The sequence below is a fragment of the Rhipicephalus sanguineus genome, chromosome 10 (assembly GCF_013339695.2).
Source record: "Rhipicephalus sanguineus isolate Rsan-2018 chromosome 10, BIME_Rsan_1.4, whole genome shotgun sequence".
NCBI lineage: Eukaryota > Metazoa > Arthropoda > Arachnida > Ixodida > Ixodidae > Rhipicephalus > Rhipicephalus sanguineus.
In genome coordinates, this window is record NC_051185.1 from 84,838,011 (window position 1) to 84,910,099 (window position 72,089).

Consider the following 72,089-nt stretch of genomic DNA (forward strand, 5'->3'; position numbering starts at 1 on the left):
CGTGGGTCACCGCTCGAAGACCCGGAAAGTTGGCTTGAAAGGTACGACCACGTCGCCCTTTTAAACAACTGGACTGATAACGACAAGCTACGGGACGTGTACTTCGCCTTGGAAGACACCGCTCGAACATGGTTCAAGAACCGAGAGGCCACGCTCACAACCTGGGACCTTTTTCGCGCCGCTTTCCTGGACACCTTCACGAGCGTCGTCCGGAAGGAAAGAGCCGAAACTCTGCTAGAGACTCGTGTACAGCTGCCGAACGAGAACATCGTCATGTACATTGAAGAAATGGTCCGCCTGTTTCGCCATGCTGACCCCGCTATGTCCGAGAAGAAGAAGATCCGCTTCCTAATGCGAGGAGTCAAGCAGGAACTCTTTGGCGGCCTTGTTCGTAACCCACCTAAGACGGTCGCGGAATTCGCCTCGGAAGCCACAACGATCGAAAAGGCGCTTGAAATGCGTACGAGGCAGTACAACCGCCGGATTCCCACGACGACCTACGGGGAGGTTCAAGCGCTGCAATCCGACGACCTGCAAGACACGATCAGAGCTATCGTGCGGCAGGAGCTGCGAAAACTGTTGCCGTCTTCGCAGCCTGAAGTAGACTCGATTACTGACGTCGTGCGCCAGGAAATGCAGCAATCCCTGGGAGCACCTCAACTAGTGCAGCCTGAGCCACAAGGGATCAGCTACGCCGCTGCAGTCCGCCGCAACGCTCCTCCTCGCCCGCGTCAAGACGCCGCGCCGCCGCAGCAGTTCCGCAGCCAGGCACCGCCGCCGCCACCACCGACTTCATACCGCCCGCCAGCCGGCCAGCGATCCGCGCCGAGGAAGACCGACATTTGGCGCGCCCCTGACAACCGCCCGCTCTGCTACCACTGCGGGGAGGCCAGCCACACGTACCGCCGCTGCCAGTACCGACAGATGGGACTACGCGGATTCTCCATCAACGCGCCGCGCCCGGAGCCAGGCGAACGGCCTCGCGACATCGACGACTACCTAACCGGAACACAGTGGCAAGAACGACGACCTTCACGCTCGCCGTCGCCCGGCCGCTACATGTCACCGCACCGCCGGCCGTACACTGACCCAAACCGGGGCCGGTCGCCTAGCCCGTAACCGGAAAACTAAGGGCAGCAACCGATGGAGGTGCGGTTGCTGTACGACGAACTACCGAAGATCCTCCGCCGACGACGACGACGTCGCGACGAAACCTTCAGAACACGACGCGAACCAGACAGGCCCCTGACGACGAGATCTTGCGGACCGAAGATGACCCGACGACGCAACACGGAAGCAGCGGAACAAGCCGACGCAGCCGTGACCCGACGCCAGACCGAACCGCAACGCAAGTTAGCGACCTCGACATTCTCATCGACGGCCACAACGTCACCGCTCTCGTCGATACTGGAGCCGACTATTGCGTCATCAGTGGGCCCTTCCCCACGCAGTTGAAGAAAGTTAAGACCGCTTGGGAAGGCCCCGAAATCCGCACCGCTGGAGGCCATCTAATAACGCCGTCTGGAGTCTGCACAGCAAGAGTCACAATCAATAATTGCACGTATCCTGCGAGTTTCGTAATCTTGCAACACTGCTCCAGGGACGTCATACTTGGCATGGACTTCTTAAACCATCACGGCGCCGTCATCGACTTAAGAACCAAATCGATAACGCTATCGTCGGACAAAACGACACCGCCGGATGCGAGTCCATGTCAACATGCCCTGAACGTGCTCGAGGATCAAGTTACCATCCCGCCTCGCTCCAGCGTCATAATTTCCGTCAGAACCGAAAAAGCTGAAGACATCGAAGGTGTCATCGAGAGCGATCAGCGTTTGCTGCTAGACCGTGACATTTGCGTCGCAAGGGGCATTGCTCGGTTGCATGAAGGAAAAGGAAGCGTGATGCTAACGAACTTCAGCCAGGCCGTTAAGAAACAAGTCGATGAAATGCTACGCGACGACATCATCCAGCCGTCCAACAGCCCGTGGGCGTCTCCCGTGGTGCTAGTGAAGAAGAAGGATGGGACCCTACGTTTCTGCGTCGATTATCATCGCCTGAACAAAATCACAAAGAAGGACGTGTACCCTCTCCCACGGATAGACGACACCCTGGATCGACTCCACAACGGGAATTACTTTTCGTCGATGGACCTCAAGACCGGCTACTGGCAAATTGAAGTCGACGAGAGAGACCGAGAAAAGACCGCCTTAACACCGGACGGCCTGTTCGAGTTCAAGGTCATGCCCTTCGGTCTTTGCTCGGCACCTGCGACTTTCGAACGAGTCATGGATACTGTATTAGCTGGCTTGAAGTGGCAGACTTGCCTTTTATTCTTGGACGACGTCGTTGTGTATTCCTCGAACTTCGACGAACACCTCCAGCGACTTCAATCCGTACTTCAAGCAATCAAGAACTCCGGGCTCACCCTGAAGCCAGAAAAGTGCCGCTTCGCGTACGAGCAGCTCTTGTTTTTGGGTCACGTGATCAGCAAGACTGGAGTGCTCCCAGACCCGCAGAAAACAGCTGCCATCGCCGCTTTCCCGCCACCCACCGACAAGAAGGCCGTGCGCCGACTAAAGGTGGCTATGCCATGCTGTATCATCTCCCCTGCTCCTCACATCACTCCTCCTGGCCATAATTTTCCTTTCACGCTCCTTGCTATACTATACATGGCTATAATGCTATACATTTAGCTCCCCTCACCCTCAGTACCCTTTCACACCTCTTATTCTGTACATGGTTGTGCTATGCTTTAGCACCTCCACTCTTCACGCTCACATCACTCACCCCTAACATTCACTTCCCATTCTCCCCTTTGCTATACAAACAATACTATACATGGCTATGCTTCCAATTAGCTTTGCACAGCTGCGCCGAGTTTTGAGCGGCTGCCGGGCACGGCTGGAGCTCAAGCTTAGAACAGCTCTGCTGTTGAAAGCACGTCGCCAATCATCTAGTCATCGCAGCACGTTAGAAAATGTTTGTTTCTATTACACAAGTACAGGACCATGTGACTAAATGAAAGGGCTTTCCTATGGTGGTGCAGACGTCGCATGCCATGGTTAATGCTATTATTGTATTGTATGTCTTCGTGATTGCAAGTCGCAGTCAAGGCCGACAGGGAAGGGAAGCTTCGCCTCTGTGAAATCCGAATGGAAGTGCGAGTCGCCGTGCAGGTTTCAGCGTCAGAAACTCGGCCGACCACAAGTTCAAAAATTAAGCGAGCCATACATGCACAATGCTTCTTGTACAGTCCTTTACTGATACAGTCATCAATGTAAGAATTACTCAGCAGCAAATCTATGTTATTGTTCAGTCAGTGCGACATTCCTCAAAAAAAATGTCAATATCTTGGTTTCGGCATGCCACTGCAGCAGACTCCAACACAATACAGGGAGGGAGCATGAGCACAAGATCAACACATCAAAAATCATTCATGCTAACTGTGTCAACTATACTAAAACATGGGACAGCAAGATGATTAGGCTGTGTCTTAAGATACGTAATAATTTTCGAAGGCGTTAGCGCGGCTAAAAACAAATGTATGTGTCATAACATGGAAGAAACAATTTAACACCTTCGACATATCGAGGTATTGCTGCCAGTACAATCATTCTAACAAATTCAGTGACCGCATTTTGAGAAGCAACTTAATGTTGTCTTCAAGGAGAACCGTTGTGAAAAGTAATTAGGATTCTATTCTGCTACCCGGCCCCAGGCCGGGGCTTTCCACTTGCCGGATCTTAAATAAAGTTATTTCACTCACTCTATTCTGCTAAGCGTTGATTCCTGTACGTCGATTGAGGTAGCTTCACTTTCCTTTGTTACGCAGCAAAGATATAGACACCTATAATGGTGTTAAAATAAATGTGTGAATAAAAAATTAACTGTAGTGGCATGGAAAAATTGCGCAAATGAAAAGTGACGTTTCGGCATAGCATGCACAAGTAAATTAACGTGCAACGACCAATCACCTGAGAAAATACGACAGCAGTTATACTTTTCTGAATTTCAAAGTTAAGAAGCATCACTTGATTTAAGTGCCGCCAATTAAAAATAAGGTGCAACGGTTGGATTGTCACGTACACCGACACAAAGCGCGGGCAGACGTCGAACAGCGCCGTTGTCAGTAGGGGGAGGACTGCGGCTCGAAGAAAAAACTGTCGACGCTCAAAAGTCCACGACGTCGGCCAAGCTAAGGTAGGAGCAGATGCGCGCCTGCATGCGTCGGCCGATCATGTCTAGCATCGTCTTTTTCTTCTTGGCTTTGCGATTCCGTTCGCACACGACTGCGGCTTCGACGACTCCTGCGAGGACGAAGTAGTTGAAAAGGAGCCTCTGGCGCGCCTCAGCGACCTTCTCGAGCGCAGACTCGCGGCAGATATCGAGATCCATGAGCAGCCTTAGGGGCACCGATTCGCAGTGCTGCAGGGTGTCGAAGGCAAGTGCGTCCACCTTTTCCATGGAGCCGTTGACGAAGCGGACTGCTCGGTTGAGGAGCACCTGCGTTTCAGAAGAGGGCGCACATTTATTCGCGAAGCATGCCGTGACGCCAATTTCAGTCACAGAAATATGTTGTGGATGAACGCGATTAAGACCCGTTTGTTGAGCGATAGCTCAGTTTTGCTCAGAGAGACAGAGAATAAACTTTATTGAAGAATTAGAGTACGTGGCTAATCCCGGGTGGAGCCCTCTTGTAGAGCCCCACTGGCCACGGCGGCTCGCCGGGCCTGGTCTAGGGTGACCAGTTGGCTCCCCAGTGCCAGCTCGGAAAGCCATGCCTCCCAAGACCACGTTGTGTGCATTTGTAGTGAGCGCACCAACCTAGATACGCACTGGCTGCCCGCTCGGTACATTGGTAAGTGATGTGTGTAAGTGTGGCTGTGTGGTCACTACACCAGGGACATACCCCTGTTGTGTGTACCTGTGGAAAAATTGCGTGTAATTTTGATATGTGGGGATATGTGTTCGTTTGGAGGCGGCGCCAATCCCGGGCTTCTTGGCTGCTCAAGTTGGGATGTGGAGGGGCGTACTGGCGTCTTGTAAGGCGTTGGTTTTCCAATATCTGCCTGCTTGTTACACTTTGTTCTTCATGGTGCCCTGTGAGATGTCCGGAGGAGAGTCCTGCGTCTCGGCCAGTAAGTGCGCGAGCTACGCAGTTTGCCTCCTCGTTCCCCCTCAGGCCTTCATGCCCTGGGCACCAAGTGACGCCATGTGCCTCCATCAACGTGGGCCCCAAAATATCAGTCACGCATCTTGGAAGTGTGCCTCTAAGGTATAAGCGACACGCAGCTTGTGAGTCTGTCAAAATATACGCTGGGCGCCTCCTTCTTTCGGCTTCTCTAATTGCCAAGGCTATGGCTGCTGCCTCTGCGGTGGCACTTGATCGGGTGGCTAGGGACGCGCAGGCCACGACTTTGCTTTTGTTAGTCACTGCCAATGCATATGCTTGTTTTCTGGAGCCTTGTGGCGGCGCGGGATAAAGACTGGCGTCGGTAATGTAGGCGTCTGGATCGCTACTTCTCTGCAAGAGCTTTCGGGCTCGCTCTTGACGGCGCTTTTAGATGCGAAGTATCTTAAGGTCGACCTCAATCCGGCGGTGGTGGTGGTGGTGGTGTGCGGCGTGACCACCCTTACTGCGCATGCGCATACCCTCTCCACACACTTCCTCTCCACTCCCCCTCTCCCATTCCCCTCTCCACCTTCCCTCTCCCTTCCCCTCCCCACTTTCCCTCTCCACTTTCCCTCTCCAGATTCCCTCTCCACTTTCCCTCTCCACTTTTCCTCTCCCATACCCCTCTCCCATACCCCTTTCCACTCTTCCTCTGAAACGCGGGCTAGACATGCCGAAATTCTGTCCTGCGCAACGCCGCGATGAGCTCGAGCGCATGCGCGTCCCCTCCCCTTCTCTCTCCTCTCCTACGCTGCCCCCTCTCGCCCGCCTGTCGACCGCGTTCCCCGCTCGCCCTGTGAGAATTAACGGCCAGGCTAGATGAAAGATACGACGCGCGTAGCGTCCCTCTTCGCGTTCCACGACGCGAGGTCGGTAGCATGCCCAACGAACGCCAACGGAACGCGATCGTGCAAGTGCTCCGGCTTCGCATCGCCTCATGGTCCCCTTTAGCGGGAGATGGTGTAATTTTTTTGTTGTAGAGCGGGTGCATGTTTTTTGGAACTGGTTCGACGATGATTTGATCACGCATTTGCTTGGGTACAATATCCGGCGACTTGGTCCATACTCCTTGGTGACTCCATACTCCTTCCGTGGTCGGCGACTTGGTCCATACAAAAATTTATTTCTGTATGGAACAAGTGAATTTCTTTCTAGGTTGGCCGAGCGAATATATTTGTGTGTGGGCCGAGCGCATCAATATGTGAGTGGGCCAAGTGAATCTATATATTGGTGGCCAAGTGAATTTGTTTGTGTGTAGACAAACAAATTTTCTAGGGATGTCATGAGATTTCAAGGAGGGCGTAGGTGAGGGCAGGTAATGTACTACTTTGCGCACGTCACGTAAATAACAAATATAGGGCGGCAGTCATGCTCCCGCACGTATACGAGTATGTTTGTGACGTCACTCATGGTTAGATACTCCATCGGTCGATCTGTTCATCTATGCACGTGTCAGAGCCCGACTCATTTAAAATGGAAAGCTCACCGTGTTGCTCCTTAGAGCATCCCTGATGACGGGGTCATTGGAGCGCTCAGAAAGCCCAATCCTCACGACTACGTTCATCAGAAAGCGGTTCCGAAGGATCGCCTCCTTGAGTTCGCGGCAGATGCTGCGGACCTGCACCGTGCAGTCGACCACAGGGTCATTATCTGCTACAACGACGGTGAGAAAGATGATCTTTCGGTTGCGCTCGACCATTTGTCCTAGCGCTCTGGCCGTTCTCTTCTGGAAGGTGATGGAACGGAATTCAATGACAGAGATGGTGCGGTTCTTTTCGAGGGCTCGAAACAGTAGGACCACGTCGGCATCGGGTAATCTGACGCTCAGCGACAAATGTCTGCGGGAGAAAGAAAGAGGCGTCCACATTCCTTAAGAGTAACTGCCGTCGTGCGCGAAACTGTTTGTTTGTTGAGGCAGACACGTTTACGTTTATTACTGTGATACAAGGGGTGTTCAAATCAAAAGGCACGAAACGTGGTAACAACATGACCGCTTACATAGATGCCTATGCCGCTATGGGAAAATGTAGCGAGACATCTAGGGATGCGATTGGAGTCAGTGCCGGGTATCGGAGCATGCTGGGGCGCCCGCATGCGCAGTAGAGAGCAGAGCCTTTATCAAGAACGCCGTCCAACTGACGTGGCAGCGCGTGTGAAGATAAGATGGCGTTCACATTGCGAAATTCGACGATAGAAGCAGCAGGGCGTTATCCGATTTCGGACAGCGGAAGGTATTAAACCGGGCACCATTCATCGCCTGGGATTTCCACGTGTTTGTTCCCCTAAAAGAACACCTGAAAGGGAAGCGCTTCAGTTAGGACGACGAACTCAAGGACGCTGTGAAGATCTGGGTCTCGTCACGGCCACAGGAATTCTGGGAGCAACGAATCCTTCGGCTCTTTCATCAATGGGATCGTTGTGATCAGGCACATAGTATATGCTTTAAACAAAGTCTTCATTTATACCCACAGTGTCGTTTCGTACCTTTCATTTGAACGCCCCTTGTGTAACAGCGGCTAGCCAACGTTAACTCGCAGTACGGGCAATACGCGAGTGAACACCGTAGGCTTCAAGCGGGAAACTTCACGCTAACTCATGCTGTGATCGTCTAGTATATGTTTAGTATTGATAACATACGTCTATAAATATCCTTTTATGCCTTACATGTCGGAATAGGCGGTAATAACCTATGAATACACACGAGCTCCGCCCTTAAGAGTGCGGCTCTTCTGTCAACCTATGCAAGAGAGTTGTTTGCTGGTTTTCCTTCGAAGCACAAGTATTTCGTCGTAACGAATGCTACGTACAATTTGAAATAAATATGAGTTGTTCCCGACTAAAATATTTGGCTGACTACAAATGTCAGCGTATCGGAGTATCAGTCGGGACCCTCAAGTTTCTTACTGGGGATGTGCAAATATTTGAAAGTTGGAATGGGAATGAAATATTTTTATATAAGAAGGAAACTTGATTCGAAAAGCGCGTATGAATATCTGTCCCGGATAACCTGCCACGGCTGAATATGCGCCTGAAGGGCCAAATACTCTTAACAAAACACCTTGTGGGGCTAGTTGGTGATGCGTATTTGTCTTTTTGAAAGATATCCAGCGCTATAAACTTCAAACGCAAACACACAGAAAGATGTGACGGGACGGGTGCTGTATGTACTCCAACAGAGTTTATCAAAAAATAGACATATGCTGCGCACGACGCGGAAGATCCTGGGCGTATGCCCATTCCGGGCAAAAGATTGAAAAAAAAGAAAAAAACGTACGCTGCTTATAATGGCCTATCGAGTAATGTGTATTCGCTTGCGCGCAAGGAGACAGAAATGGTGCTGACGCCCTTATCAGCCTTTTGCTTGATGAAAAAAAAAGCTTTAGGAAACTCGCGAGCTAATCTGTCCTTACTTTTAGCTGGAATTTTCATTCCCTGAAGTCGTGGCTCACAGTTTCTGCATATCTTTGCAAGAGCGACAATGGGTGGGTAGATTCATGAACGTGGCTGAATCATCATCTAAAGATCTTGCATGTTCCACTGAGAAAGACATGCCATCCCGTCATGTATTCCTGTGTGCTTGTGTTTGAAGCTTAGCGCTAAATATCTTTCCAAAAGGGGAAATAAGCAAACGCTCGTGCCCTCTTGAATATTCGAATAAGTTATGGCTTACCGAGTGCTGTACATTCCTATTTTTACAGTAGAACATCGTGAATACGCGGTCTTCTTAAGCCTACCACGGTTAAAAAAATCCGATGAATCCCCAACGGAGCCTCCATAGAGCCCAATGAATTCGCCAATTAATTCGCATTAGGCGTAGCTCATGCTGTACCAAGCGGCAGAGTGTGCCGCGATCATAATTTGTCGCATTATGGTCAAGTCAACCCCACAACTCGCGCTGTCGTCGAGACCACAATGTGCCGCAATAGCGCCTTCCGCATTTCCGGAAAACGTATCAATAAACAGTTTCAGAATCAGGTGCGGTTGGTTGTATCAATGGAGAGTTTTAGCTTGCCTGTAAACTCCTTTACGCTAGTACTAGAACGGTTTACCGTAGCCGTAAACGTGGGAGGTTGCTTTGGTGTCGCCATCTGGAGGTGCCGAGATGACCCAAGAAAGCACAGAATTTTTGCTGCATAAAGCTAGAGCGTTATAGTTCTCGGGTAAGGTTATATTTTTGATCTTTTTTCTCCCTCAGGAACACTAGATTAAAACACAGACGCGTGTATGTAACTTTGGTTGCACGAAGCGCACATGATGTCGATACTATCGTACTGCAACTAGGGGTACCTTACCTGTAACCCGGTATTCGGTAAACCCGTTTGCGCAATTTGGAATGACATACAAGCTTAAAAAGCTCTAACGCATCATAGAGAGGGCTAACCTGCGTTTCCTTGCAAGGAAAGAAAGAAGGTAGGAGAAACTTTATTAAGCGGCTAATTTAACGGAAATTCTGGGTAGGACCCTCAGTTCAGGACCGCAGTGGCTGCTGCGGCTCGTTGACAATCCTGGACTTTCAATTTGTTGTAGATCTCATGTTCACTTCAGTTAAAAGGAAACCAGCTAATGACTACTGTTTTTCGTTCTATCTTTTTTCTGTTGGTTGCAATGCTTCTTTTTTTATTGAACATCCGAGCCTTCCAAATTCTCAATCAGTGGCTTAAAACTTCGACTTCTTCCAAGGGAAGGTGAGCACCCTTAGATAATTAGTTAACCAGTCGACACTTCACATTTCTTGAAGAAGTTAAATTAAGAACATGCATGCCCTAAGCTACTCCAAACAGAAGAACTGAGCGATACTTTCCTCAGCGACTTCGACGTAGCCAAAGTGTGGGTCAGCCTTTGGACCGCGGTTCCTTGCGGAAGCTCTGCGAATTCAAGGTAGACCATGTCGAGATTTCGATGGTCGGCGATGGCCCGTAAGCATTCAGGCGCGTCTTCGCGCTCGTCCAGGTTCAGGCAAACGGAGGGCGTATGGGATGCGTGGATGCTGTGTAATAAGTCCGACGCTCGAGGGTTGACCCAGTGAAACTTGATGCGGGAGAAGGCATCCATCTTGTTGATCTTACGAAACAACGAGGCGACCTCTTCCGCAGGGTGTTGGTCTGTCATGTTCACCACCAGCGCCTCTAGCGTCTTATTCACCTGCAAACATGTGGACCCACGAAAACTTCTATATCCCGCAACGCCCAAAAAAAGCCCCGTATATAATGACGACAGTTGGACTAGTTGGCGATGTGAAATACAACAGTCGACCTGATCAAATAAGGAGGTCACTTTAGAATTAAGAAAATCGCGACACTTTACACAGAAAGACTCGGTGCATCAGATGCATAGGTATGTGAACAGGAGGGCGGCTGCCCTCGCCAAACCATAATCATTTAAGAAGGGCTCTAAGTCGGCCCCACACCTTAGTGGGACCTGTCCCGTTTCTGGTTAAAGTGGAGTGTTATAGCCACGCTAGTTTTTCACGATCACGGCAGCCAAGGACAGCGGATGTTGCATTGGAAGGGCTGACTTCCCGCCTGTGTCCACGAAATGCCTGGGACCAAAGGCAGGCTGTTGTAAGCAGCACTTCATCCCTTTATTTTTTCTTTTCCATTAAATGCAAGGCTTGTTTTCTGTCGGACTCGACCAGCGGGGTTGGGAAAGGGGGGGGGGGGGTGGACCGCGGCAGTGAAACTTCGTTGCCCTTAACGCGGAACCGTGCCCACATCAACATTGAGATGTAGTACATACTCTTAACTAGAAAAAGGCAACATAGTATAACATACCAAATTTGTCGTAGAGATGAACACATGGTGCTACTCTCAGTTCTGTGCAAACTATTCACTTAGGTAATTTTGAATAGAATAATGGAAACAGGTCATCTTAACCTAAAGAGCAAGCTTGCTAGATGACAAGAATATTCTGCAATGCATCGTAGCTTTGCTATCCATCACGTAGTTGAGAAATCTGCTAAGAGAACCAAACCCCTTTACATGGCTCCAATAGACTGCGAAGATACATTGGTCTCAGCAGAGGTACTGGCAGTTTTGGGGCATTGAACCACCTAGAACCACTCGAGGCTGTGTGAACACCGTAGTCAACATCAACAATGACTGCGAAGCTTCAACTCTTCGTCCACAAGGAAAGGAAAATATTGGCGAATAAGAAAGGGCTCAGGCCGGTTGATCGAATAACTTCCATAATGTTCACCACATACTCAGCTAAAGTGCAAAAACTAGTTCATTGGGAAAAATAGCAAATAATATTAAATAAGATTCGGTAAGAACTTACGGTCGGTAGATGACATCGCACTTTTGAGCAACGATGGCAACAAATAGAAAAAAAAGTTTTGAAAACCAGAGCTGAGAAAGTATCATACAATAAACAAACCTCCTTTAGAATCAGAATCGAGAATGTTTAGATCTAAGCCAAGCACTAACAGTGCAGTGCACTCATGAAAGGAAATCGACGAGAGGATAAGGAGGCGCTGAAGCGCACACGGCCGACATTCCCAAATCATGGCAGGTATTTAAGCATTGCGCCTGAAGCTAAAAGTGTAAAATCAGTGCGTTCTACAAGTTCTAACTCGCGGGGCGGAAAGTGGGAGTATAACAATTAATCTTGGCAAGAAACCAAGAACCACGGCGGGCGCGATAGAAACGAACAACGATATTACGCCATAACCAGCGCAAAACTGCAGGACAGGGAAGCCGACAGCCCACTACGCCATGAGAGATGAAATTGAGCCCGGTGTAGCAGAAATGTAATGTACAAGGGTGTTAGACGTGCCAGTGGGTTCATGAAGAGTATGCAGTGGAGCGCCAATTACAGGGCAGTGAAACACATTGTACCCTGACATGAACACGCACTTCGCGCTGACGTCAACACGTGACGCCATGCAGTGTGACGCCACAGTGACGTCACAATGACTTCACAAATTCTGGCGACCTGTAACCTCACGATGACGTCATATGGTGACGTCATACCGCTATTATTGCATCCCTCGTGTTGACGGTGACGGTCAATTTTCGCGTTTGATGAGGCATCTAAGGCCTTAATAAACCTAAGAACGTCCGCCTTACCTTCAGGGTACTTATCATGTCGGACAAAGCGTCAGTTGTGAAATGGTTGTCTTCCAGATCAAGCTCGCGCAGTCGCTTGTCGATGAGAAGTCTGTATGCGGCGCACGCCGCGAAAGTTTCACCCAGGCCACACTTGAGCAGTTTTAGGTGAACCAGGACACCTACGCCGACGAGATACGAATGGCGATAAGAAATACGACTCGCACAAGCTATCGTACATGTCAAAGAGAATGTACGCTTCCGCGACCAAGAACTATCTTTATCAGAACGGCTATACTCGCAATGTAATGCGACAAACACACAATCGCTTTGGTTAGTAACGTGAAAATTTGGGCGAGTTGGTGATGCATGGTGAACCACAGCGCAACTACCGAGACGAGCGCGATAAGAAGGAGGACACGCATGAAGGAATTGTAAGTCAGCGCCTTGTATGTGTTTATCGTCCTCGTCTCGGTAGTTGCGTTGTGGTTCACCACGCTTTGGTTAACCACAGAACTCTAAGGCAGCTGACGACCCTTAGTTGCTCTTCATCGTCTGCCGCAAGCTCGGGCGAAGGAGCCAATTGAACGTCCGCGTTTCGGTGCGGTGGCCTTGGTCTCATCATCATCGTCATTCACCAGCCTGACTACGCATAACGCAGGGCAAAGGCCTCTCCCACGTTCCTCCAAATAACACGGTCCTATGCTTGTGGCGGCGGCGGTCTGCCGTCACAGTTCTTTATCTCATTTGCTTATCTCTCACGTGCTTGCCTTTTAGAATCCGGTCTGCTACTCTCGATGTCCACCGTTCATATCGCCTTCTCGCTACATGCCATTCCTTGCCCATTTCTGCTTACTTCGACTAAGATGTCCTTAACGCATGTCTGTTCCCTGACCTACTCTGCTCACTTCAGGTCCCTTAAGGCTACACCTTTCATTTTCTTTCCAAGGCTCGCTGTGTCGTCCTCTGTTTAAGTTAAACCCCTTTTCTCCCAGCTGGATTCCGCCCCGTAGGTTAGTACCGCTAAGATGCAGCTGTTACATACATATCTCTTAAGGAATACTGGTAAACTACTATTTATGATTTCAGGATTCCTTCCTTTGGTCTAAACGATCATCAAACCGGTAAGTCAACACCACGCGCAGTTGAAAGCTAAAAAAAATCAATCGCACTCAAAATTGAGGTAGATTTAGACACTGTGCCTTAAATTTTCGTGTCGCAAGCACACAAGTTTGCAAGCCGAAGGTGTTATCCGTAAATCACTTCCTGAGCTCTTGGTCAGCTGCCACGAAAAGCACAATATATCCGCGTTGCCGGCAATTTCGCGCCTACACTTGCCGCGCAACGTTCGCTAGGCAAGCGCCTTCTCCGGAGGTACATACGAGCATTCTACACTTTTTACAGTTCGAATAACGTCACCAAATAATCGGCGGAAAAAAATTTGCAACAGTGTGGCGCAGCTAGAGGGCATGTACTTGCCTCCAATAAGATTCGCGTACGCTTCCTCTAAAGCCACGTCGCACTTTCCGCAATTCACAAACGTGAGTTTTCGGAGCCGGGTTGTTGGCTGAGGTGGTAGCATCTCGGCAGTGAAGTGGAGAGGCGCTCTGAGCACTGTCAGCGCGGGGACCATAGCTTGGATGTCCTCGGCGTCGACACGGCAGTCGCGCACAGTAAGCGACAGCAGTGATCGACTCTGCACAGCCGCTGCTAGGAGGGCACACGAGCGGAAATCTGAGGGCCCCCTCACCTGCAGCAAGATACGAAGGAGCACGCTATGAGTTTCCTTAGGTGCACAACGCTATGAGTCTTCTTTTGGTGGAGTACACTACGAGTCTTCCAGGTTTATTGTGGTCGTTGCTCGATAAACGTAGAGAAAAAAGCACAGAACCACACTGGACAGGAGCTAAAGTTCAACTGGTTTCTTCCGGGACTTCCAACCTGGTCTTCCAGGTTGCCGACAAAAGTGACGCAAACTTAAAAAAAATTTTTTAGACAGTTTACGCGGGTCCAAGGGCTTCAAGCCGTCACCTGACGCCATCATCGACGGAGAGTGGGACGGGACAGGGGTTAATCCCCTCTTCCCCCCACCTCGCCCGGACTTTTATTAAAGTTTATTCACTCACTCACTCACAGTTTAGTCAGTCAAATGCATCAGACGATCAGGCAGTGCGTCAATCAGTAAATGGATCCACTAATATTGGAGTATTTATTACTCAATAAATCATTATATACATTTACACAACAAATGATTGGTCGGTCGTTCCTTCTATCGTCAATAAATTGATGACAGCATCCAAAAATGCAATAATGAATATAATAATTAAGTCAAAATAAATGTTAACGCACAAAATAATAAACCATTGAATCCGACCATAATGATTCCATAAATGCATCTAATCACGCGTTTTATCAATAAAGCAGAGTACCGCTCGAATATCGTGGCATCATAGGTGCTGCAACTGTAGTCGCCATAAGTTTAAGAATTTAGAGAATTAGAGAGAGAGAAACGACTTTATTAGAGGTCAAACTAAAACCTATAGACGCTCCTCCGCCAGGAGGACCATGGCCAGCTGGTCCGCGAAGGCCGCAGACGGAAACCGTACCGGACAGTGGGGAGGTGATAATTTAGAATATTGGCTTTTGATCTGACTGAACAACATCAATGAAATGAGGAACCAAGGTGAACTGCGAGCTGCACCATGAAAGGAAACGCAGGCAGAACACGTACGCTGAAAGTAAAGTGGTCACGCGCAACATATTGTCCAATCAATGTTATGCAGTAATATTCATGGGAGAAATCGTGCATTCCACCTCACTCATCGACGTCACCTTTGAGCTTTTCCCCCCAAAAACCCCCGTTGATCAAATTGCGCAGCGAAGCTCAGCAGCACAGCACAAATTAGAACAAAGGTGATGGCAATTCACTGCCTACTACTGCAGTATCAGCATCGTAAAGCATGGCTTTGGCTTCGGCCCCTCCGTTTGGACCAGTCACTGGGTATCCAGTCGCTGGACTGGTATCCAGCCGCTGGACTGGTCCAACCTTATTAACGCGGGCGTGCTGACCTTGGTCACGTCGTAAATCATATGCCGCCAACCGAAGTTACGTCCACTCAGTTCGAACGCCTGGCTGCCATTTTTCTACTAGCCTTGGTCACTTTGCACTAGTGGGCCAGGCGATTTAAACAAGTTATCAATGTAGCGATATCCATGACGGCTGTCAAAAAAAGTAACTCTTACGGAGGCCGAACCGTCTTCACAAAGGAGTGATTGCACTTGAGCTAATGGGCTCGAGGAGTGCAGATACTAGCAGAGACTAAGGGTACGAACACACTGGCGGCGCGGCACACTCCCGCCCGCCGCTCACCGCTCGCTCGCTGCCGCTTTTCTCTCTTTCTCCCGCGGAGCGTCAAAATCTTTCTCCCGCCGACTCGATCGCTCGGGGACCTATTTTCGCCGCTACCGCCGGCTGCCGCGCAAGCAAACCACCAATCAGCGCCTGCTTTACCTCCTCTTCCTTCTCACACGGGCTGTCGTCATAGCAACGAGACATTGTTCTCCTCACCCGTGCAACTGCTCTCCGTCTTTCTGGGAGAAATCGCGAGCCGGCGGGTGCGCGCTCCTCGACATGCCCGTTCTTGTCTCGTGATTCTCGCGCCGGCAATGTGGACAGCGTGTTGCTGCTTGCCGCGCGGAGGCGCCGACGGGCGGGACGCCGCCGCGGCATGCTTCCCGCCAGTGTGCACGTACCTTAACGCGTACAGTAACTAGTATCTACTGCAGCTGGCTGTAACCATAGTTCGCCGCTGCCAACTGAAGTACGTCGTAGCTGAGGCTACTGTGGCCGTGTACATAGGCGGGCGCAGGATTCTCCAATAGGGTGGGATAGGGCGGGGGAGGGGGAGGGGTTTCGCAGCAGCGGGGAAACTCCGACCCGAGTCCCGAGTGCGAGCAAGTGAGTGAACTTGTTTTGTGCGCTTTGCACGACACTGGTGGTTTCCCTAACAATTTTGTTAGTGCAAGCCAGCGCGTTCCTGCACTTGAAGCGTTTTTATAAATGTAAATGTTTCGTCAAATCGTCTTTCAAGCACATGTGTGGTTGTATGTAAATAGTTCAAATAAACATAATCGACAATGCCGTAAGCATTGACCGAAAAAATCCGCTAGATGGTTCGTGCTGCAACTGACAAAGGCTCCAGTAGCAAGTCGATTTGGAACTCCCAGAAAAGTGTTTCCCAGGTGACTACCGAGGCCCCAGAAACTGCCAAGGTTATTGTCCTTGTATTGTGCCGCCTGCCACTATGATTGATCGAAATGCAAGCGCCACTTGACCACGCTGCGTGTAAGGACTGAGTCAGGCTTTATCCCTTATTCCGGACCCTACAGAGCCGGGAGATTTCTTTCACGAAATCAAACTCGATGCATGCTAGACTTCCGCGTGAAATGGTGAAAGGGGCATAAGCGGCTTCTTTATGCATATATATCAAGCACCATTGACGACCGATCAGTTGGGCGTGGTGTCTTGTGGGTGAGCAGGCATTTCGGATTCACCAACAGTACTGGTTGTCCATTTTCATTAGGGAACAGGGCACTCGGAGCTTTACGTTAGAATTTATACGCTAATTACACAAAAGAAATCTGACGCTCCAATTATCTTGCTACCATATGAATGATGAATAACGCAGGGGTTAGTTAGGGTTCGTACATGCGGCTTCCGGTGTTATAGTGGCAGTGCTTGATACGGTTATCTGGATTCAGTTACGTCACTTAGGTTACACAACTTTGTTTGGCAATGACAGCAGCGGGGCTGGTACGTTGTTCACTGCATGAGTCTCTGGCTTTCATCTTAACGCTAGCAAAGTTGACGCGATGTATGGTTTGAATAAGTCCTGCACATCTTTGGTGGCGGAAATCATTATGCTGTAGGGCTTCAATACTTTTCGCAAATGTCCGCGGTGTGCTTCCGCTGTTTCTTGTTCGTTCACCAAACGCACCGGGAAGTGCGTGGACGCTCACAGGGATAATGTGCACGCTGTTTAACAAGGATGTCCATGCTTGCACGGTTTTCCCCTCTCCCAGTCTTATCACCAATGCCAACCTAACACGCCTGGTAAGCACACAGTTACGATTTTTTGCAAACGTCGATTGGATGACACGCATACGTTCCCGCAGATCAAGTTCATACGAGCAACTTTCCGCACAACTGACTCCGTTGAATGCAAAACCGGCGTGTATTTAGCAGTTCATTTCAAGCGAGAATGTGTGAGAACATAAGCGAAGCTCCCTTTCTTTCTTCTCTTAATTTGATAATGCCAGATAGAATTTGTCCAGCGCTAAAAGAAGCGAGGAATTACCAGTTAATTAATAGGTGCATCCACTGGCGTATTCGCCTGGAAACAATGATCTAGGGCCGCAAATGATAAAGCTAGTAGTAGCTGCGTAGTAAAGCCCGGATAACGTCTGGCAGATACTTTTATAGCGGCTGCTAATACTATGGACCAGTAGAGGAGGCAACAGTGGAACTGCGAAACCTTGCTAATTTCCGATTTATCGTATGCTACAAAAGGCGTGACTTCAACAAGTATCTGTGCACGTGCATTATCACTGCAAATGATGCCGTTTATTTTATTGCGTAGTCGCAGAGAATTATGAACCCAAAAGAACGACCTTAAAGAAACTACGTGTGCTATCTGTGTTATTCTTGCTTTACCGCCATGCTAGCGGCCCCTTTAATAAAAATTTGATATGAAGATATCTTCATGAGGAACGCTGTAGCACAGGGGCGTAGCCAGAAAATTTTTTTCGGGGGGGGGGGGTTCAACCATGCTATATGTATGTTCGTGCGTGCGTTTGTATGTGTGCGTGTATATATACGCAAGCAAAACTGAAAAAATTACGGGGGGGGGGTTGAACCCCCCCAACCCCTCCCTTGGCTACGCCCCTGCTGTAGCAGAGGGCTCCAGAAATTACGATCATGTGGTGTTCTTTAACGTGCACTGATATCACACAGTACAGGGGCCTCTAGACTTTCGACTCCATCTAAATGCGACCGCTGCAGCTGGGATCGAACCCACGACTTTCTGGTCAGCTGCCGAGCGTCGTAGCCACTTCACTGCCGCGGCGGACTACTCGTGCACTAACGTGCACGCGTAGTGGCACTAACGCCATAGTTTTTTTTAACAATTGTAAAGTACTCGACCTACTAATGTTACCGTAAGGTTAGAATATAATGTAACAATGCGCCGTACATCAATTTCTTCCAGGGTCACGTGGTGTCGGACGACGTCTGCCAGAGCCTGGCCCTCCCGCGCGATCACAAAGAATTCTTGCATGCACAGGGACTTCACACTCCGGTTGCGAGCCAAGTGGTCCAGGAAGAGGCCAGCGTTTTCGTCATTAGCCTGCATGATCCACAGTTTACAGAGAATTTTAGTCTAGAGTTATTCAGTAGACACAAACAACAGTACTCGATACTTTACAGACCGCAAACAAGATCGCTTGACAGGACGCAAGGAAACAATCGTTGAGAAATGTCTAACATGCGGGAATGCAAATTCAATGAAGACGTTAAATCACCAGGCGCCGATTATTGCCTCATGCCATAGATGTCCAATATAAGAAAGTCCTTGAAAGCAAACGCGCAATTTTAGACACCACGGAAATAAGAAACCAGGACGAGCCCCTGTCTCCAACAGGCGCTCGTCCTGTTGTCTTACTTCCATGGTGTCCAAAACTGCGCGTTTTATTTCTAGATGATTCACCAACTAGCCCCTCAAGAAGTACTTACAGGAAAGTCTGTTAGCGACCATCCTGTTGCATCTATGGCACAACTCATTCAGAAAGGAAAAATAAAGGCAGATTCACATAGTTTTGGATCACATGGCTTTCACACGGGGGAAAGCCAAGTGATCGAAAGGAGTGAAATGGGTTAACACGTCATTCGAAAACCGTAGCGGCCTCACGAGTAAACAACCTCATTCATGAACTCTTAGCTCATGCAGTGCCGCGTACTCCGTCGAATCGGAGGCCATCTCCTGCCTGTAGGTTTTTTTTTCAGCCTAACGGCGATGCAACATGGAGCTTATCTCATAAACAGCTCCAAACTGTGACTAGTTCTTCGTACAATCATTTTCATTCAAGGCAATACCAATAGCTACCGGTTTTCATCGCTCCAACGACGATTCAGCAGATCCGATTCAACCGGCTTGGTGATGCCACGAGGCAGGTACCTTTATAACTTACCAACCTGTACTTTTATTATGTACAATTCTAGCGGAAAAGCCTATGCGTCGGGCCGATACATAAGTCACCGCAAGAACGCCGCCATGTTGCAAGGCTGCGAATGTTGCCGGCTGACGATACGCTTTGTACACTGGATAGTACTCTTTTGTAATCTGGCGTCTTATGCCAGCTTATGACCCCCTCCTCCTCGTCGTCCTCCTCCTCCTCCTCCACAACCCTTCAGAACCGCATACCTTAGCAGCCGCAATTTCCGTCTGAGTTATTTCAGGACATGGGAGTATACTGTTGGAATGAAACATGTGTAAGTGCTCTTCCCAATTTCATCAACAATAATGACAAATATATGGTCTATAAGAAACACGAAAACGCAGCCTGTTCGGCTTCCAATCCTTGTAGCCCTTCTCAACAAAAGACAGATAAAAGACGTATACCTTTGGCAAGCACTCTTCATAAGCTGTTTCAAAAACTCAAAAAGGGTCCCATTCGCAGGGCTCCAAGACAACTCGAAGGCGAAAGCCATTTTTTTGTGAGTTAGTGCAAGAGAGACACATTTGGTCATGTTAAGTGTCATTCCCCATTTTATTGAGATAACAATTATATGGACACTCTCGGTGGATTTTGCCGTCGCCGTAACCCTAATGTCCTGTATATGTATGTATATATAAATAAAAGCCAGAAATAAAAAAAAATGCGAAGAAAGAAATTCCGAAGTGCTGGACCGGCAATTCGAACCTTCGACCCCTCGCCCCCTCAGCGCGCTTCCTTAGAGAATTACGCCATGCGTATTTCGTTCTCGAGGACACTAACGGCAAAATAGAAACACACGCGGCGTTGGGTGAACCTCACGGGATGCCACATGTGCCGAATTTATTATTATGCGAGACGCGGGCCATGCTGCATCGTTGCCCGGGCTGCGTTTGCGCCGTATCGCTGCCGACCCGCGCTACTTTTCCACTTTTTGGTTGTAGCGCCGCGCCAGTCATGGCCAGTCGGCCAGGGAAAAAGAAGAGCGTCCCGGGGCTCATGGTGGCGCGAGCTAGTGGGAGCTTTGGCTCTGGTAGGCTGATGCCACAGGAGTTAAGAAGCGAGACGGCTGTACCAGAATCACAGTATATATATTACACAGTGACCAGAATCCGGAGCACAAAATTACAGCGCAAACGCACAAGACACCCACAAAGAAAAGCGTACGACACAAGCGCTAACAACTGCTTTATTTTTTCATACGCCAATGCATATATAAGGCAAGGCGACCTTACCATACATGCTCACACAAAAATAGCTCTAAACAAAATGTGTAACAAGGATGATACTGTATTAGAGAAGCGAAGACATGAAATCATATTCAGATGGGTGCAGGGACAAATAAGTAAACAAGATGTAAGGAGGACAAAGAAGTGCGTTTGCGCTGTAATTTTAGCCTCAGGAACATGTAACAACTAGACCCAAATGAAGTTGTTTTATTTTAGTGACCAGAATCAACGCCCGCAGGGAACGCGAGCCGTGGCTTTACATTCCACTGCCAAGCAACGTCTTTATTTTCTTCTCTTGAGGTCGCGGGCTCTCCGGTTTTGTTCGCCGCCCAAAGGAAGGGGCTTCAGGGTCTTGGAACAACGCGAGCACAAGCGCCCGAGACTGGCTTGCGTTCTGTGCATGCGTGCTGGCGGGTCGCAAATTTCTTGGGTCCCAAATTCTAAAATTTTCTAGTGTTTCGCCGTAGTTGGCATGTGCGCCTCCGATTTGTACTTTTACATGCAGGCGTAGTCGACCGAAGGCACATTTAGCTGTGCATGACCGTCTGCTCCAGTCAGACCGGCGAATGCACGCGAACGCGTAGAAGGAACTGTAGTGCGCGTGACTCAGTTTACACACAAACACGTTGCGAGAACTGTAGTGCGCGTGCGCAGAGCGATCGTGTGACCGGCGGAACGTAGAACGCATCTCTCGCTCCGCTCGTGAAGCCAACTGATCGGAGTCGTCTTTGCCGTGGTTTTGCCGTCGTTTTGCACCCGAGCTCGCGGCGTCTCGGCAAGACGCGCTTGTCAAAAACACGAAACCTATGCAGTTCCTGCACTCCCTCTGGACGCTACATCTGCGAGAGGCTGAGCGTAAGCGACGTTCAACTAAAAGAGCCTTATCTCTTGTGGGGGAGTTTTATACGCTTTGTGCTTTCACTGCAAAGTTTGCGTTGAAGCTATAGACTGCAAGAAGGTCACTTTGCTCCCTGAAGCGGCCGCGTCTGGGAAAGGAGTGATCTGCTAGCTAGAAGTACCAAAGTAGGGGCCAGTTGAAGTAAGAACTGTGACAGTTCGCGCTCGTCCTATGTATACCTGTGCGTTCTTTCCGCGCGTCCTTTGCGTTTGAGCAGCGCGCTGCAAGTGTCGAGCTGTGACAGTGTTTACTTCGCACTCGCCTTGCGTGTTTTCTTTTCGTGCGTCCGTTGTGCTTGTGCAGTGCGCAGGAAGTTTCTAACTACTTGCCTTTTCTTACTATAACATTTATTATTTTGCTGTCGCAGTCATTGCTTCGCCCTTGAGGCGAAACTGACTTTCTAAATGCGAAGCATTTCTTAGCGAACTTCTGCGACTTTGAGCGTATCTATCTATCTATCTATCTAGCCGCCTACGACTTTGTGCTCTCCTGGCCGTTTCGTTAATCGGATGTATACCAAAATTGGTGTGTCATAACATGGTCTTATTACGAACATAAATGACAGGTGATATCATGAAAAACATGACACGCATGTCATGAACAGCATGATTTACATTCCACGGTCTTTGGGCTCCCTGGCCGTTCCGTTAATCGGATATATACCAAAATTGGTGTGTCATAACATGGCCTTATCATGAACATAAATGACAGGTCATATCATAAAATCATGACACGCATGTCATGAACAGCATGATTTACATTCCACGGCCTTTGGGCTCTTGCGGCCGTTCCGTTAATTTTATATATACCAAAATTGGTACGGCGTGACAAGAGTTCATGACGAACATAATGACAGGTCCTAACATGCAAATCATGACGCGCATGTCATGTGCAGCATGATTTACATGACATGGTTTCGGGGCGCTCGCGGCCGTGTAAATGAAGGGATACATACGAAAACTGGTATGAGGAGACATTTCTGTATGACGAACATAACTGACACGTGGTAACATGAAAATCATGATATGCATGTCATGTATGACATGATTTACATGCCACGCTCATGGCGCACTCGCGGCCGTTTCGCTAGATTGATATACACCAAAATTATTATTGTGCGATGTGACTTTGTGAAGAACATGAATAACAGGTGGTAGCACGAAAACCATGACATCCATGACATGTATGTCATGATTTACCTGCCACGCTCATGGTGCATTCGCGTCCGTTTCGCTTGCGTGATATACACCAAAATTGGTGTTACACGACACGACTGTATGACGAACGAAAGTGAGACGTGGTAACATAAAAATCATGACATGCAAGTCATGTACGACCTGATTTACATGCCACGCTCATGATGCGCTAGCGGCAGTTTCAGTAGATTGATATACACCAAAATTAGTATTGCGCGATGTGACTGTATGAAGAACATGAATGACAGTTGGTAAGATGAAAACCATGATATGCATGTCATGTATGTCATGATTTAATTGCCACGCTCATGATGCATTCGCGGCCGCTTCGCTGGCTCGATGTACACCGAAATTGCTATTGCGCGAAGCGACGGTGCGACGATGGTAAATGAGACGTGGTAACATGAAAATCATGACATGCATGACATGCACGACATGATTTACATGTCATGCTCATGACGCACTCGTGCTCTTTCGCTTGCTTGACACACCAAAATTGGTATTGCGCGACGCGACTGCATGACGAACATAAATGAGAGGTGGTAACATGGAAATCATGACATGCAGGTTATGTACGTCATGATTTACATGCCATGCTCATGGCGCACTCGTGGCCGTTTCGCTAGTTTGATATGCACCAAAATTTGTATTGCGCGATGTGGCTGTATGAAGAACATGAATAACAGGTGGTAACATGAAAACTATGACATGCATGCCATGTATGTCATGACTTACATGCCACGCTCATGGTGCATTCGCGGCCGTTTCGATAGCTTGATATACACCAAAACTGGTATTGCGCGATGTGACTGTATGATGAACATCAGTGGCAGGTGGTAACATGAAAAACCATAATATTCATGTCATGTATGGCATGATATACATGCTCTACTCATGGTGCCCTCGCGGCCATTTCGCTTCTTTGATATACACCAAAATTGGTATTGCGCGATGTGACTGTATGACGAACACAAATGAGAGGTCTTAACATGCGAATCATGTTATGCATGTCATGTACGGTATGATTTACATGCCACTGTCATGGTGCGCTTCGGGCCGTTTTGTTAACGTGATATATACCAAAATTGGTATGGCATGACACGAGTGCGTGATGAATATAAACGACAGGTCATACATTTATATACCAGAATATGCGTTTCATTGGCATGGTGCACACTAGATTGTGCATGCATGCGTGCATGGCAAACATGCGATATATGGTGGACTAGATGCCATGGCATGACTGATTTCATTTGGCTCAAAGACAAACAAGGCGATGTATGCAGCTCTTTGCTGGCTGCTTCGCATTACATCGATTCCCACAGTTCGTGGGATCTGCCGAATTTTTTTAACACGAAAGTGTTTTATGCCGGGGTCCACGAAGACTTGACTGACGTATTTGCGTGACGGAAATACGTCAGTAAAATACAGATGGAAGATACCTGGAAGTCAAACGCACGACTCCTCGATCCTGAAATACGTCAGTAAAATACAAATGAAAAAGAAAAAAGTTTCATTGAATCGGATGAACTAGAACTCGAACCCATGACCCCTCTGTCTGCGACGGTATGACAGTACCCCACAGAGGCTGTTTTATTCCGACTATGTGCTACCCACTCTTGAACTTTTCCTGAACGCTAACGTAGCAGAGGCTGGTAAGCACGTTTTTTTTTTAGGTTGCGCAATACTCACCACCGCCTGAATTAACTGCAGTGTTGTTAGAGCTGTGGCTTGCTCCACATAGACACCGATCGTGCGTGCCACGTCATTGGTAAAGTATATGTCCGAAAGGCGCAGTGAGGTCAGATTCTTCATGGTAGCGATAGCCTCGCTGCAAGCGATCCTCTCAGTCAGCGCCGCCTGAAGCGACAAAAAAGTAAGAAGTGCGCTGAAAGAATGCAAGAATGCGAACGAGCGGCTCCAGCGCATTTGCTACAATGGCGCCTGGAGAGATTGGCATTTTGAAAACTTATATTGCTTCTTGAAAGCTCTTGTACCCTTTATTACAATGATGTTGCTGGGACTTTACGAGCTGAAATCCCATTACGATTACGAGGCACCCTTAAGCGGAACACTACGGATTCATTCGACCCCCTGGGGTACCCTAATATTCACTTGAACCTAATCACGAGAGGGTTATTTGCATTTGGCCCTCATCAAATTGCGCCCGCCATTGCCGGAAATCAAACCCGTGCCATCGAGCTTAGCGGCGAGACACCTCGCATGCTGTTGAGGCGTATTTGTCGCAGAGCAGTACGTGTAATGTTTTTTGCGCCGATTTAATTTATTAAACCCGCTGCAGGCACGGCTTTGAGGTCATGATCGACGTGTGCTTTGTCAGCGAGACAGAAAATTCTCCGTAAGGGAAGAGGGAACGTGGACACTTAAAGAAACGACATGCTTGCGAGATACAGCTCTATTATGGCGTGACGCCCGTTTGTTGAGATGAAAGCATCGAAGTGATGCCAGTGTTTCTTTTCAAGCTTTTCAGGCGAAGGTTTATATAAGTTAAAGATATCGTTGGCGGCATCCTACGCGAAAAACTGGGCACCAGCGAGCTTACAGAAATGCTGCCCTCGAAGGCGCGCGGTCAGATGGGTACTTGGTGCCCTAACTTTCTACAGGGACACTATACTGCAAGGTTTACTGTGAGCAGGGTTTTGTGCACAATTATTGTTTCTTTTATCACACATGTATGTAAGAGCTCTCTGCAATGAACTTCCATTGATGTAAGCGCTTAGACGCGCTACAACCATATAATCAGGTTTTATAAGGTAGTGGTGATTCACTTAACAGCGCCCCCTCATGGTTGCTATGTACATCCTTATTACAGCTAGCCTACAAATGCGCTGGCTGCTGACTCCGTCCTCTTTATGAAAGACGCAGTAAAATAAAGAAAGACACCTAAAAATTCAATGCGAAAAAAGTATGCCACTTCAGTGCCCTTGCGGCACTCGCCGAGAATTTACGCCACCTACCATCATAAACTTCGTACAAACCAGTGCCTCAAAATAACCTGGTAAAATAACGAGAGCCTTGCTGCTTCTCTCAGTGCTCACCAGGCCGCGGAGATTGAGGTAGCAGATCCGGCATTCCAGCCGCTTGACACCCACGGCGCCAGTCTTGATGGCATGCCAGACAATGTTCCTCTCGATTGTCGTCATAGACATGTCCAAGAAGATGTGTGTCACGCACCTGCACAACATCAAGGCACTCGTCAGGAGTCACAAGGTGTGCGATGTGAATGAGAAGATAGGAATCGATCCAGTGCCCCACATGGCTCTGAAATAAGGCGAAGCGGTGTTCAGTTCTTGGCCCATTGAGTTTCAAAGCAGAGTTTTCCATACGGACTTTCGAAGCGGCGTTTATCCTTCCTTAAAAAGATCTCACGCCATGTTCCTTACGTGATGTCGAGGTCCATGCCCCTGATGCGCAGTAAGTCCCACACTATGCCATATTACCCGAGGCTTCTCAAAGCAGCCCGCCCATCTGACAGACGCAGAAATGGGAGGCGTGACTTTCTAACTCTGACCTGGTTGAATGCGCGGCTAAGGTCAGTGGTGCTCTCGACTAATTCTCACCTCATAAGAATCATTTATGGTCCATTAAATTTTTTTTCTGTTCTGTTCCCCAGGCTTTCCCGACGGGGCTGGTTCTGCTGCTTCTTTGCTCAATAGGTCCTCGAGTCCTGGATAACATGCGATTAAACGTGTTGTAGATTCTCATTCACGTCTACTTTGCCTGCAGCACTGCTATATTGGCGAAGGCGGCCTGCTCTGGCGGGTCGCTGCCACTTGTGTAGAAAACGAGTGGCCGCAACGGCGAACAGCTGCTTTAAGACAGCAAAGATGCCATTGGGGGGATGAAATCGCATTCCACATGCAATCCGCAGACTGTCTGGGTGTCGGAATTAGCGCGATAACCCTCACGTGCGCTGCGGCGGGGAGGTGGGCGCTAATGGCACCGAATGCCATCTTGCCTGCGTTGAAAGGTGCACTAGTGCTTTGACCACAATAGGACCTTGACGAAACGTGTCAAATAAACAAAAGTAGACCAAAAGAAGCCTCCCACTAAGCAAGAACAACATCAATTTGCTGCGAAACGAAGCTTGGCTGCACGTAGACAGGGCACGTTGCATCTCCTACTTTTTTATGATGCCAGCCGAAATGAGATCACAACAGCGGATTTTGCTTACGTAGCTGTCTGCCGCCGCCAGTATCTGTAAGATACTCACAGTTTCAAAGTACCCATTACGCCATAAATCATAATTTCACGAAGTAGGGGAGTATACGCTATGCAATTATTCCTCAGATATCGCGCACGATGAGCATGCCCTCTGCGTGGCGGTCGAGCATTATACCGCAGAGCCGCGACGGGACATGACTGTCCATGAAAGACCTTATACAGGCGTCATATCGGGCACATAATCACAACAACAGATGTAATACGGCGTGGTCGAAGGGTAAAATAACACCAGGAGTCACACAATACGAATTGCATAACGAGTGGGTCTTCTAAAGCCTCCCCGCCCCCACCCTTTGTTACAATGACATCAGCTAAAGTTCTTCCTCATCATCAGCCACAGCATGAACAAAGTGCACATAATGTCTTAGACATGTATAGTGGGTCACTCGGTTTTCCGTAGAATGATGAATAATGACATAGTCAAGACTCAAGACTTTGCGAAGTGGGGAGAGTCAAGACTCTCCCCACTTCGCAAAGTTTATGGCATAGTGGGTACCTTGCAACTGTACTTGTAGAAGTCGCCCCAATAGAGTTTACAACAGGCCCTAGAAAGGCTGCTCCTCCCGCTTTAGCTGTGACAGTGCTGCCTGTCCCGCGCAGGCCCCGTGGTTTTTTTGACGTACATAGGTACTAAATACTGCACAGCGCAGTGTGAGCTGGTGTAACACGAATGGTGCTTTCTGATATCTCTCGGTGAAGTACTTTAACGGCATGATCAGGTTACAAATACCTGTGTTGTCGAAGCAGCAGATGGATAAGCAGCGAAGCGCGAAGCATGTCCGGCAATAGTGGTTTCTTTTCGAGCCACTGGTAGCCCTTGACCGCAATCTCACCCCACTTGTGCTCTAGCAGTTCGACGCAGTTACGGGAAAGGATGCGGTTCCAGAGGTCCAAGTCGGACACGATCCAGCAGCGGTTCTCGTTGGGCTCCCACGTGCAGGAGCGTTCGAAACCCAGATTGCTGTCACCGCTTGCACACCCGTCGAAGGCCGCACCATCGCTCACTGCACTCCCACGGCCGGCTAGAAGCGTAGAGGAAGTAGGGCTTTGGTCACAGCAGAGAGTGTCTCAAGGAACAAGCTAGCCAAGCAGAAAATACCGATGTTTAGAAGAGTGTGGGCGTAGGCCAGTTGGCGATTCATGACTACCAAAGGTAACCGCAAGACCACAAAGGACACAGAAAGAGACAAGACGAACCGGTGCTGACAATTGTTGGTTTAATGAAACAAAGCCGAGCTTACGTACATCAGAGGTACGTGTGCAACGGCAAAAAAAGTCGCAGTTTCACCGCAAGGGCGATGCAGTGAATGCGATAGCTACAAAATGTAGTGTTACACGAAGTGAGGCTGGTAGCCCCACTTTTGTATTCGATCTCGCGTAACGACAAAACGCTGGTGTAAGAGAATACGACAGCTCCAGGGAGAGATTCTCTCCGCATAGTCACTTCTCGTTGAGAGCGCAGCACGTAGAAGGGTATACGAGCCGCCCCCCTGTGATGCCTTTCGAGATAGCGCGCGCGCCAGCGATCGCGACCCACCCTTACATTCAAAGTTCAATGTGGCTGCTGACGCGGCAACCCCCCATGAATCAAATAGAAACGATCAAGCAGCATTTTATTACGTCTCTTGATGCACGAAAGGTTCCTTTTTTATTGCAGCTAGTTTGATTACGAGTGAATACTTGTATTGTCAGACTCTTCCACGTCATCGGGATCATTTCCAAAATGTCCCGCTCGTGGCGCTCGTCGTGTGATACATTTAACCTAATTTCTCGGTAAGTAGGGCACTGCTGTTGAAAATATTGCCGTTTTAGACGTTGTCATACATTGAGCTTTCACTTTGACATAAATTGTTATTTGCCTTTAATGTCCCTTTAAAGACGGGTGGGGCGTTTCCTGTCTGCTTCGACGGCAGGCCTCCCGAGCGGGGTGATGTTATCGCATGCACCCTCCGAACGACGGAAATAGGGCGGCTCGTTTGATCTTTGCTTCGGCCGCGTTCGTCGCCCCACTCGCGCGCTTTTAACCGTGGTAGAACATACAATGTGCGGGGGAATCTTATCAAATAGGACTTTATACGGGAAGGACACGACGGCGACGGCAAAAACCTGTCGAGACTTTCGATATAACTATCGCAATAAACACACACACACACACACACACACACACACACACACACACACACACACACACACACACCACACACACACACACACACACACGTTTCCGGTGCGCACGTTTTTATCTACAATAAGTTCCGTGTTCCATTAAACGAACAGTTGTCGGTACCGCTTCGTGTTGTCTCTTTCTGTGTCCCGTGTGGTTTTGCGGTTACCAAAGCCAAAGTCATGCCAGGGTCCCAGCGCCTTGATCACGGGCTTCGTTGCACGCGCCTCGCATGTCGTCGCGACAGAGACGCGACGCCGGCCAAGGACCTGCAGCGAAACGCTAGTGCGGCGCGTTCGCAAAAAGGAACATCGGCTCAAGGCCGGTCTTTCGTGCCGCCACTGCCAGGGGCGCTGGCTGCATCCAAGTTCACTGACAATTCGCGGTGACGGCTTCTAGCAGCGTCTCTCTTGTCTTGTGGTGCAACTGTAGACAGGTAGCTGCCGCTACAAAAGAGGCTGTCTGCAGCCACAGCAACCAAAACTGAGCTATCGCTCGACAAACGTGGTTATACCGCTTTTAACCGTGGGGAGTTATTGTAGCGGATTTCTCAATTTCACGCCTTGTCGATTTCGCAGCGGCCGTTCGCGAACAGAACAAAAAATTTGCGTAGCTTGCACTGGAGCGCAATGCCAAAGAGACAGCAGAGATTATGGGTACCTGTGTAGTCCTGGCAATTGCTGCTTCGCTTAGCTTTGTAAGTTCTTTTTCTTTCTACTTGTATTTCTTTGTTCTCTCTCCTCGTTGTTCTTACGTCTTATTTTTGTGTTTATTTCTATTTATTTCGCTCTGTCTCTATTCCTTTATCTTTTTTGCTCTTTCTATCTTTCTCCCTTTTCATCCCTTTCTTTTCATCCCACTCTACTCCTTTGTCTCTTTTTTTTATTCTCGTTCTTACTTTTTCTTTCTGCATTTTGTTCTATTTCTCTCTTCCTCATTCTTTTTATGCTTTATTCTCTCCCCTTGCCTTTTCCCTCCTCCTCATCATCACATCTCTCCTCCTTACCCTCACTTCCCTTTCCCATCTCTTTGCTACACAATGGTATACAATGATATGCTATTTTCACGGGGTCGTGACGTCGAAAAAGGCAGCAGTCGGCGTGTCCATGATAAAACACTTTATTTGGCCGAACCTGTGGCCAGGAAACGGAAAGTAGAACTACAGCAATACACACTGTACACTGATAGCGGCGAACAGAGCGTTGGCCGTCGGTAAACTGCAAGGTAAATGTAAACGGTAGCGAAGCTTCCATAGAAGCCCATACGTTCAGAAAATGGCTGCTCGTCAGCTGCTCATGGGGCTTAGCGCCATCTGTGTGAGGAGGGAACACTTCATGGGAACAAAAAATAAAGTTGATGTGACGCAATATCCGGTAAAAAAGTGACGTCATTTTGTTGGCACTAGCGCGAAATTTGATCTCAAAATATTCTTCTTAGGCGCCTTATCGCTAAGGGCTCGCGCTACGGTGAGCCGGCAAGCCCTTGGCGAATGCGCTTGAAGCCAACGCTATAGCTAAACTAATATCGACCCGTGATTAAACAGCGGTGTTTAAGTGTACCGTCGTGCAATTCGCCTTGGTTTTACCAGGAAACATTATTCTTTGAGCTTTTATTCTGCGTTCGTGTCATCTTCCACAGCGTGAATAAAGTAGGCAACAGCGTACCTCTCATGTTTGCAGCGTTGCTTATTTGCTTCGCACGTGCGCAGGAGACTTAAAGAGCGCATTGCATGTGTGCTTCAGTTCTAACGAGAAGAAATGACACCTGGTCACGCCAAAATAATGATGTTTCAGTTTCATTCAATGGTCACAATAACGCAATTTAACACATCATACAGAATGAGCAACAAATGTCGTAATAAGTACAAAAAGTGCGTACACTACGTGCACTATGTTTTGTCTTTTGTTCCGATAAATCAACCTTACGTGTAACGTATCAAGACATGCGAATTGTAGCGCGACAGATAACTAAGCGATCTGCTCACCGATAACAGGAAATATAGTAGGCACCGCGTGTTCACGAAGGAAACCGGGCAGCAGGAATACTGATGCATGAAAATCCAGCACGCACACTACTCCGAACCGCTGCCCCGGTGTCTTATCTAGGAGAGAGGGCTCCCCAGGTGAACGCGTGTTGCTATTACATCCTTGGAACACCGCATCGTTTCCGCGAGTACCGAGGAAAGCGTTCGGCGTGAAATGCTAGCAGCGTCGTGCCGTTTTCCATTGAACACCGTAGCCAACACGTTCACCAACGATGAAACGCACCTCGCAACTTCGCGCACACCAAAATCAAATTCTCACCACAATAATTCACAGAACGCATGCAAGTGCGAAACACCAGAACACCTGAGGGGGCGTGTCGCCGCAGACGAACTTACGAGCGCGCCTTTCCATGCACCGCAAGGGCTGCACTGAATGACAATGACGTGCGCCTCTCTTCAGGGGGCGCTAAGAAAAAGGTTTTTCGTAAGAATTTAACACTGTCGTACATTCTTGGCACATTGCACCTACATAATATTGTTCGGGAAATAAATGCAATTTGTAAAACATAAACATTGCTTTACGTTTGAATAAAACTTGGTTTTTCGCTATTAGTGTTTGTTCCCTCCAAACATAGTCGCGCTTCAATCGCAGCACCCATAACTCCCCTTGCTGGTGTCGTTGGCAATAGGTTCTGAACCGTTTTTCGCCCGAAGCTTCGCGACCTATTTGAATCGACCTTGTAAACTGCTCAGCGGTAAGGCATGCCGGTATTTATACATGCGGCATCGAACATTCCAGCCTTATCGCTGGTGGCCCTGTTAATTCCAGAATAAACTCAACTGTTCGCGCTTGCGCGCTCAAGCCTATAGGAAGATTCTGAAATAATTTGGAAGGTTCCCAGACATTCGGGCGCGGTTTACGCAAGACAGTGATTATACGTGTAACGTAGCAGTTACATAAAAATGGCAAAAAGAAGCGCGCGCGGCACTATGCTCGGCTAGCGTGCCTGGATAGCCGAGTGGTTAGGACGCTCGCCTTCGGATCGAGGGTAGGCTGGGCAGTGGCGTATAGCCAGGGGATGGCGCACCAGGCGCGTGCTGCCTCCACCCCGAAATTTTTTAATGTACACGAAAGTGTTTTATGCCGGGGTCCACCAAGACCTTTATTACGTATTTCCGTCACGGAAATGCTTCAGTAAAGTGAATGTCATCAAATGGCAAAGAAAAAAAAAACTAAGAAAAATTTCCGTGTATAGGAGACGAACCCATGACCTCTGGGTCCGCGACGATGGCTGGCGGGCGTTTAGCCCACTGAGCTACCGCCAAACACATAACGGAGGCTACATGAACGCGCCTTTTATGTTTCACACTTTCCTCTCAGTGCTCTTGGATGGATGGATAGATGCTATGAGCGTCCCCTTTCTATTGGGGCGGTGACATGCGTGCCACCAGGCTCGAAAAAAAAAGAAAAAACGCACCGTTGCTACGACCTTCGCATTCAGCACGTTTCTAATAATGTCTAATTTTGTCAACGCTTTAGCACACCGCGAGGTGGTGGCTTTTAGCCCAAGCCTCGGTCATAGCATCCGTCCATATCGAAAAAATCACAGCATATCCACGGAGTGAATGATGATGAGTGGGCGAAGCTGCGGAGGTTCATCGGTAAACCGTGAATCTTCCGTGAATTCTGCCCAGTACATCATCACCGACGTGAGATCGGGCGCGTTTATACTAAAGGTTCGATGAGTTATGACGACTTGCAGCGCACTTTAATTTTACATGTACGCTGTGAATTTTCATTGTTTAGAAAATCATTGCTTAGAAAACATCTGGCGTCTTTCGTTAAGCAGCTGGCGTCTTTTCGTTTTGCTTTAGAAACATCTGGCGTTCTTTCGTTTTGCTTTTACAAAACATCTGGCGTCTTTTGTTGGTTTATTTCATCAATCAACGGCGTTTTGAACAAAATTTTTATTGTTTAATCACGCACAGGAGAAATCTCACCAGGCACTACCTTGGAGGTAAAGAATGGCTGCTAATGGGAATGAGAGACAGAAGAAGTCGGCTTTTAGCTAACGCTGCGAATTTTTTATTGTTCAACAACGCACAGGAAAAATCTCCCACCGGCACCACCTTGCAGGTCAAAGCGTAAGACTGGTTACATACTACGCTACGAGGGACGAACGGGTGCCGCTATAAGGAGCTTCGCCCCTAAAATAGCTCTCCGACGCTCGCCCGGCTGTCGCACCACGTTCCCTGCTCGCCCTATGAGAATTAACGGCCAGGCTATAGAGGAAAGACATGACGCGCGTAGCGTTTCTCTTCGCGTTTCACGACGCTTAGAAGGAGTGCACATTGAGTATCAGTGTTTATTATGCGATTGTTCATGCCATATTTGCACGGTATTCACCATATGCAATGTCCACGTATACGTTAAGAAAGTCAGCAACCGCAAGGGTTAAATCACGATCATGGGCGTTAGTCGTCGGTATGTAGATGTGCCACTAGGCGTCAACGTGAGTGCGTCCACATCAGGCGGTGCTATATCTGGCAAACAACAGTAGTCATTGTATAAGCTCTCATATACCAATGCATTATAAACAATCAACTACTTGTATTTGTGTTTCGCGACGTCATTTGGGCTGTGGTATGAGTCGAGCGCACATTATCAGAACGCCGGACGAGCAGCGCGCCTGCGCTAAACGCCGACGAGGGCAGAGACAGGAGTGCGCCCTTTCAGCTCCGCTGCTCACCCACGCTCGGACAGTGGAATGCCTTAAATTTGTTGACGCAAGGGAATAACAAGGGAGATCCTTACCAGATTTGCCGCCACGTTTCTTGGAAGCTGCGGAGGTAGTCGACAACGACATGGATGTCTTGGAGGAAGACTTGGGCTTTCTGGCATCCAAAGAAAGGCGGAATTCTTTGAAGATGTCGGTGACATCGTTAACACTTGGCGTGTTGATTGCACAGAGGCTCCGTAACAGGGCTGCATAGTCCGGAGTTAGGATGCTGATGTCTGCACTCTGCTTTGATGCCGACGCCATGCCTCTGAAAGGGAGGGAGGCAACAACTAAGACCTGGATCAGTGGACGTAAAACAGGCACACTTCAGGGCAGCTGGTGGTATTGCCTCTAAGGGAGGCAAGTTTTCACTCCCATGTCATGTTTTTTTAATTCCCATGTCAAATTTCCTATTCTGCTCTTGCTATTGAGGACGGAAGTGGAGAGTACGTAACTGTTACTCAGGTAAACTAATAGTCGTTTTCATGAACAGTGCTTTTATACAGGTGCATGATTACAAGAGGGCTATTCTTAAAGTAAGGATCGTTTGCTGTAATAGAAAAATGGCATGCTCTCCCGTAATCGACAATAGATGTAAGCTTGAAAGGTCTACCAGCAAACACTTGTTGCTCAAGCAACGTGGAGTCATCTCTCGAAGGAGGCGGCGTAAACTCCGAGCCGCGAAACTCACTCACGCTGGCGTTGAAAAGAGTACAGACAGCCATGTCTTAGAGCCCAAAGGTGGAAAAAAGTTTATGGTGCCGTGTATCTGCTTTGGAACGTCGCTAATGAAAATGACAAACAAACCTTCAGCTTCGGGCACACATACCAGCTACTTCTCCACGTACTCGCAGTTTCGACTGAGACATTTTTCGCAGCGTGGCACCAACATTCCTATGTCCTCCTCAGAAGGCAGCCCACGGTGCTTTCAACCAGTTCTATACGCCGATATTGACCTCGCTGCCCGAGTCAAATTCCTGTCCCCTTGCCAGCGTTTCATGTTAGTAAAGAGGTGATAGTGAGAGGGAGCTAGATCCGGGGTGTATGATGGGTGATCGAACACCTAACCGAAAACGCTGCAGGAGCTTCTTTGTTACAGCGGCAATGTGCGGCCACGCATTGTCAGAATGCTTCCAATGGGGAATCAGAATTCTTGAACCGTTTGGATTGCACTTTGGGTTCCTCAGTTTCCAAACGGACCAATGTCTCGTCACTTGTGACTGTCCTGTTAAACAACGTAATCTTTTTGACGATGGTGGAGCTGGAGAAACGTCAAGGTAGCGCCTATTCGCTGCGTTTTCTGATGGTCGGTCAGCATCTTGGGAAGCAGCGTCGCACAGAGGTTGCGGTACTGGAGTCGCTAACGATTGTATGGAGAAGTGATCGAGAAATTTCAGAAAACCAATGACTAAGCACAGAAACTGCGAAACGACGATTTTCTCGAATTGCCAGATCCAGGAGCTGAATAAGATCGTCGGGGGCCACTCGCTGCCTTCCCTGTCCCCATCATCATGAACGTCTGCTTCGAATTTCTCAAACAAGTGCCTCACCTTGCTGCCTCTCATGAAAGCTGTGCCGTACGCATTGACTATTCATCGATGAACTTCAGCTGCACTGCACCGCTCAGCATGCAGAAATGGAATTACGACACGCACAATGCACTTGGCAACAGACCATTATACGAGACCTGTTTACACGCCCGCTGCGCGCTAAATACTGAGGGGCGACGTCATGCACTAGGCGGACATATCACTGAGATTGCGCAGCATGTCTGTGCGTTTCGTGATCAGATTCTCACCGTCGTTTTGGATCGGTAGCCATTCATATATTCACCGCCACGGTGGTCTAGCGGTTATGGCACTTGAGTGCTGACCCTAAGGTCGCGGCGGCTGCATTTTTTGGAGGCGAAAATGTTTGATGACGGTGTGCTTAGATTTAGGCGCACGTTAAAGGCCAACTCCGGCGACTTTTCGAGGTCCATGGATCTCAATGAAATTCGCTGGGTACGTTCCTTTGCACGTTTCCGTCATTTGTGCCAAATTACAGGCTTGAGACTTGCGCAGATTGTTTGCAAATGAATTTTAAAGATTGTCTGCAAACGCCCTTCCGGCTTCCCACAATTATTGGCAACATTGCGTCTGTGACGTCAGTATTGGGAAGGCGGCGGAAGTGACGCAGCCGAGGGCACCACTAACTTCGGCGCTTCGGCCGCTACAGCGAGCGTTGGCTGTGCACAAGGCTACAGACAGCGTTGGTTTGGCCGGCGCTTCGCTGGTCGTCCCGGCTGTCACAGTTTTCATAATCCGCGCCGGCGTGACCGGCATGCCTTGCACGACTTCCGGTTGGTTCGTAACAACGTCTACGTCATACGTAGACAGTACACTCGGTTGGGTTTCGGTGTTGCGCTTTTTTGCTTATTTAAAATTATTCTTCAGTTTGCCGAGTATTTCTGCTATCGGGCCCGTAACAGGAGCGTCTCAGGAACACAAAAGCACCATTACTTTGACATGGCCAAAAAATCGCCGGAGTTGGCCTTAAGGAAACCCGGGTGGTCGAAATTTCCGGAACCCTCCACTACGGCGTTACTCATCATATCGTGGTTTTGGGACGGTAAACCCGATATATTATTATTAGGAATAGTATTCATGCTATCGTGATACATTTTGCATATAATGTTTGTTTCGCTCTTCGAAGTTGCGCAAAAAAGGAAAAAGATAAAGAATGCACGCTTGAGCAACATTGCAGGGTCGCAGCACAACCTCGAACAAAACCGTTTCTTTGGAACAATTCATGAACAATTGCGGCGCCCGTAATTAGGCCACACAGCTTTCATGGCTACACACGTATAGCTCTTTCAAGCATTTGTTTAGGAAATGTTACCACATAGTAAAGAAAAACTACAGGCAAACTTCGAATGCGTGCGAGCAATGCTTTATCGAAATACAAATACAATGCTCCAAATGCTTATAATAAACTCTTGGACACGTTTTGCGTGCCAAAACCAGAATTGCAATATGAGGCACGTTTGGAAGGCTACCAGAATTTCAACCAACAGGTGCCCCAGAAGTAAATCCGAGCACGCGAGCTGTGACCAAACCGGCCAAAACTGCATGCCAGCGCGGTCTATCAGAAGATGCGCTGCAGATAGCAAGAGTGCGTTGCATAACCGGATGATCCATCCCAATATTTTGATGCTCGCCTTATCGCCGGCTCGAGCGAAGCTGCGCTACTACCATCACTGCTCGTCAGGGGATGCTTTCAAAGCTTTTGCATTTGTTTGCCCGCGTCGTCAATAATTCTTCGTAGGCATGCGCGTTGTGCATCACTAAGAGTGCCACCACTTTGCCCCTGATGAGCAGTGATGGTAGCAGCGCGTCTTCGCTCGAGCTTGCCATAAGGCGAGCATCAAATACCGGGATAGATCAGCCGGTTATGCCGACGTACTTTCGCTATCTGCAGCACATCATCTGATAGAGCGAGCTGGCATGCAGTTTTGCCTAGGTTGGCCACAAATCGCGTGGTCCGTTTTACTTTTGGAGCACCTGTACAGTGACATCGCACCGTGAAGGCGCGTCCAGCATTCCGCCTCCATCGAAATACAACGGCCGTGGCGGGGATCGAACCCGCAGCGTGCGAGTCATCAGCCGAGCACCGTAATCACAGTACTATCGCGGCGGAGTGCTTGAAATATTTTAATGCTTTGCTGTTTTACCGATATCATTGGACCCAGACATTTGATGATTTAATGAAGACCTTTATTCAGTACAGTGAAGTCCAGTGAAGTTGATTCGGGACAGGCCTCAGCCTCGCCATCAGCCGGGAGCCCTGGGCTCAGCGCCCTCGAATCGCTGGACGGCCCAGAGTTGTTTTAATGCTGAGCAGAGCCACCTCCCAACGCGCCCTGCGGTTCCTGACTGCCTTCTCGCGGTTTCTGCTTGCATTGTCGCGTTATCTCGAACATTCCCATAGTCCGAAGCCGCGGCGCAGTGGTTATGATGCTCGCTGCTGACGCGAAGGTTCGCGGGTTCGATCTCGGCCGCGTTCGGTAGAGGCAAAATGCTAGAGGTGCATGCACTGTGCGATGTCAGCGCACCTTAAAGAACACCAGATGGGGGAAATTTACGGAGCCCTCCACTACGGCGTCTTTCATAATCATATCGTGGTTTTGGGACATAAAACCCCATATATTATTATTTTCGAACATTTCCATAGTATGTGTCCCAAGGTTATCCTTCACTGCGTTACACGCCTTGCATTTATCTGTCCAATAAATATCAGAATAAGAGAGACGAGAGATACGTGGATTTGGGTGTGTGTTTGCAGGTGTCACCCCGCAACTGCCTGCTTTGTATTTAATCTGTTGCGCGGTGGTGTGTATTTCGGTCTTCCTAGCTTTCAGTGCTGTGTTATTTACTCGTAGCTCGTCATACGTTCCTCACACTCTTCTGCGCGTGCAGCTTTGGTCGAATGGAAAATATTTTTTAGTGCGATGCACTTACAGACCGAAAGCAAACGGCATTTATTCGTGACCACACAGTTCCAAGCGAAACGAGCGCCGAGTTTCGCCGGTAGGCCGAGAGAGGATGCCACCATCCCATCATCGGGAAGTTTGAGGGTTTCGCCGCTAGGGGCGCTTTCACGCAGCGCCCAATAAAGTCTATCGCCCAATAGGAAGGCATCGGCTTTCTGAACGGTTTTCCTGCCACGGACGCCGCTGAGGAGGCTCGCCGAGAGCGACAGCCATCGCTTGCGCGAGAACTGCAGTGCCGACGAAGAGCGGATCTCGCCGTTGGGGCGAAGCGAGCACAGAAAAAACGACTAAGTCGATTGCTCAACCCTACTATAAGAAAATAGGGCAAAGCAACCAGACGTCAACAACGTATGGAAAATCCGAAGGTGACAGCCAGAGCGAAACAAGCGAAACCCCGGTATCGAGCCGATCCCGAGGTGTGGGCGCGAAAAGGAACACACAGGGACAGGGCATGCATTGAACTTTGTCAGCATTGACTGTAAATAAATTCTCGGGTTTTTTGTGCCAGAACCAAGGCATGATTCAGACGCACGCCGTAGCGAGGGACGGTGGAATCAAGATTGTGACTAGGGATTCCCTGACTAACGCTGGATTCTAAGTACACGTCTATTTTTAATACGAATAGCCGATGAAAGCATTCGAGCAGTAGTTGAAGGAAGTTTAAGCGACCCGCGAATCATTCACAGTTCGTTATCGTTGGATGCACGTTTGGCACGGTGTTTGCCCTATTTACGCAATTTGGTATCTTGGTCGCAGCTATGTTTTGTAGTCTCCAGGAGACCATGGCATCCCCCACTAATCTTCGAACGCTCCCGAGTTGTTTGCATGGCTAAGTTAGTGCAAATGCGATATAGTTAACGCACATTGTTTGCGCTTTGCCCACGCACAAGCAATACTGTGTTACTTCGATCGACCAAGTATACACAACGGGCGTGATAGGCCTGTACTCTGCAAGTCATACTTAAATTTGTGTTGCGGTGCGCGAAGGTCACGTGGTGCTACCTGACATTCCGAATTTCGGTGATGGCTTCAAGAATGCGCGCTTGTACCCGCTTGGCGCTTCCCTGCATCTTGAGAAGGATTAAACGCGAGTGTCCGTATCGGGGTGCAGTAGAATACGTGACCTACTTTTGCGCAGGTGTCCTTTTTGTCTGGGTGTTCGCGTTTTTGCGGAAAATGTGTCTCTGACACATTTGAGCGGTTGCGACACCAGGTTTTTTTTGCTGTATCTAGGGCGTGCAGAGTGTTTTTGCTTCCCAATGAAGTCTTGAAACCCGGTACCCAAGCCTTCACTTCGATATACTTATGTCGATATACAAATGTTGCAATACGTGTTTGTCCTGCACATACGCAAACTCAAGGCAATTGCACTCGAACCTTGACCAGATCAGCGAAAAGGTGATCTAGGGGCGGGCTTGGGTACCCGCGCTATTTAAAAAAAATTGAGAACTTTTGTGCTTAAGACCCCAAGCCCCTTAGGTGTGCAAACATTTGTACTACTTTGTACTTCCAGCTACCCATAGGGACTACAAAGGAACGCAAGGACTTACGTACGCAAGCGGAACTCTCTAATAGAGACCGGAACGAGCGTGCGACGCATGTGCATTGTCGGCATCCCAAGGCTCTATTCAAAAGGTAAAGGTACCATATTGTAAAACTGTCGAATGAATACTACTAAATACGATCGAATGGAAATTCGAGCAAAAAATGAGCACGCAGGCTTACCTTTGGTGTTCAAACTCGGCGTAATCGTGGCTACTGCAGGCGTGTGCCACTGGAGTTGTCACCACATACGGGTAGCAAAATGCTACGATCGCTAATCCTGAGTGTCGTCGGTGTCAATGATGCGGACTCAGCGCTGTTGGCACCACTTATGACTTTGTCATTAATCTCCTTTTTATCGCCTTTAGCTCGGTAATGATTAGTACCTAAAAAACCAACCACAACAGTTAGATAATAAATAGCCTTAGATATGCCTGCTTGTCATGCACACCCGACTGGGCTTTACTATGGCAAAATTTTATGGTGTTGCTCTATCAAGCCCAACGTAAAAGAATCGGAACGTGTCCAGTCACGCAAAATGGAAGGGCAGGTATTTATTAGGATGGGGTCAATGCGCCTGCGCGATTTTATGAATATACGAGGCGAAAGCCACAATAAAGAGCCCGATAGCGAAGAACATCGATCTTTGTACGCGCACGAGTGAACTTATTTTATTCAGTTGCGCATTAAAGAACCTCAGTTCGTGAAAATAATTAGAACCCTCAAACTTGGCGTCCCTCACAATCATATCCTGGTTTGGGACGTAAAACCCCAACAATTATGATCGTTAGAATGAACTCCTTACTTGAACATTGTGTTTTACTGAACGACATATTTTGTGTACCTATTATTTTTTTGATGTTGGGCATATTGTTTGCTGAGCAACAATGAGTAGCCGGTGCTGCCATAAAGCACCAACCTCTCCTATTGATCATTTCAAGAAAGTCACAGGGTCTTATATGCATTCGCTTAAGACGACTCAAAAGCAAAAGGCGTATTTTAAATGCGCATCTGACGCTCGGGGTAGTGTCTGTTCTGCGGCGTCCGCACCCATACTGAGCATGCGCCAACACTCCCCCTCTGGTGGAGGAGGTGGCGTGAGCACTGCTGCCGCTTCGTTTCTCTCTCTGCGCCACAGCTGTGCGCTCGTATATAATGCGGCGCGCGCTCGCTTCCGTTGCACTCTAGTTCGCAACGGCGCTATGGACGCTCGCGAAGCTGAACGGAAACGGCAACGCCGACAAGAAGTCTCGAGGCTGCGAAAGCGCGCGTTCGCTGTGCTTTCGTCATTCTCTCTCTGTGCAACGGTGTGCGAAACGTCATGAACAACGTCAACGTCGGCGCTAGTTGCAGCGGCAGCGCCACGCCGCGGAGCAGAGGAAGGCTCGGGACGCCGGACGTAAACGTCAGCGTCGGCAAGCGGGTAATTCAAACGGCTCGACAACCACCGTCTCATAGGTCACATAAGAGAAACGGAAACTCGATGCGCACTCCCCGCGATGATTTCGCATCCCGCCATGGTTGCCCATAGGGGGAGATGATGTGTATTTGTTCTCAGTTGATGTATTGATCCTCCCCCGGCTAATTCCGAGAGCTTCCTCCAGCTACAGTGGTTTTGAACTGCCTTCAGGATCAGGGGCATTGCAAGCTTTCTGAACCTGACCTGATTCTGCACTGCCTCCATGATCGGCCCACCTATGACCGAGCGACGATGCCATGCGATGACGTCATGAAGTGACGTCGCGAATTTTGGCAATCTGTGACGTCCTAATGGCGACTTTTGCATCACTCGTGTTGACGGCGACACCAACGGTCAGTTCTCGCATTTTAGGAGGCATCTAAGGTTTTAACCTTAATAAAAAAAGGAGCCGACATCACGGCGGGACTTCGCCTTCCTTTTCCATCGTGGGCGGAGCCGCCGACTTTATCTGGGTGGTCTTCGGCTCCCCTATATGTCAGTTCCTCAGTCAGGACTCAAAGTTTTAGGGCGAAGATTTAATGTCTCATACTCGCGGTGTCCGTCCGTCCGTCCGTGCCATCACACGGTGCCAGCTGTGGCCTCTCACACTCTCAGCAATCACGTAATGACACAGCGGCGCATTGCGTGTTCCCTTTTTTCTCTCCTTTTTTTCCCTCTCCCCCAGTATGTGTTTAACTCCCCCAGGCCTCCTCCTCCACTCTAACTCTAACTTCTCCTATAATTTTCTCCCCTTTCCCCCCAGGTGTCGCGGTTGTGGCGTCCTCGCCTGAGAGTCAGTTGCTTCGTGACTAACCCCCACTCTTCACCCAATTTTCCCAAATAAAGAATCTCTATAACAGTTGCACGTTGTTCCTTCCAACGCGCGTTGCGCAGCTGTTGCGCAACGCCGAGGCGGCGTCCAGCGGCGGAGTCGAATGGCGACAGGCTTTCCCCGAACACAGATTGGAACTTACAAAATTTCCTTGAATTTTTTTGTCATGTAATGTTCCCGTAACAGCGGTAGTAGTAAAGGTGTATGTTTTTGCGTCTGTAGCTGGGTTTGACACAAATTGGCCTTGGCTTTCCCTAAAACCTACAGCTTCCTGTCCCGTAGATACTAAGGTGCTACAACCAGCGACCAATCTACAATCGGCAATGCTAGAGTTGTCGGTGACCCAATCATGTTTGACACTACCTAGCATGTACTCAGTAGTCGGCGCTGAACTTCAAATTTCGCAGAGAAACTGCCTTTCGCAGACCTAGGGCATATCATAGACAGGCTTGAGACAATACTTCTACTCAGATAAGAGCACGTGTCGCAGATCGACAGTTCTGTGTGCTAAAAAGTTCACATTCGGCAATTTTTAAAATTGAAAATTGCGAAGTTACGAGATCTCCCCATGCTTTCACAGCCGTCCGCTTGTTATAGAGGACTTGAACTGACGTCACTGGAACAGCCACGTTGGAGCAGCAACGGGGTGGGGCGCGAACATTGTGCTTTCACGCTAGTGTTATCAGTACATCGCGTGCTGGTTCGTTATTTATGCACAGAGGCCAAGTAACGTTCCAGCGACGTTGTTATCACACTGAAGCAGGTTAATCACCACGTGAATATACTGCCTAGACGTCATCTAGGCCGTCATTTTGAAGCCGTGTTGTGCGCCCATGAAATCACGTGCAAGCTGCCAACAAAAATATCTGGGCTTTTACATGCAAGAGAGAGAGAGAAGGAATGTAGGGAAGGCAGGGAGGTTAATTAGACTATGCGTCCAGTTTGCTACCCTACACATGGGGAGGGGGAATAAGGGATTAAGAGAGAGAAGGATAGACACATGTCACGTCACACACACACAGTGCTGAGTTTCACAGGTGGTCGCTCAATGAAGAACTATGATATGATTATGAGGCACGCTGTATAGGTGGGCTCTAGGAATTTCGGCCATCTGTTGTTCATTAACGTGCACTGACATCGCACCTTCGCGAAATTTCGCCTTCATCGAAATGTGACCATCCTGGCCGGGATAGAGCCCGCGACCTAGGGGTCATCAGCCAAACTCCGCAACGACCTGACCACCGAAGCGGGCATCAGTCCTTTATACTATTGAGGTCCTCCAGATGTAAAATGCTTCCAGTGGATCACGCTGGAAAGTCGGCCACCGGCTTATGTTGATATAAAATATCGCGCAGTGCGAATACTTGTACATGTATCGCATTGCTCATCATCGCGCCTGCTCAAACCGCCAAATCATACTGCAACGGAAGCGCCAAGGGAAAAGCGAACGACAGGACGCAATCTACTCACCCTTGTGCTTTACACGAATGGACAAGCATTACAAGACACATTTTAATAATAATATCTGAGGTTTAACGTCCCAAAACCACGCTATGATTATGAGAGACTCCGTAGTGGAGGGCTCCGGAAATTTCGACCACCTGGGGTTCTTTAAAGGGGTGGTGCCACCATGTTTATGGCTTGCGCGTTCTATGCTGTAAGCGTTTCTTATAGATCCAGGAAGCATGATGCACGCACCAATATTCATGTATTCTCGCTAAGTAATTTAATATCGCCTTTTGATTTGGACAACTTTCGGTTTCGGTTTCTGGGCGCCGAGGTTGGGCAGTGACGTAGAAGTGTAGGAGGCTTGGTCACGTGACCACACAAGGCTGTGACGCACTTAGCCAGGAAGCGATCGAAACTCGGCGAGTGATGTAGCAACTGATGTTTTGCCGGTACTATAGTGAACTAGAATATATTCTAGTTCACTACAGCTGGCACGAACGTTGCAGAGGTGGCGGAGGTCCGGAGGTCACTACAGCAGATCTGGTGTGACGTCACTACAACTTTCGTTGCCCATCCTACAGATCTACGTCAGAGTTGGCGCGCTAGCGATGGGTTTCCATCGGGAGAATGGGCATTTTGCTACACTTTGGAAGTGAATTAAAATATATTCTAAACGTTTTCTGTGTCCGACCCTTCGTGTGGAGTGTCCTTGCATACAGAGGAAACCCACAACAGGCTTGTTATAGCCTCGAAATTTGATGGCACCACCCCTTTAACGTACACCTAAATCTAAGTACACGGGCCTCGAACGTTTTCACTTCCAGCGAAAATGCAGCCGCGGCGGCCGGGATTCGATCCCGCGACCGTCGGGTCAGCAGTAGAGTGCCACAACCACTAGACCAAGGTGGCGGGGCAAGAAACACATTTTAGGCGAAGAGATCCGTGCTTCGTGCAGCGAATGAGACTGTCTGTGTTGGCATATTTACCACACGTCCGCAATGAGCTAAATGTATTCCTGACAACAGGTAAAAATAATTGTACACGGCATCAGCTGATTTCCGTTCTTCTAAGCCTGTAATTCAAAACCTGTAATTGTAGTCTCAAATGAGGAAATTATATGACACTATATTGTAGTTCATTATTAATTAATTTATTTCAAATAGCTTAAAGCTGTGACATCACAGAATTTGCCGATGTATTATGCAATGTAAGATAAAACAGCAGTGAAAAGACAAATGATCTGTGTTGGTGGCGAGGAAGACGGGTTAGCGGTTTCATTCAGATGCCGTCTTTGGCAGGAATGAATGGAAGAAAATACTTGCCTGATAAGCGATGAAAGCGTGAGGAGGGGAGAGGCTAAAGCCTCTCTCCTCACGCTCACATCACTCATCCTATCCTTCACTTCCCTTTTTCCCCCCTTGTTATACAATACCATACGTGGCTATGCTATGCTTCCACTTCGCTTTGAGCAGCTGCGCCGAGTTTTGACCAGCTGCCGGGCACGGCTAGAACTCAAGCTTAGAAGAGCTCTGCTGTTGAAAGCACTTCGCAAATCATCTAGTCGTCGCAGCACGTTAGAAAGTGTTTGTTTCTATTAGACAAGTACAGGACCATGTGACTAAATCAAAGGTGTTTCCTATGGTGGTGCAGACGTCGCATTCCACGGTTAATCCTGTTATTGTAATGCATGTCTTAGTGATTGCAAGTCGCAGTCAAGCCCGACAGGGAAGGGAAGCTTCGCCTCTGTGAAACCCGAAAGGAAGTCCTAGTCGCCGTGCAGGTCTCAGCGTCAAAGACTCGGCCGACCGCAAGTTCAAAAATTAAGCGCGCCATACATGCACAATGCTTCTTGCAAAGTCCTTTACTGATATAGTCATCGACATAAGAATTACTCAGTAGCAAATCTATTTTATTGTTCAGTCAGTGCGAGATTCCTTGAGAAAAGTGTCAACATCTTGGTTTCGCCATGCCACTGCAGGAGACTTCAGCACGAAATAGGTACGGAGCATAAGCACAAGATCAACACATCAAAAATCATTCATGCGAACTGTGTCAACTATACTAAAACATGCGACAGCAGGATGATTAGGCTGAGTCTCAAGATACGTAATAAATTTTCGAAGACATTAGTCAGTCTAAAAACAAAAGTGTGTGTCATAACGTGGACGACACAATTTAACATCTTCGACATATCGAGGTATTGCTACCATTGCAATCATTCTAACAAAGTCAGTGACCTCATTTTGTCCTCAAGGAGAACCGTTGTGAAAAGGACGTGTGATTCTATTCTGCTAAGCGTGGATACCTGTACATCGATTGAGGTAGCTTCACTTTCCTTTGTTTCGCAGCAAAGATATAGACACATAAAATGGTGTTAAAAGAAATGTATGAATAAAAACATTAAATGTAATGGCAAGCAAAAATATTCGCAAATGAAAAGTGACGTTTCCGCATGACGTGCGCAAGTAAATTAACGTGCAATGACCAAGCAGCTGAGAAAATACGACAGCAGTTAGAAAAAAAAACATTTCTGAATTTCAAAGTTGAGACGCATCACTTGATTTAAGCGCCACAAATTATAAATAAGGTGCAACATACGCTTGTTAGTGATGCGACAGCTGGTTTGACAATGGGATTGTCGCGTGCATCGACACTACGCGCGGGCAGACGTGAAACAGTGCCGTTGTCAGTAGGCGGAGGACCGCGGCTCGAAGAAAAAAAAAACTGTCGACGCTCAAAAGTCCATGACGTCGGCCAAGCTGAGGTAGGAGCAGATGCGCGCCTGCAAGCGTCGGCCGATCATGTCTAGCGTCGTCTTTTTCTTCTTGGCTTTGCGACTCCGTTCGCACACGACTGCGGCTTCGACGACGCCTGTGAGGACGAAGTAGTTGAAAACGAGCCTCTGGCGCGCCTCAGCGACCTTCTCGAGCGCAGACTCGCGGCAGATATCGAAATCCATGAGCATCCTTAGTGGCACCGATTCGCAGTGCTGCAGGGTGTCGAAGGCAAGTGCGTCCACCTTTTCCATGGAGCCGTTGACGAAGCGGACTGCTCGGTTGAGGAGCACCTGCGTTTCAGAAGAGGGCGCACAATTATACGGGAAGCACGCCTTGACGCCAGTTTCACTCACAGAAATATGTTCTGGATGAACGCGATTAAGCCCCGTTTGTTGAGCGATAGCTCGGTTTCGCTCAGAGACGCTGCTGGGCGCGAGCAAGCAGTGAACTTTGATTCAGCCAGCGCCTCCGTCGGCACGAAAAACTGGCCTTGAGCCGCTGTTCGTCATCGCGAACGCACCTCACAGGCGCCTCGCGGTAACTTTTATAGCAAATATGTATACCTCTACCTCGGAACAGTTTCGTCTCCGTGGATAAAAACAAAACTCCAGGCCCCTAAAGGCCATTTTACATGACACAAAACAGAGCGATTTTCAGGCTGCGAATTCGCTCGCAGCGAAAAAACAAACGGCCTATGGCTCTCGCCGCAGCATTTAGCGGCAAGCGACCAACATGTTGGAAAATTTTCGCTCTCTTCGCAGCGGCGGAGCGATTTTTCAGTCGAGACCCGTCGGAATTGCGCCGACCCGGCCGAGCCCGCCGAGCTGTCGAAACTGTGCGAACGAGTTTGTTTTGGTTATGGCCGCCGTTGCGTATTCTCAAGTGAATTTAGATTGGAAAGTGTTTAAATGACATAACCAGCGTGCTCTTCGCTACCGGCGATGAAAAATTAACAATATAATAACGCACAGATTGTTACATTACGTTTGAAAATTATGCAGTGTCTGCCACAAGCAATAGCAGCAAGCGACCTTGCGCCCCGCGCCAGTCGCAGAGCGAAAGTCTCGTATTCGCAGTCCATGTGAAATGAAAGCTCCATTAGCAGCGGTTGCGAACACAGCGAATAGAGCGAACTGAGCGATTTTCTTCGCGGCAATCGCGGCATGTGAAAGCGCCTTAAGCAACCAACAGACTCACGAGCTCGTGTGCTCGTGTGCTCCACTGCTAACAGATCCGCGCGTTCGTTGCGTTTTCACCTCGGACGCTGAGAAAGGGCATTCGGAGAGGTGGACCGACGAGCCCACTAAAGCGTTAGCTGTGTACTCGTGCGCAACTGCAACACCACAACTATCTACTTTTGGACCTCTGTGTTGTTTAGGGGCCCTTTAAGAAGAGTGGGCATACGGCATATCTTTCCTTTTAATCGAGCATACAGCATAGCGGTCAGTATTCGTTTCAATTAAGAAAACCACAAGACAAGGATCAAAGCCCCATGCTGGATGATAAGGCGCCTGTGAACAATGGGAACACCCTCCCACGCGTTCCCGGTAAATATTAGGTTGTAGCTGCACTTGAGAACAGGGATTCGAATGAAGTCAAACGGCCCTTCCTTCTGGCGTAGGTTTGCCGGATTCATATATAAAAGGCAGAGCCGTCGAGCCACTCATTCAGTTCATTCTAAGACTGTCATAGTTAGACCACGGAAACAAAAGACACCAGAGGAACAGCGTAAATACAATGCTAGACTGAAGGGACAAACTCGTCTTTCTGAAAATGGCCTCAGAATCAACTGCGATCTACGACAGCGACCACAAAGGGATTATCGCTACCATTAGTCTAAAGTAGTAATATCCCCCACCCCCCTCCCATCAGCATGTGTGGTGTTTGATTCAGCTTGGCCGGGCATTCACGTTCGCAGGGCGGGATGGCGGCCAGTTTTTTTCAGGTGGCGTTACGGGGACGATCGAGGCGCGCAGAACTAGGCAAGTGATCAGCACATTAACCCTTGCTGAGCTTGGAGGTCAGATTTACATTACGAGGCGTTTTATGGATTTGTGGCTAGTGGAGTTGCAAAAGCAACTTAATTCAACAACTAATCAGAATTGTTGCACCTTTACACAGGACAGATCACTCCTTACACCATCCCTTGCACGCACTTGTGATTTTGATACACATATGCAGAGACCGAATACACTTAAAATGATATAAGGCTTCACAAAAAAAGCACAGTAGAATAAGTACGAGTGATTTCTCACAAATACTAGAAACATTACCATAAGAGATCACGACTGTCTCTTTTGTGCAACTGCGACACATGTACAGGGGCGATGGAAAGACATGCGAACAGCGCTGCGCGCTGTCTTCCTCGCGCTGTGACCTTGGTGGCAGTAAAACGATGCCAGAATGGTTCATGATTCTAGAGCGGCTTTTCATTACCATTCAGGCTACAACCGCTAGAAAGGAAATGAAAAACAGCAGATAATGTAGACGCCACACTGTTCGCGTTTCTTTCCATCGCCACTGTACACTGATCTATTTGCGATGTAACTGAGGCAAGTTGGTTGATACATGCTAGTAATCCTTTAGCGTAGGCGCTACAAGAATCTGCCTGCCACTTGTGTCAGTCTAATAAAGGAGAGCTAATTAGCTTAGCTTTCTTACATAAGGTGTTTCAAAACTTCTCGTATGTAAAAATCACGTCATCTACACCTTGAGCTTAAGAATTTCGTAAACTTGGGGTAGTCCAATGGGCGTACGTAAGACTAACAGGCTGAACTTGAAGATTAAATAGGCACTTCAGTATCCTTACGTATATTAAATGGGAAACAGCGTGGATGACACACATACGGAGCAGAATGGCGCAGCCGGCGACGCCGTGACGTCACTTGGCGTGGCGTGTCTATAGTAGGATACAACTTAAGCGGTGGTGAGATGCCCCGCCGAGATGATTGAAGTATGGCAGCCTTTCACTTCCGCGACCAAAGAAATAGTCCCGCTCATGCACCTGGCAACGTTCTTCGAAGGCGGGGTTCACCGGAAGTCCGGCTAATGAAGTCTGTCTAGAGTGCGTGCTCACTGGTGCAGGCTTATGTGCATCAGCCGTTGACGAAGAAATGCCGCGGACTTCCAAAGTTGTATCCGACTATAGGCATGTCGCCTCAAACGATGTCCATACTGCTTCGATGCGTATGCCGTGGGGAACATTCACATAAACTCACGACTTGTCATTCGGCCTTGCAACTTTGGGTTCTTACCTGGTGACGTGATTGTCACATTGCTTGAGATGTTGACCGTGACCTCCAATTCGGAAAACTAAACTCAGGTGTGCGCCCGAGAAGTATCGGAGGTTGTACATGTAAACTTGGGGAGCTGGCCTGGTCTGTATTGAACGTTAGTCAAATGAATTTTGGAGTCAAGCCAATTATCTTTTAAGATGTAGCCGAGATTGGTTTTGAAAAATGGGAGGCTGATTGTTGACGTGGGTCAGCTGTATTTCAAATCAGGCAAAGTGAACTTATTTGTGTATGGACCAAGTGGAATTTATTTGTAGGTGGGCCGAGCGAATCTATATGTGGTTGGGCCAAGTGAATCTATATATAAGTGGGCCAAGTGAATTTGTGTGTAGGCGAAAAAAATTTGCAGGGATGTCATGAGATTTCAAGGGGGGGGGGGGGGGGGGCGTGTCAAGTAAGCGTAGTTGAGGACAGGTAATGTACGACTAACACGCGTCACGTAAATAACAAATATAAGGCGGCAGTCATGCGCCCGCGAGTATACGAGTACGTTGGTGACGTCACTCACGATTAGATACTTCATCGGTCGATCTGTTCATCTATGCATGTCTCAGAGGCAGCTATGCCCGACACATTTAAAATGGAAAGCTCACCGTGTTGCTCCTTAGAGCATCCATGATGACGAGGTCATGGGAGCGCTCAGAAAGCCCAATCTTCACGGCTACGTTCATCAAAAAACGGTTCCGAAGGATGGCCTCCTTGAGTTCGCGGCAGATGCTGCGGACCTGCACCGTGCAGTCGACCACAGGGTCATTATCTGCTACAACCACGGTGAGAAAGATTATCTTTCGGTTGCGCTCGACCATTTGCCCTAGCGCTCTGGCGGTTCTCTTCTGGAAGGTGATGGAACGGAATTCAATGACAGAGATGGTGCGGTTCTTTTCGAGGGCTCGAAACAGTAGGACCACGTCGGACTCGGGTAATCTGACGCTCAGCGACAAATGCCTGCGGGAGAAAGAAAGAAGCGTCCACATTCCTTAAGAGTAACTGCCGTGGTGCGCGAAGCTTCTTCCTTGTTGAGGCAGACACGTTTAGGTTTAGTACTGTGTTACAAGGGGTGTTCAAATGAAAAGGCACGAAACGTCGTAACAACGTGACCGCTTACATAGATGCCTATGCCGCTATGAGAAAATGTAGCGAGACATATAGGGATGCGATTAGAATCTGGGTCGTGTACCAGGGCATGCTGGTGCGCCCGCATGCGCAGTAGAGAGCAGAGTCTTTATCAAGAACGCCGTTCAACTGACGTGGCAGCTCGTGTGAAGACAAGATGGCGTTCACATTGCGATATTCGACGATAGGAGCAGCGGGGCGTTATCCGATTTCGGACAGCGGAAGGTATTAAACCGGGCACCATTCATCGCCTGGGATTTTCCACGTGTTCGGTCCCCTAAAAGAACGCCTGAAAGGGAAGCGCTTCAGTTAGGACGACTAACTCAAGGACGCTGTGAAGATCTGGGTCTCGTCACGGCCACATGAATTCTAGGAACAACGAATCCTTCGGCTCTTTCATCAATGGGATCGTTGTGATCAGGTACATAGCATATGCTTTAAAGAAAGTCTTCGTGTATACCCACAGTGTCGTTTCGTATCTTTTCATTTGAACATCCCTTGTATAAAAGCGGCTGGCCAAAATTAACCTGCAGTACGTGTAATACGCGAATTTATGGCTTCAAGCAGCAAACTTTAGACTAACTCATGCGGCGATCATCTAGTATATGTTTTAGTATTGATAACATACGTCTGTGATATCCTTTTATGTCTTACATTATGTCAGGATAGGCGGTAATAACCTATGAATAAACATGAGCTCCGCCCTTAAGACTCTAAATCTTAACAAAAACACACAGAAAGATGTGACGGGACAGGTGCTGACTCCAGCAGAGTTTATCGAAAATAGACATGTGCTACACACGACGCGAGAGATCCTGGGCGTATGCCTATTCAAGGCAGAAGATTAAGAAAAAAAAAAACGCAGACTGCTTATAATGGCCTATCGGGTAATCTGCATTCGCTTGCGCTCAAGCGCTTGCATTCGCTTGCGCTCGATATAAAAGGCTTTCTAAAACTCGCGAGCTAATATGTCCTTATCTTTAGCTACAATTTTTGTCCCCTGAAATCTTGGCTCACAGTTTCTGCATTATCTTTGCAGGAGCGGCAATGGGCGGGTGGATTCATGAACGTGGCTGAATCATCAACTAACGATCTTGCATGTTCCACAGAGACAGACATGACGACCCGTCATGTCTTCCTGTGTCCTTGTGTTTGAAGTTTAGCGCTCGATATCTTTCCAAAAGGTAAATGGGCAAACATTCGTACCCTCTTGAATATTTGATTATGTCTTACCGAGCGCTGTACAGCCGCCCAAATCTTTAGCTATCCTGCGCGAGCGCCGACTTTTTTGTGCTTCAGCGCCGTACGACGGAGGCAAGTTGCAAACAGGGCGAGAGTAAGCGCATGCCCATGAAGCGCGCTCAGGTCGCCCCATCGTCTACTTGGCTGTTCCTTCGTGAGAACGTCGCCCCGCATTAACTCACTTCAGATAGACAGACAGCCCACCTTGCCCGTATCTTATGTTCCGAAGATCAGCTAGCAACCGAGAAAATGAAATCCGCGGATACGTCACACGCCCCCGCTCATGAGATAAGCTGACAAATGTGGATCTTTCATTTGTTATCTGGCGACTCAAATGCTTTTTTTCACCTGTAAGAGATCCCGTTTCTACACCACGGGCGCTTCATAGTTTAGCGCTGCCGCGACGCTTTAAGCGTCTGCGTCGCCAGATAACAAATGAACGATCCACATTTGTCAGCTTATCTCAGCGCGGGGGCGTGTGACGTATCCGTGAGTTAATGCGGGGCGACGTTCTCACGAAGGAACAGCCAAGCAGACGATGGGCCCAGCTGTGCGCGCTTCATGGGCATGCGCTTACTCTCGCCCTGTTTGCAACTTGGCTCCGTCGTACGGCGCTGACACACAAAAAAGTCGGCGCTCGCGCAGGATAGCTAAAGATTTGGGCGGCTGTACATTCCTATATTTACAGTAGTACATCGCCAATAAGCAGCCTTTTTGAGCGTAGCACAGTTAAAAAAGTGCGATGAATGCCCAACGTACGATGAACCTCCAATGAGGCTAATGGATTCGCGTTAGGCGTAGCTCATGCTGTACCAACCGGCAGAGTGCGCCGCGATCATGATTTGTCTCATTACGGCCAAGTGGGCCCCAGAACTCGCGCTGTGGTCGAAACCAGTGTGCCACTAAAGCGTCTTCCGTATTTCAGGAAAGCGTATCAATAAACAGTTCTAGAATTATGTGCGTTTGGTTGTATCAATAGAGAGTTTTAGTTTGCCTGTAAATTTCTTTACGCTAGCGTTATAACGGTTTACCGTAGCCGTAAACGTGAGAGGCCGGTTGGGTGTTGCCATCTAACGGCGCCAAGATGACCCAAGCGAGCACAGAATTGTTACTGCATAAACCTGGCGTGTTAAAGTTTTCGGGCAGAGTTGTCTTTTTAATCTTTTTGTCCATAAACCACTAGAATAAAACAAACAAGTGTTTATAAAATTGTGGTTGCACGAAACGCACGAGATGTTGGTACCATCGTCCAGTAACTACGAGTACCTTACCTGTAACCCGATATTTGGTAAACCCTTTTGCGTAAATTGAAATGCCGTACAAGCTTAAAAACCTCTAATGGCACGCGTCATAGAGGGTGATAAGCTGCGTTTCCATGGAAGGAAGGAACGAAGGTAGGAGAAGATTTATTAAGCAGCTAATATAACGGCGGTTCTGGGTAGGACTCTCAATCCAGGACCGCACTGGCTCTTCCGGCTCGTTGACATTGGTGGACTTTTATTTTGTTGTAGATCACGTGTTTACTTCAGTGAAAAGGAAACCACATAGTGGCTGCTGTTTTCCATCGTATCCATTTTCTATTGGTTTCGATGTGTTTCTTTTTTCTCATTGAACATTTGGGTTTTCTGAATTCTAAATCAGTGGCTTAAAATTTTGACTTCTCCCAAGACAAGGTGACATACCTTACTGAATTAGTTAAGTAATCGACACTTCACACTTTTTCAAAAGTTAAATTAAGAACATGCATGCCCTAAACTACTATGAACGAAGAACTGAGCGATACTTTCCTCAGTGACTTCGACGTAGCCAAAGTGTGGGTCAGCCTTTGGACAGTGGTTCCTTCCGGAAGCTCTGTGAATTCAAGGCAGACCACGTCGAGGTTTCGATTGTCGGCGATGGCCTGTAAGCATGCTGCCGCGTCTTCGCGCTCGTCCAGGTTCAGGCAAACGGAGGGCGTATGGGATGCGTGGATGCTCTGTAATAAGTCCGACGCTCGAGGGTTGACCCAGTGAAACATGATGCGGGAGAACGCGTCCGTCTTGTTGATCTTACGAAACAACGAGGCGACCTCTCCTTCAGTGTGTTGGTTTGTCATGTTGACCACCAGCGCCTCTAACGTTTTATTCACCTGCAAGCACGTGGACCCACGAAAACTTGTATGTGCCGCAACGCCACAAAAAAACACAATATATAACGAAGACAGTTGGACTATAGTTGGCGCTGTGATAAACAACAATCGACCTGATCGAATAAGGAGGGCACTTTAGATTTAGGAAAATCGCGAAATACACAGAAAGTCTCAATGCATCAGATGCATAGGTATGTGCACAGGGGGGCGGCTGCCCTCGCCAACGCCTAATCATTTGAGAAGGGCTCTAAGTCGGCCCCACACCTTAGTCGGACCTGTCCCGTCACTGGTTAAAGTGGAGTGTTATAGCCATGCCTATGTTTCACGATCAGGGCAGCCAAGGACACGGTATGTTGCATTGCAAGTACTGACTTCATACCTGTGCCCCAAAAATGCCGGAGACCAAAGGCAGGCCGTTGTAAGCAGCACTTCATCGCTTTATTTTCTCTTTTGCATTAAATTCAAAGCTTGCTTTCTGCCGGACTCGAGCAATAGGGGGGGGGGGGAGGACCGCTGCAGTGAAACTTCGCTCCCCTTAACGGTGAACCCTGCCCACACCAATGCTGAGGTGTAATATATACACTGAACTAGAAAACGCCAACATAGTATAACACACCAAATTAGTCGTAGAAGACGAACACATGGTGCTACTCCAAGTTCTGTACGAACTATTCACGCAAGTAATTATGAATAGGATAATGGAAACAGTTCATTTTAATTCCTGCAGGAAAAGGATATTCTGCAATTGGGTGATTCCACGTAAGATCGAACAAACGATGGCTGGTCGACCTCTCAAATTTATTTCAGAATTTTATATATTATGGCCTGATGAGTGGAAAGAAGAGATCCGCAATTTGTTTTGCCGCCAAAAATATTTTCGAACCACAGGAAATCAATAATGACGAAGAGGTGGAGTGGAGCGCTCATCCGCACTGCTGTTTCGGCCAACTTTCGTTATGAATTGCACAAAATATATTAAAGTTAGGTAGCTGAAATTTATTTACCTAAATATATGCATGTTTTTGCTTCTGCTCAGGTATTTTTAGTTTTTATGTGTAGTGTAGATGTTTTTATAAAAAACCTCAAAAATGGCCCAATCGGCAAAATTTTCTTTACTTTGAAGGTCTTTATCTCCTAAAAACCTTGTAGCAGAGCGACAAAAATTCTGCATTACGTTCTTCGCATGTGTATCTACCAAACTGCCAAATCTTGTATTTATATAACTTTTCAGTAAAGAGATATGATCAGGCTAAATTCAAGAAAACACCGAACAATGAAAACTTCTGAATACAATTAAAAAAAAACCCATTTTTTAAATTTCTTAAACTTTGTCCACTTATTCTCCTCCACATCAGCTTTCACAATCATTAAAAACATGTTGCATAATGTCGTTGCACTAATAGTTACGGCCCCTCCAAAGAGACCCTTAGGCAAGGATGGGCCAATCCGACTTCTTGCCCAGCAAGTGTATAAAATGCAGGCAGGATTGAAAATGATTGAAAACCAGAACGGAGAAAGTATCAAACAATAAACAAAACACCTTTAGAATCTGAGGTCAGAATATTTAGATCTAAGCGAAGTATTTACAGCGGAGTCTACTCATGAAACGGAGATTGACGGGAGCATCACGATGGGTTGGAGCGCACACCGCCGACATTCCCAAATCATGACAGGTATTTTATCGCTGTGCCTATAGCGGAAAGTGTAAAATCAGTGCATTTTACAAGTTCTAACATGCGGGCAGAAATTGGGAGGATAAGTAATAAACCTGGCAAGAAATCAAGAACCACGCAGGGTGTGGTAGAACGAATAAGGCTATGGCAGAGTAGCGCGAACTGCAGGACAGGGAAACACATAACACACTACGCTATGACAGGTAAAAGGTGAAAATGAGCCCGAAGTGGAAGAAATGTAATGCGCAAGGGTTCTTTTATGGGCTAATTGGTCCATGAACATGGTGACAGAACAGCGCGAACTGCCCCGCCACGGTGGTCTAGTGGTTATGGCGCTCGACTGCTGACCCGAAGGTCGCGGGATCGAATCCCGGCCGCGGCGGCTGCATTTTCGATGGAGGCGAAAATGTTTGAGGCCCGTGTACTTAGATTTGGGTGCACGTTAAAGAACCCTAGGTGGTCGAAATTTTCGGAGCCCTCCACTACGGCGTCTCTCATAATCATATCGTGGTTTTGGGACGTTAAACCCCAGATATTATTATTAAGAACAGCGCGAACTACAGGGTAGTGAAACACATTGTGTCCTGACATGAACAGACATTGCGCAAAGACGTCATCACGCGTCGTCACGCTATGTGAAATCACGGTGACGTCACAATAACTCCGCAAAATTTGGCAACCTGTAATGTCACCCTGACGCCATATGGTGATTTCATGCCGCGATGACTGCATCTCTCGTGTTGACAGCGACGGCGACGGTCAGTTCTCGCGTTAGAATAAGCATCAAAGGCTTTCGCCTTAATAAAACTAAAAAGACGTGCCACTTACCTTCAGGGTACCTATAATGTCGGACAAAGCGTCAGTTGTGAAATCGTTGTCTTCCAGGTCAAGCTCGCGAAGCCGCTTGTCGTAGAGAAGTCTGTATGCTGCGCGCGCCGCATAAATTTCACCCAGGCCACACTTGAACAGTTTTAGACGAACCAGGACACCTACACCGATGGGATACGAATGGCGATAAGAAATAGCACTCACACAAGCTATCGTTGATGTTAAAGAGAGTGTATGCTTCCTCAACTAATAATACTCTCTAGGCAATCGCCTTCTCCGGAGGTACTTGCCTCCAATAAGGTTCGCGTACGCTACTTCCAAAGCCGCGTCGCACTTCCCACAATTCATAAACGTGAGTTGTCGGAGCCGGCTTGTAGGCAGAGGTGGTAGCATCTCGGCGGTAAAATCGATAGGCGCCCTGGTCACTGTCAGCGCGGAGGCCATAGCTTGGATGTCCTCGGCGTCTACAAGGCAGTCGTGCACAGTAAGCGACCGCAGTGACGGACTCTGCACCGCCGCTGCGAGCAGGGCAGATGGGCGGAAATCTGGGGGCCCCCTCGCCTGCAGGAAGTCACGAAGGAGAGTCTTGTTAGGTGGAATACGCTATGAGTCTTCCTTAGGTGGAGCACACTAAAATCCTTCCATGTTTCCAGCAAGGGTGGCACAAATTAATTTTCTTTCCTTTTTTTTCTCAAACGGTTTAGTCAAGCAGATACATCCGACGAGCAGGCAGCGCGCCACTCAGTTAGTGGATCCACCAGTATTACAATATCTAAAGGCTCCGTCAATCAAGATATGCATATTTACACAACAAATACTTAGTCAGTGGTTGCTCCCATTGTGATTAAATTGATGACTGCATCCCAAGATGCAGTAACGCAAATATAAATTAACTCAATAAATATTCGTGCGCAGAAGAATAAACGGTTCAATCCAACCATGATCAGTCATTCTGCAAAAGTATCCAACAAATGACGCGTTCATGAATAAAGCAGAGCACCACTCGAATATCTTGGCATCATAGGTGTTGCTACTGTCGTCACTCTAAGTTTGCGAATTTAGAGATTGAGAGAGAGAGAGAGAGAGAGAGAGAAACGGCTTTATTAGAGGTCAAACGAAGACCTATAGATATTCTCCACCAGGAGGATTATGACCAGTTTACGGCAAAGGGCGCTGACGCCAACTGCACCAGCCAGTGAGGAGGTGGTAATTTTGAATAGTGCCACGCGTGTTTATAAACATTAATTTTATGTATTCGTGTTTCGGCCACAAAAAGTGTTAGCGCCGCTTGGTGGAGAACACGCCGCAATGTATGGGAAACTTCGCAATTGCTTGAGATCATTCTGTGAAGGTTACGCGCCGGACGCGAATGGTCAAGTTTATTCGAGAGCTTACGTGAACACCAGCGATAACGCTGGAAGGTTCGATGACTGATGTATAAAAAGACGATGCGCTCCGCTGATGATCGGGTTATTGACGGCCGACGCTCTCTTCTTTGCTATTAGTGTAAAGTATGTATTAATGTTAGTTTCCCTGGCCGAAGTTCGCCCAAATAAAAAGTTCCGTCTTGAACGACCCGACTGCTGCCTTCTTCAACGTCACAGCCATGTGGCAATATTGGCTTTTAATTTGGCTGAACAGCGCCAACGAAAAAGCGACTCAATGTGAAATGCCAACTTCACCGTGAAAACAAAGGCAGGCAGAGCAACCCACTCTGAAAATGAAGTGGTCACGCGCAACATATCGTCCTATCAAAGTCATGCAGTATTATAGCTGGGACAAAGCGTGTCTGTCACCTCACCCAGCGCCGTGATCTATAACTTTTTCCCACAATAAAGCCCTGTTAGACAATTTACACAGTGAAGGTCATCAACGAAGCACAAATTACGAGAAAAGTGATGAATATTTGCTGCCTTCTACGGCAGTATCAGCAGCGTATCTTTAGCATCAGCATTGCTTTAGCTTCAGCTCATCAGTTTGGACGAGTCCAGCGACAAGGTATACAATACGTTTACCTTAATGACGCTGGCGCACTGACCTTGCTTACGGCGTAAATCAGTTGCTGTCAACCGAAATTACATCCAGTCAGTCCGGAAGCCTGACTGCTGTATTCCTACTAGCCTTGGTAACTAGAAACTAGTGGTGGCCAGTTCATTAAAGGAAGCTATCATTACGGCGGTACCCATGACGGCTGTCAAAAAAAATTACACCATTTCCCTCTAAAGGGGAACATGAGGCCATGCGAAGCAGGAGCGCTTGCACGATCGCCATCCGTTGGCGTTCGTTGGGCATGCTACCGACCTCGCGTCGTGGAACGCGAAGAGGAACGCTACGCGCGTCTTGTCTTCCCTCTAGCCTGGCCGTTAATTCTCACAGGGCGAGCGGGGAACACGTTGCACAGGCGCGCGAGAGGGGGGCAGCGTAGGAGAGGAGAGAGAGGGGGAGGGGACGCGCATGCGCTGGCGCTCATCGCGGCGTTGTGCAGGAGAGAATTTCGGCATGTCTAACCCGAGTTTCAGATGAAGAGTGGAGAGGGGGAGTGGAGAGGGAAAGCGGAGAGGGGAAGTGGAGAGAGGGAGGGGAGAGGGGAACAGGGGAAGCGGAGAGGAGGTGTGTGGAGAGGATATGAGCATGCGCAGTAAGGGTGATCACGCCGCACACCACCACCGGTTTGAACTCCGCTATAAGATGCGTCGCATCTAAAAGCAACTCTTACGGAGGGCGAACCGTCTCCACAAAGGAGCGTTTGCACTTGAGTCAATATGCTATCAAAGTACTATCGATAGCGCTCACGATAGCAAAAACATTCGATGGTACTATCGATAGTACAAAATCAACAGCACGAACTCATTGCAGAATAAACTTTGTTCCCCGCGCGTGTTACGTGGTGCAGCCGGAGGAGCAGGCTGAAGGGCAAGAAAGTTGACATGCTTGTGTTCTTCACGATAGTGCTTTTCTCGACATATGATCATAAAGTCAAACTGTTTAGGTGTAGCGGAAAGGAAGGTGCTACATGTGCTGGAACTGCGCGGCTTGAAATTTACATTGCATTTTATGATTTCAAAATAAAAAAAATATGAACTGGGTTGTTTAATTGTGAGGTGTAACTGACTGCTTGTGGATGTGAATTTATTGATGGACATATTCCGCCATTTTCACTGCCGAAATAATTTATTCTTTTCGCCAAAAATTGCTCACAAAATAAGCGATGCTGATAGTAGGCTATCGCAAATGTTTTGGCAATTTGGCCGGCCAGTAACATTATTCACACCACTATCGATAGTATTGTCACGTGGCTGTGACAGTGAAAAAATGCTGCAGCAAGACTGGGAAATTCGGAGCTCTTTATTTGGGCGAACTTGTGCCCAGAAAATCAAAACTCAATACACAAGCGACACGCACATGCTGCGCACTGATAGCGGCGAGAACAGCCATCGGCCGCTGAGTAATCTGATCATCGGTGGGACGCGCTGTCATTCATATACACCAGTCATCGATCCTTGCAGCATAATCGCTGGTGCTTGCGTAAGCTCTCTAATAAGCTGAATGATCTCAAACGATCGTGAAGCTTCTCAAACATTACGGCGCGGTCTGCGTCAAACTTTGCTAGCAGTCTTTGTGGGTAAACCCGAATGCACCAAAATAAAGCAATAAACACGCGTGGCAGAAATTTCGCTAGTAATAGTAACCATGGTACTACCAATTGCACTATCCATAGTTTGTCTATAGTAGTACTATCGATAGTTTCAAGAAAACTATCGATGCGATCGATAGTCAATTTACCGATAGCTCTGCATCACTACTGCAGAGGCTAACACGTACAACGTTACGCGACACATCTCCCGTGTAACTGGTGTCTACCGCAGTTGGCGGTAAGTATAGTTTACCGCTGTCAAGTGAAGTGCAGTCACAACGGGAAAAAGATAAGCACAAGTGACCGGAGGCCGGAGCCGCAAAATCGCGACACACGGCGCTGTTACTCACGAGCACGCCGATAGCGAGATTGCCAAATATTCCATTTTCCAAAGCAGGGGTGACCGGTGGTCCGGCGGAAAGTAGCCCAATCTTGCTCTTGGCCACTGTTGGCCCATCTGAAAGCCCATATGTTAAAGAAGTGCTTGTTCGTTGCTTACCGGAAGACGTGGCTATGAACATGATTTTTTTCTTGTTTTGCTGGACTTGCGAGCAACCGTACCATTATCGCTGTTGCCCCGAAGAAGCTGTTTGTTGGAGTGCTTTCCGCCGGCCGCACCTGCTTAGAGAAATGGAATGTGCTTGGCCCTCTCGATATCGGCGTGCTCGGGAAAAACAGCGCCGCGTGTCGCAGTCTTGCCGCTGCGACCACTGGTCACTTGTGCCAATCGTTTCCCGTTGAGACTGTAGTACGTCTTAGCAGAGGCTAGCGTGCCGTGTACATAGGCGTGCGCAGGGATCTCCATTACGGGAGGGGGGGGGAGGGGTGAATTTCACAGCAGCGGGGAAACTCCGACCCGAGGCCCTAATGGAAGCAAGTACATTCATTGGTCTGGTGCGCTTTCCACGACACTGGTGGTTTCCTTAAGAATTGTCTTAGTGCAAGCCTGCACGTTGCTACAATAGCGTTTTCATAAGCGTGTCATTAGCGCTTTCATAACAGTTGTCAAATTACCTTTCAACCGCATCTGTAGTTGCATGTAAATAGTTTAAGAGACATATAAACGAAAATGCCGTAAGCACTGACCGAAGAAGATTTGCTAGATGGGTCGTGCTGCAATTGACAAATTGCGAGTCGATTGGGAACTCCCAGAAAAGTGTTTCTCATAATATCTGGGGTTTAACGTCCCTCAGATGCCTACTTAGGTCCCAGCAACAGCAAAGGCTATTGTCCTTGTATTGCACAGCGTGGCACTGTGATTCAATGAAATATAAACCCTACGTGATCATGCTGCGTATAAGGACTGAGTCAGAATTGAGCCAGGCCTTCTCACTTATCCCGAGCCCTAGAGATGCAGGGGTTTCTTTCACGAACTAAAACTCGATACACGCTAGAGTTCCGCGCGGTGAAATGGGTAGAAACGGTTGCTCTATGGATATATATGAATCACCACTTCCAACCGGTCAGTTGGGCATGATGTCGCCTTGCCTGCATGCAGGCACTTCGGATTCGCGAACAGTGCTGGGTGCCTGCATTCGAAAAGAGGACACTCGGTGCATTACCTTAGAATTTCCTACGCTAATTACAAAAGGAAAAACGCTGCAAGTGTCTTGTTACCATATAATGGATAACTCAGGGATTGTTTAGGGTTCGTGCATGCGGCTTTAGATGTTCTTGTGGCTATATGCTTGATACGGTTCTCTGGATTCAGTTAAGTCACTTAGGTTAGATAACTTTGTTCGGCGACGACGGTAGCGGCTGTTATGTTGTTCACAGAACACGCCTCTTGCTTTAATCTCCATGCTAGCAAAGTTGACTCGCTGTGTCGTTTGAATCAGTCTTGCACATTTTTGGTAGCGGAAATCATTTGTTGCGTTGTTGGGTTTCCAGTACTTTTCCTAGTCTTTTTGCAAAGGTCAGCGGTGTGCTTCCGCCGTTTCTTGTTCTTTCACTAAGTGCATTACGAAGTGCGTGGCCACTCCCATCGTTCATATTTATTCTCTTTAACAAGAATGTTCATGCCTGCACAGTGTTTCGCTGTCGCGGTCTCGTCACCAATGCCAATCTAATGCGCCTGATAAGCGCGCAGTTACCGCCTGTTGCAAACGTCGACGGGAAGACGAGCATATATAGGTTCCTGCTGATCAAATTCAAAAGAGCAACTTCCCGCAAAACTTCCAATTCCGCTGAATACATAACCGGCATGTATTTTGGAGTTAAATTTAAGCGAGAACATGTGACAAAACATCAGCGAAGCTCGCTTTCATCTGTTACTTAATTTGAGAAGGGCTTTCAGCCATAATTTGCATAAAGCCGGCGAATTTGTTCTGCGCTAGGAGAAGCGAGCAATTACCGGAGGAATGCCGCTGCGGTATCAGGATCTTAAAGGGGCCTTGCAACACTTTTCGAGCATGCTCAAAAAGCGCTGCCGATCGGTAGTCGAGGCTCCCGAGAACACGAGAGCCAAATATTATAGCGATGCGCACGGCCTGGAATTTACAATAAATTCTCAAAGTCAGCTGAAAATCGCTCCCTCTTCTCTCGACAAATGATGTATTAGTCCGCAAAATATGACGCGATTGTCGGCAGTTCCACCATTGGCTGATGTTATAATCACGATAACACCCTCATTATTACTTTCGTTGTTAATTTTGAGTTCGATAAGTAGATAATATGTATGTTTATATTATGTTATCGCGTTAAAAACACCGAACAAACATTAATATTAGCACTTCCGGTCTCACCGACAGCTCGTCTGCTCGTAGTTGCGTGGTTCCGTTTTCTTCGCCATGCGCAGTGCCGAAAACGTGAATATTTCTGTACTTTTGACCATCGCCGGTTGCCGTTGAGAGTGGCAGCCGTTCGAGTGTTGCCTCGTCAGCTGAGAACTGCATCGTCGGCACGTTCTCACGACCGACCGAGGCACGGGCGCAGCGTGTCTCCGATAACAATGCTGGCGTCCGGTAATGGCGGCGCTTCGGGGTAGTCTGCCAGTGCCGTCTTACGAGGCGGTGTATCGGAGTATGGGCCGAAACCGATCTCAGCTGTCATTCGTTCCAAACGAGCGCGCACGTTTGCTTCCATGGTTGGCAGAGCGATGAAAACACTACGGCGTTCGAGGTGCACACCCAACATTATCAAACCGACGCGCAGTTTTCAAGCACGCGCGATACACAGCGCGATCGACTCCGCTCGACGAGAACGACGCAAGCCGACCGGAAGTGGCGGCACAGACCACGTGGTTGCGCCGAGACGCCAGAGAAAAAAATGAAAAAAATGCCGCCGGCGCTGACGTCGCCTCCTCGCACCTCCGCCCTCCCTCCCTCCCCTCACGCCGCGCGCAACTTTCCGCGCGCTCGCTGCGTTGAGTTGAGAGAGAAAGCTGCGGAACGTGATCTCTATAATTTGGTAACACCACTTAGACTTGACGGATTCGAAAAATTTTTGCGGCATATGGCTCGTGAAGATTCATACGTCAATAATGGGACTATTCCAATATAACAAAGAAAGGTGTTGCAGGGCCCCTTTAAGGTAACCTTGTAATTTCAGGCTGCGCGTTGCTGTTGGTGTACTAAGGAAAAAATAAAATTGATATTTTCGTTTTTTTCTAAACGTTCGAGCGATGTTACATTGCATTTCTCATGCGTTCTTTTTTAGGGGCGAAGCTCCTAAAGCCGTGGCTCTGTCCCCCCTAGCTCGTACGTGACCGCCTATGCCGCGCGTATGTGCCAGTGGTGATGGCAACGAAGCAGCGCGAGTATTCTTTTCCCAGCGCAGGGACGAAGAAGACGTTGCAGTTCTTTCTCTGATCGATAAAGCGTGTTTGTTGGTCGAGCTCCGTGTCCTCGTCGATCCCACGTCGTTACACTGGTGGAGGTGCGGGGTAAGCTTCATGCTTGGCACTCCATCGCGGAGCCGACAATCGAGCCCGGAATCGCCCCCCACACGTCGAAACACCGGTCCACCGATTCAGTCGCCAGTCATGACCGTGTACCTCGCACCAACCTGTCTATCGAGGACGTCAAGTCGTTTATAGACGCTGCGTTACATGACTACGACAACAAGTACAAGACCGTCTGTTTGTTCTGGTTGGGGACTTCAACGTGGACCTCATTGCCAATGTCTGGATCGTGCCGCATATGCTTTCCAAATACGCACTCAGATGTATCCATATGCAACCTACCACGATCCGAGGGACGTGCATAGACTTAGTGTTTGCAAACTTCCCACTGCAGCCAGTACAAGAACCTCTCTTGCTTCATTTCACGGACCATAAAGCCGTCATCGTGAAGGGACCTCGCAATCCAGCCGCCATGACAACGACGAAATGAAAAGAACAAACGAAGCAACGAAGCAACAAACGAACAAGAACAAAATAAAGGTTGATTTTGTATAATATACGCACAGTCTTACGTCTTTCTAATGATGTAATGGGCTAACTTTCACGGGAGAGTTACGGTTTACCGATGATCTCCCCCTCTCGAGCTTCGCCCACTTATCATTCATTCCGTGGATATGGCGTGATTTATTTTTTAACACGAAATTGTTTTATGCCGGGGTCCACTACGGCTGCACTGACGTATTTCCGCCACGGATATGACGTAAAATATAAAGACTAACACTTGGCAAAGAAAAAAAACCAGAAGTAAAAGTTTCGTCACCGGGAGTCGAACTTACGACCTCTCGCTCCGCAGCGCGGGGCACGGAACGATTCGGCCACAGACGGCACGCCCTCTGCCGTGCTAACGGCGAGCTATTTATACACACCATTTGCCGGTCGCGGCACTCAGAGATAGGTGGTACATCAGCGTGTTTTCGTTATCACTAGAGAAATGGCTTGAAGGGCTCGAAGAGCGCTTAGAAGAGTGCACTTTAAAGGTCGTCGCCCCACGCCAATGAGCGCGCGCCTCTACAGGGCGTGGTCGCTCGTGCGCAGCTTATCTCGTGATGGCGGTAGTGTGTACATCTTGTGCTCTCACCGCAAGCTTGCGTTGAGAGCACGAAGGTCACTTCGCTCACTGCAGCGGCCGCTTTTGCGAAAGGAGCGCTCTGCTCACCCAGAAATAAGTTAGAAAAACTGTGACAGAATAAGTCAGAAAAACTGTGACAGTTAGTTCGCACTCATCCTGTGTATGTTCGTTCCGTGCGCCCTTTCTGCTTGAGCAGCTCGTTGCATGTTTCGAGCTGCTTGCCGTTCTTCGCGTGACATTACAATTCGTTGCTGTAGCATTCATTCCTTCGCGCTTGGGGCGAAAGAATGCACGACAAACGCTCAACTACGTCTGTGAAGACACTTTTCACTTTCGTGTTATACCGATTCCCATGACAGAGGGATCAGTCGTGTTTTTTTTTTCTGGCTTTTCCGGCTTTTTTTTTTACCTCTCCGAAAAAAACTGATGGTATTCAATTATTGTATGGTTGTTATGTCGCTGTCGCATGTATGAACACGGAACTTATGCAAGGCTAGGTGACGTCATATGTTTTAGTATCAACTTATTTCTTCACGCACTTCTCTACGCATGCGTCTATAATTCACATGTACCTGCTAACAAAAAAAATTACTCCATTTTATTTTGTGCTGTTAGCTAAAATAATTCTTGTGTCTGCTGCGTCAGCTCTGCGCTTCAAGCCCTATCAGGCCTTTGCTGCACAGTTTTGTATTTTATTGATGCTCACTCAAGACGGTTATGAAAGATTATTATTATTATTATTATTATTATTATTATTATTATTATTATTATTATTATTATTATTATTATTATTATTATCATCATTAAAAGTGCATCTACTAGTTTATTTGCCTAGAAACAATGATATAGGGCCGCAGTTGATAAAAGTAGCATAGCTTCGTATGAATGCCCAGATAACTTGTGGAGACATCGTTTACCGGCTGCTGACACTATGGACCAATACAGGAGCCAACATTCGCAATACCAAACCTGCCTAATTTCAGACTGCTCATATCTTTCTAAAGGCGTGACGTCAGTACGTATCTGTGCACGTGCATAATCAATGCAAATTACCACGTTTATGCGATTGTGTAGTCAGTCGCAGAGCACTTGAACCAAAAAGAACGATGTTCAGGAAACTACGTGCGCAAGAAACTACCCAGTGTTGTCGTTCTGGCTTTTCCGCGACGCTAGCCGTTGTTTTAATAATAATTTGTAAGGTTTTACGTGCCAAAACCAGGATATTGGTATTAGGCATGCCGTAGCGGAGGGCTCCGGAAATTTCGATCATCTGGTGTTTAACGTGCACTGATATCGCACAGTACAGGGGTCTCTAGCATTTCGCCTCCATCTAAACGCGACCGCTGCAGCGCGGATCGAACCCGCGACCTTGAGGTGAGCTGCCGAGCACCGTAAACGCTTCATTACCGCGGCGGACCACGCATGTAGTTCCCATTGGCACTAACGCCCAGTTTTTATCTATTGTAAACTATTGTAAAAAACTCCGCTTACTAATATCACTGTAAGATTAGAATGGAACGTAACGATGCATCGTACTTCAATTTCTTGCAGGGTCACGTGGTTTCGGACGACGTCTGCCAGAGCCTGGCCCTGCCGTGCGATCACGAAGAATTCTTGCACTCTTAGGGACTTCACACTCCGGTTGCGAGCCAAGTGGTCCAGGAACACGCCAGCGTTTGTATCATTTGCCTGCGTGATCCCCAATTCAGAAACTTTCAGTCCAGAGACAGGCAGTAGACATATATACGTAGTCGACGCTTTACGGACACTAAACAAGTTCGTTTGACGGGACGCAGGGAAAACAAAATCGTTGAGAACAGTCTAACATGCGGGAACACAACCTGAGTGACGACGTTAAATGACCAGGTGCCGCTTGTTGCATCATGCCAAAGATGTCCAATACAAGAAAGTTCCATTCGCCGGATTTGCGGACATCTGTACGTGGCGCCATTTCTCGGCGGCGGCAACGGCGTGCTGTCATAACTGAATGGGAAATAGGCGAAAAAAAAAATATCTCTTGAAAAATCCCAGTTATCAAAAACGACTCCGGGTTCAATACAGCAGAGACCTACAGGAACATTTTTGTGAAATTGCAGTATGACACTACAAAGCGGGTGGCTTCGCAGGGCAATTGAACACCGCCCATTAGAAACCCATGGGGTCCCATTGTAAAATATTAAACACTCTGGGAAGCCACGCGGTTTGTAGTGCAACACTAGAATTTTAAAAGAATGTTCAAATAAGTTTCTGCTGTATAGAACCGGGAGTCGTTCTTGATAACTAGCTTTCTTTCGTCAGATAGGATTTCTTTAAAAACTATTTTCCATTCAGTCGCCGACGAGAGATGGGGCTACGTGCGCATGTCCTCAAATCCTGTTCATGCTCAAAGAGAAGGCGCAGTTTTAGGCACCACAAAAGTAACACAGCCGGACGAGTGCCTGTTGCCAACAGGCGCACGTGCGGTTGTCTTACTACCGTGATGTCTAAAATTGCGCCTTTAATTTCATGATGCTTTACCAACTAGCCCCTCAAGAAGTACTTAAAAGAAAGCCCGTTAGCAACCATGCTGCTGGCTCTACAGCACAGCGCATTTCGAAAGGGCAATTAAAGGCACCTTCACCGTGCGAAAGCCAAGTAATCGAAAAGTGTGAAATGGGTTATGACGTCATCGGAAAACCCAAGCGGCCTCACATTTTCGCATCCTTATCCATGAGCTTTGAAGGTGCCGCATAATCGGAGGCCATGTCCGGCCTCTCGGTTTTGTTCAGCCTAACGGCGGCGAAACTTGGAGCTTATCTCATTGCAGCCCGAAACTGTTGCCATAGTACATCGCTGCAGAAGGACTATTCACAAGAAGATGGAATATAGTTTAGAAACATTGGTTGCTGGGTGAGTTGGATGTATCATAACACAAAAGGAGGAACCTGCGCAACCTGACACACGCGTAAAAGCAGAGGCAAAAGCGCAGTGTGTCAGATTATTCCTTTTGTGTTAAGATGAAACGGCTATTTTCCATACTGGGACAGGACAGTATACAATGAAGATTTGACAGCTCCCATGCAGCGGGCTTGGCGATACCACGAAGCAGGCACCTAACCACTTACCAACGTGTACTCTTAACATAAGCCACTCTAACGGAAAAAAGACCCATGCTGCAAAGCTGCGAATGATGCCGGCTCCCGGTACACTTCGTAGAGTTCGCAGTACTCACTCCTGCCAACCTATGACGGCATATCGCCTCCACCCCAACAGAATAGCGTGCCTTAGCAGCCCTAATTGCCAGCGCAATTTTTTTTCGGAAATTTAAGCGTACTCCTTTAATGGAAGATGCGTAAGTACCCTTCCTAATTACGTCAACCACAATTACCAATTTATGTTCTACAAGAAAGTGAAAACGCAGCCTTTTTTGCTGCCTATACCTACATGTACACCTTCTCACAGAAAGAAGGATGGAACACTTATACCTTTGCGAAATGCTTTCATAAGCTACGTAACATGTCAGTATCACTGAGACTGTTGGCTCACCAGGGGCCCTTAAAAGCAATCACTCCGGTGACTTAATCGAATGTCCGATTTAAATAGCGGGCGTTCGTCCCGCAACGGGCGGTAATTAAAGACATCGCAATTATCTAGAGAGTAGTTTTATTCTGACCATTTTCTACTCTCTCTTTAAGAAGTTTTGCTGAACGCTAATATAGCAGAGGTTGATAGGCACTTTTTCTTTTAGATCGCGCAGTACTCACCACAGCCTGAATTAATTGGAGGATAGTTAGTGCAGTGGTTTGCTCCACGTAGACACCGATCGTGTGCGCCATTTCATCGGTTAAGTAGATGTCCGAAAGGCGCAGGAAGGTCAGATTCATCATGGTAGCGATAGCCTGGCAGCAAACGGTCCTCTCAATCAGCGCCGTCTGAAGCGACAAAAAAAAGTAAGTGCGCTGAAAGAATGCAAAACATGCGAACGACCGGCTCCCGTGCAATTGCTGCAATGGTGTCTGCAATGAGTGGCATTGCGAAAACCTATACTGCTTCTTCAAAGCGCTTGCAGCCTTTTGGGCGTATTCTTATTATAATAATTGCTGGGTTTCTACGAGCCAAAACCGCGATAAGATTACGAAGCACGCTTAAGTGGCAGACTACGGATTAATTTCGAGCACTGGGGTTCCTTGACGTGCAGCTAAATCTAAGCACGAGGGTGTTCTTTGATTTTCGGGCGTACGAAATCGCGACCACCCTGGCCTGGAATCAAACCCACGCCGTCGACCTTCGCGGCGTGACACCTTACGTGCTGTTGACGCGTACTTATCACTGAGCAGTAAGAGTAATACTTTTTATTTCCCTGGAGATACAACTTGGAGGTCATGAACAGCGTGCGCGTTTTCAGCGGGACAGAAAATTCCCCGTATGGAAAGAGGAAACACAGACTTTTAAAGAAACGAAATGCTGACAAGATGTACATCTGATCTGGCGTGATAAAGACGCCCGCTTGTGGACATAAAAGCATCGAGGTGACGCCAGTTTCTCTGCAAGCTTTTCAAGCACAGCTTTTCAAAACTCGCATATATCGATGGCCGCATCCTGCGTGAAAAACCCGGCGCCGGTGAGCGTACAGAAATGCGGCCCTCGAAGGTTCGCCGGTCAGACGCGTACTTGTATGCACCGTTTTCCTATAATTGATGCTCTTTAAATAAAAGTCTATTACTAATGAAAGTCTATTACTAATAAAAGTCTATTACTAATAAAAGTCTATTACTAATAAAAGTCTATTACTAATAAAAGTCTATTACTAATAAAAGTCTATTACTAATAAAAGTCTATTACTAATAAAAGTCTATTACTACTACTTGATGCTCTTTAACTTTCTACAGGGGCACTGCAGTGCGTGATTTACTGTACAGTAATCACGGATTCAAATGCGACATCAACTTTTTTTTAGTATAACGGCTTGTATGCGCAATTGCTCGAGATAACCACGTCATGTCGCGACGAATCTGGTGTCTAAAGTAATGTTTTCTCTGATCTACGCATTAGAGTCGAAATTACGCCGATATGATCCGAACTAGAGACGGTAGAAACGAAAACATGTGCCATGCTTAACCATAAATTGTCCTATTTCAACGCGTGAGTACTGTACACAGGGTTTCTTGTGAAATAAGTGCCCCCATTCCTGTAATGATGCGAGAGCTCATGCCCTTGAATTTTCCACCTTGGACACTGTCATCTATGCAAGTCTGTTCACACATCCCCGGTATCAACTCGAAAAAGAATATGCCACAAGCTGAGATTTTGCAAATCACCCTAGAATACATCGCCAAGAAATACTCCAGTTCGGCTCACATCTTTACCGACGGGTCTTGCTCTTCCCATAGTTCGTCAAGTGGTTTATACATATCTTCAACGGACCAATGTTTCTCTTACCGTCTTGAACGACTAACAACAAGCACGTCAGCCGAACTGTACGCGATAAAGGAAGCCATTCTTTACATCCAGCGGCAACCTCCTGGACGATGGTCATTTTAAACAGATTCGAAAGCAGCCCTACAGAGCATGAGCAACATCAACGCCACTCGTCAACAACATCCGGTGACCCGAGACATTGGTTACATCCACCACGTGGCCACTGTGTCTGGTCACACTGTCATGTTCCAGTGGATTCCCGGACACTGCGGCATATACGGAAATGAAAAAAGCGGATCTAGCTGCACGTAGAGGTATATGCTTAAGGAAAATTCGACGGACACACTTCACTAAGTCAGATGCATCAGCAATGGCAAAGAAGAACGCCCAACCGAGAGAGGGATCAGTTATGGAATCTTTCGCCTCAAGACCCTCTTTCTCCGCTCCATAGACCCTGACTTAAAAACAAGACTTCGCATCACCTTCCTCGTCACCTTGAGACACTCTATCATCGTCTTCGCCTCAACGCAGCATTCACCAATAGCTACATGTGCCGCCTTGGTTTGACCACTGACCCGTACTGTGATAACTGTGGTGCTCTAGAAACAATAGAACATATTTTAATTAGATTGCCAGGCATACAGAGAAGAAAGAACTTGTCTCGAAAGTAGTATATGCTCAACTTCCCAAGCACCGCTAGATCTCAGGAATATACTCGGACCTACGTCTTCTCCTTCTCAGCAACGTAAAATTTTAAAATTTCTGTTCCGATTCCTCGAGGACATTCACCGAATTGATAAACTGTAAATTAACTTACATCAGCATCATTACGTTGTGACATGTACACACCACGATCATATTATCTTTTTTTTCTCCTTCTCCTTTTCTGCCCTCCTCCTCCTAGGGCCTTTCTGTCCCCACTCCCCTCCCCTATACAGAGTAGCATGTAGGCGCCTTTAGGTACGCCGGCAGAATTCTCCGTTTTTCATTAAAGAGCTTTCTCTCTCTCTCTCTCTCTCTTGTGAAATTATTGTTTCTTTTATCATACATATATGCAACAGCTCTTTGCGAAGAACTTCAGTTCAAGTAAGCACTTAGACCTGTTACGACTATAAAAAAAGTTTTGTAAGCTAGTTATGATCCTGCATGGTAGCTATGTACACCTTTTTTTGGGCCATCCTACAAATTCGCTGGCTGCTGGCTCCCTCCTCTGAAACATTGGCCTCTGCTAACA

General features: G+C 48.0%; 1 protein-coding gene across 1 annotated transcript; it reads right to left on the reverse strand.

Annotated features, from left to right (window-relative positions):
- Positions 1-4,144: 4,144 nt before the first annotated feature.
- On the reverse strand, positions 4,145-50,817 carry LOC119406562 (uncharacterized). Its single transcript, XM_049419759.1, has 3 exons — positions 50,596-50,817; positions 6,663-6,794; positions 4,145-4,506 (listed from the first exon to the last, which is right to left on the reverse strand). The coding sequence occupies exons 1-3, from the start codon at positions 50,674-50,676 to the stop codon at positions 4,174-4,176; spliced, it is 546 nt and encodes a 181-aa protein (XP_049275716.1). The 5' UTR covers positions 50,677-50,817; the 3' UTR covers positions 4,145-4,173.
- Positions 50,818-72,089: the final 21,272 nt, after the last annotated feature.

Bases quoted from the DNA above. Each gene is read 5' to 3' on its own strand.
- LOC119406562 (XM_049419759.1), bottom strand. From the start codon at position 50,676: ATGGTCGAGCGCAACCGAAAGATAATCTTTCTCACCGTGGTTGTAGCA. The intron at 6,795-50,595 runs GTCCGCAGCATC...TGCACGGTGCAG, and splicing joins TGGTCGACTGCACGGTGCAG to GTCCGCAGCATCTGCCGCGA. The intron at 4,507-6,662 runs GTGAGCTTTCCA...TCTGAAACGCAG, and splicing joins ATGCTCTAAGGAGCAACACG to GTGCTCCTCAACCGAGCAGT.